The sequence below is a fragment of the Cornus florida genome, unplaced genomic scaffold (assembly GCF_030987335.1).
Source record: "Cornus florida cultivar Cherokee Brave unplaced genomic scaffold, ASM3098733v1 CherokeeBrave_3.0.0_Hap2_Chr04, whole genome shotgun sequence".
Lineage (NCBI taxonomy): Eukaryota > Viridiplantae > Streptophyta > Magnoliopsida > Cornales > Cornaceae > Cornus > Cornus florida.
Genome location: NW_026775574.1, coordinates 3,768,013 through 3,828,960, shown reverse-complemented (window position 1 = coordinate 3,828,960; position 60,948 = coordinate 3,768,013). Strand labels below are relative to the sequence as shown.

Here is a 60,948-nt window from a genome sequence, read left to right as displayed (position 1 = left end):
TTTAAAACAAACAAAACTGTCTAAGTATTTTTCCGATGCGCACGACTCACATCTTGCATTCTAAATAGTTCTACGACACCTTCAATATAGAGATTGAAAAAGAAAACCGCAAAGCAATATTCAAAATCACCTTCAATATAGAGAGGAAAATATAAAACCTTAGCTGCTAGTCCTTTCTTTTAGTTGGCATGTATCACCTTAATTTTCAGCATGTGACCATAGTAACGTTGTTACGAGAAATATCGTAAAACATAAACAAATCAAGAAACACAATAAAAGTAAACACAATACAAATAACTTACATATTTATATAATTTTGTGTAAAGTTCATGTTCATAATGAAAATTCAGTAAAAAATTTCACTATACAAAAAATTAAAATATATATTACGAGCTAGTTTCAACCCCCAAACTCTCTCACCCTCAAAAATTGTGGTTTTTTGTATTCTCTCATATCACACTTAAAACCTCCTTAAACACCCTTAAATATATATTTTTTTTTCAATTTTTTTTTTTTTTTTTTTTGAGAAATTAACACCCTTATATATTATTAAATTACAAAAAAGTTATAAAATCGAGTACACGATTTGCAAGAGAAAAAATATATTAAACTCACACAAATTAATCCCGTATTTCACTGAAATAAAATTCTGCCACAACTTCACAAATGTTTTGTTCACAACCATTGAAGAAACAGGAACAATTATTAGGTACGGGATACCCAATAATGTAAGTCTTTCATCAGGTTCCTTACAACAATGAGATTAGACAATTAACAATTAATACGTAACAAGCATGTATATATCCTAGAAGGTGAAGATGTCACTATGAGTCGAATTTCATTGCAAACAAGCTTAGTACTTTCCTTCCATCAATCATTAATCCCTCTCAAAATGCTTTTGTTAAGGATAGACAAATCACTGATAACATTATATTAGCTCATGAACTTTTGAATGGTTATCATAAGACTAATCATCCCCCTTATTGTACCTTCAAAATTGATCTTAAAAAGGCATTTGATTCATTGCATTGGCAATTCATTTTGACACACTCCATTTGTTTGGATTTCCTAGCCTATTTATTCATAGGATTGGCTAATGTATTACTACTCCTTCTTACTCCATCTCACTTAATGGGGAATTGTTTGGGTTTTTCAAAGGTAGAAGAGGAATTAGACAAGGTGATCCTATCTCACCTTTGCTATTTGTGTTAGCCATAGAAATGTTATCTCTGTCTTTGGGTTCTGCCATCTCATCTAATCCAAATTTTAAGTATCAATGGAGGTGTAGAAGACTGTCTATTTGTTATCTTGCCTTTGCTGATGATATCTTTCTTTTCTCGCATGGTAGTCTTGAATCTGTTAATGTTTTGCATTCTGCTTTAGGAAATTTCCTATCCTTCTCTGGGCTCTCAATTAATTACTCCAAAAGCCATGTATTTTTCTCTAATGTAGATGGTGCCACTAGAGCTGCAATTCTCTCTCTGCTGTAATTTGAGGCTCGGACACTTCCAATCACATATCTTGGGCTCCCACTATCCCCTTCTTCAATCAATGCTACTGACTGTTAATCCCTTGTGCAGAGAATCACAGCAAGATTCCATAGTTAGAAATCAAGATTTTTATCCTATGCTGGGAGAGTTGTTCTCATTAAATCAGTCCTCTACTCCATTCAGAACTACTGGGCATAAGCTTTAGACTCCTTTTGAAGATTATTGAACAAATTAACTAGATTTTGAGATCATTTTACTAGTTTGGTATTGAAATGAAGAAAAGAGGGGCCAAAGTTGCTTGGTCCTCAATTTGTAGACCAAAGATTTTTAGAGGACTGAAATTTCGTTGTGTGGACCTCACTAATAGAGTCTTAAGGCTTAAATTCATTTGGTAGCTATGTGCTAGAAAGGAAAGCCTTTGGGTGGGTTGGACTCACACTTATTTGATCAAGAGAAAATCCATTTGGACTGTCAAAGTTTCGGCTCTAAGTTCTGGGTTTTGGAGAAATTTGTTAAAGCTAAGGGACATGGTTAGGGGACTTGTTAAGCATAAAATTGGGGATGGGAATGATACAAAACTTTGATTGGATTATTGGCTACCAAATGGCCCTCTGTCATCCCAATTAAGCCTCTCTGATGTGAAAAGCCTAATTTCCAACAATCAGTGGGTCATTCCCTCTCACCTTCAGCACATACCTTTCCTTCAGTCCCAATCCTTTATCTCTCAGTTGCAATCTCTTCCATTGTAATACCCCGATATTGTAAAAAGGATTTATTAATTAAATTAATTTATATTATATTATTATTATTATTTTTAAGTGATTTGTTTTATTTAATTAGGTGCTTGATAGTTGTGATTTGTTTTATTTAATTAAGTGCGTAGGTAAATTGTATTGTTTTAATTAAATTATATATTTTGTAATTTTATTTGTTAAATTTATACGGTGTTTGATTTGTGGAATGCTAGTTAGTGAAGTGTTTATTTGATTTGCGTGATTTTATGTTGGTGTAACTTTATTGTTAATTATTGGTAGCTATTAAATTTAATTTCATTATTTTAGGTATTTAAGTTATTTGGATTGGGATTAAAGGAAGTTGGACCAACGGATGTGGTATTGGGCTTGAAGGAAGCCTTGTTGGGTTAATTGGTAAAGGCCCGTGGTTGTGAGGATATTTAATAATTATCTTTGCATAATTATACCTATATAATTACATGTGTATATTAATTCATTATTAAATCATGTGGAGGGGTATATATGTCAATATAATTATATATTGATATATATAGGTATATATAATTTATTTAACTAATGGTTATATATGGAAGGTAATATATATATATATTTACATTAAAATATATGTATGTATATATATTATTTAAAAGATAAATATTATTTATTTTATATGATAATAATCCTAATGGGAAAAGGATTTAGGTTTTTGGATGTGTATAAATAGACACATAAGACTTTAGGGTTAGGAGTTTTTTCACGTTAGAAAAATAAGAGAATTAGAGAGAGAAGAAGAAGGGCTAACGAAGAGGAGGCCGGATCAAAGAACGTAAGAGGAGACCAAATTTGGAAAAGAAAAGGCGAGTTCTTCTCTACTTCTCCTCTTAGAACTCATAAGCTTATCACTTTGATTATCGAAATTATAATTTTATTTTATTAAATTAAATTATTATTCAGATTGGATGAGCATATTTATTCTTTACAAAATTATAGAATTAAACATGTGAATATATGTATGCATTGTTCTGATAATTTAGATCTTGTATGTGAGGTTAGGTTAATTAAATTTTATTTTTTTAAAATTTTTATATCTTGCGTTAACCTTGTGTAGCACGATTAATTAAATTAAATGGATTTTAATTTAATTGTATATGTTCATTTATGCCCAAAATAATAAATAAATCTTTTGGAATTTTCTGAGTTTTTTTTTAAAATTTTCTGGAATTAATTTATATTTTTAATGTTATTATAGAAATTATTTATATATACTGTTATATATAGAAATATGTTAAATTGTTTAACATATGACATTACTGGAGGCGGCTGTAGCAAATAGGGTGTGCAATCCAGTGTGGTGCGGCTTAGAGTAAGTTGGTGTAGCACTGATCTGGGCCATGGGTTAAGTTGATGAGTGATTAGAATAATCCTATGCTTCGCGGTGCATGGAGGGATGGTGTACTTGAGCATCTAGACCATTCATTAGGTCTGGTCAAAGGAGGGATTATCCAGTGTAGCGCGGCGTACCAAATCAACCAACAGCAACCAATTAGGAGCTGCCAACACGCGCCGAGAGTGGCTCAGGCGCGTGAGGGCGCGTGTAGGCGCGTGGACGCGCCTGCCGGTAAGGGGAAGCGCGTGGAGGCGCGTGGGAGTAGTCTAGGGGTATGTGGCGGCGCGTGAAGGCGCGTGGGGATGCGTGTGAGGTCCTGGAAAGTTGCTTGAGACTCCGGTGAAGTTCCAGTATTTATCTTAAGCTTGTTAGGGTTAAAATTAATCATAAGAGGGTGTGTTCTTGATGTTTTGAGAGCCTCAGAGTGTTACTAAGATACCTAGTAGCATTTAGTGGTATAAATATAATTAATTAAATATTTTTGCAATGAAATGAGGTGTATATATGTGTATATATATGTAGATATGATTTTTAAATAGTCAACGATTGTTATGGAATGTATGATACACATATATATATATATTATAAAATATATGTGTATATATATATTATGTAAGATTATTAAATATTATAAATCTTGTTTGGTATGACTTGATTCGTGTATGGTATGGTTGATTTAAAATCGTAATAGATACACGGTTATTAAATTAAGGACATGCTTATTATATGCATGTAAAGTCTATGTATAATTATACCTAGAGTTAAGTTTAAAGTTAGTACATGGTTGAATTGTAGGCATGGATGAGTTGCCAAAGGCTTTGATATACTGCCTTATTGGTTATGAATAAATTTCATATATGGGAAGCATGGTTGAATTGCTAATTAATTGTAAAAGTAAATATATTGAAGGAAGCATGGTTGAATTGCTAGTATATAAATAAATATATTTATAAATGGCATAGTTGATTTGCCGGTGCATATTTAAATCGCTATATGTGTAGATGACTAAATTACTGTTTAGGATGGAGTTAAGGTGAGTGGAGTTTACTTTATGAGAAAATTATAAAAGGGGGGGCTTAGTCTAGGGATGACTAATAATTAATTATTGGTGAGTGGTTTTGACAATTTAATGCCCTATTAACAGATAGGATTCTTGTACTATATATATAAGTATTTATATATATTGGTAGCATCGTATATTAAAGTTAAAGCTTAATTAGGGATGGTTTTGGTAAAGATGATCTGTTTATTGGTTTTCAGAGGCTTGGTAGAGAGAACTTGCTCGTAGGGTTTAACCCGCGATTTATTTTTTTCAGGTTGTTAGAAGGTCAAGTCTCAAGGTTGAGGATCCGCAGCTGGAGGACTTATCCATTCCTTCTATTTGCTTAAAAGTAGGATATTAGTTTTGTTTTAGTTGATATTAGTATTTATTTGGTTGAAATTCTAAATAGTAACTTTTGGTTAAGGGGTCCTTGAGTTACGGGATTTCCGAGTTGTAACAAGTTGGAAGTTATTAATGGATTTACTATTAATTGGATTTCTTCAGCATTTTATTTTATTCTTTATTTCATTTTGTAATCCGTGCTTGTTTAAATACTATAATTGGTTTGATATCCCCTAATTTTGTGCGCGGACTTGATCAACCCGTGTTCCGAAATTAGGGGGTATCACAGTTGGTATCAGAGCACTCCAGGTTCAAGTGTCCCTAGGGTGTCTTTCATTATGTGAATTCCGCTTTGTGTACTCTTTTCTTTAGAGCTTAAGTTTAGGATACATTGTATTCCTTTACGGTCCGTTAAAATCGTACTGATGTCTGTCGTTCTATATTAACAGCATGGTTAACACTGGAAGAGGACAGAATCTGAACCGTCGACAGAGGAGAGCTGCTCGTAGGCAGCAAGAACACCTGCAACGTCAGCAAATGGAGGAAGAGCAACAACGACTTGGGTTTCAGGATGAGGGTCAGCTTCAGGGGGAGCAAGAGGAAGTTCAGCAAGCTCCGGCTCAGGGCAGGGATCCAGAGTATCCTCCTCACATCAATGACCTCATTGCTCGGGCTATAGAAGCTGGGGTAGCAGCTATACTTCGAAATCAGCCTCAGGTACAGCCGGCACCGTTACCAGCACCGGTTGTTCAGACTGATACCTGGGAGAAGGCCAGGAGTTCTTTCACAAAAGGGAGTCCACCTGAGTTCACGGGCTCCACCGATGCGAGAGCAGCTCACCAGTGGAAACAGGACATTGAGCGACATCTTCGCTTGGTTCAGTGCACGGAGGTTCAGAAGCAGATGCTTGCTACCTTCAAGCTAGTTGGGGATGCACTGCAGTGGTGGGAGTCAGTTACCACCATAGAGGAGAGGATGGCATTGACTTATGATGAGTTCAGTGCACGCTTTGAAGAAAAGTATTTCCCTTATGCAGTTAGGGCAGCCATGAAGACTGAATTTCTTAATCTGCAGCAAGGGAACATGACAGTGGCGGAGTATGAACAGCAGTTCACACGCTTATCTCTCTTTGCACCGGAGGAGGTGGATACAGAGGAGAAGAAGCGCAACAGTTTCGTCAAAGGACTGATGTGGTCTATCAAGAGAGCTATTACTGGTAGTCCAGCCTACACTACTTATGCTCAAGTGGTGGACGCAGCTTTGCAGCTTTATCAGCTAAATGAGGATTTCAGACAGACTAGGGCTGAGAAGCGGGGTGGCAAAGACTTTGCTAATCAGCCAGCTGAGAAAGTAAATGATAATGGGAACCGACAGAATGATAAGGGCAGATTCCAGGGCCAGCAGCCTTGGAAGAGGCACAAGGGTAATTCAGAAGTTCAGAGAGAGGGAGTTTCCACTCTGCAGACTGGAGCACCTCAGACTGGACAGGGACAGCTACAGGGTAATCACCAGGAGGGGCAGTCAAATATATTTAGGGGTCATTGCTATAAGTGTGGAGATTATGGGCATTCAGCCAAACGGTGTCCTGGGTTGGCTCAGAAACAATATGGGCAACAGGGACAGTGGCAACCATTACCTACTCCACAGATTTCACGTGTGCAGGCTCAGACATTTCCGGCCTTACCAGCACCACTGCCACCGCAGGGACAGCCTATACAGCAGTTGCATCAGGGCATGGTGTACAATGCCATACCTTGTAATGCATGGGTACCTCAGAAGAATTGAGGTATGTTTTTTTTTTATTATTATTATTTCAAGGTAGATGTAGAAATGACTTAGTAGATATAAGTGCATCATGTTCATTAGTATCTGGATGGTTTTGGCTTATGATGGTGATATATATTTATACATATATATACAAATCATTGACTGTTAGTATATTACACCACTAGGTGTTTAAGTAATTTACACAATTGTGAGCATGTTATTATAGATATTTACATATTAGATATCTTACATGGCAAATAGTGGAATAAGGGAAAATGAAATTTTGGGACAAATAATCGAAATTTCATTTCATGGATTCGTGAATTCCGAGGACGAAATTCCTTTTATTAGGGGGGAAGAATGTAATACCCCGATATTGTAAAAAGGATTTATTAATTAAATTAATTTATATTATATTATTATTATTATTTTTAAGTGATTTGTTTTATTTAATTAGGTGCTTGATAGTTGTGATTTGTTTTATTTAATTAAGTGCGTAGGTAAATTGTATTGTTTTAATTAAATTATATATTTTGTAATTTTATTTGTTAAATTTATACGGTGTTTGATTTGTGGAATGCTAGTTAGTGAAGTGTTTATTTGATTTGCGTGATTTTATGTTGGTGTAACTTTATTGTTAATTATTGGTAGCTATTAAATTTAATTTCATTATTTTAGGTATTTAAGTTATTTGGATTGGGATTAAAGGAAGTTGGACCAACGGATGTGGTATTGGGCTTGAAGGAAGCCTTGTTGGGTTAATTGGTAAAGGCCCGTGGTTGTGAGGATATTTAATAATTATCTTTGCATAATTATACCTATATAATTACATGTGTATATTAATTCATTATTAAATCATGTGGAGGGGTATATATGTCAATATAATTATATATTGATATATATAGGTATATATAATTTATTTAACTAATGGTTATCTATGGAAGGTAATATATATATATATTTACATTAAAATATATGTATGTATATATATTATTTAAAAGATAAATATTATTTATTTTATATGATAATAATCCTAATGGGAAAAGGATTTAGGTTTTTGGATGTGTATAAATAGACACATAAGACTTTAGGGTTAGGAGTTTTTCCACGTTAGAAAAATAAGAGAATTAGAGAGAGAAGAAGAAGGGCTAACGAAGAGGAGGCCGGATCAAAGAACGTAAGAGGAGACCAAATTTGGAAAAGAAAAGGCGAGTTCTTCTCTACTTCTCCTCTTAGAACTCATAAACTTATCACCTTGATTATCGAAATTATAATTTTATTTTATTAAATTAAATTATTATTCAGATTGGAGGAGCATATTTATTCTTTACAAAATTATAGAATTAAACATGTGAATATATGTATGCATTGTTCTGATAATTTAGATCTTGTATGTGAGGTTAGGTTAATTAAATTTTATTTTTTTAAAATTTTTATATCTTGCGTTAACCTTGTGTAGCACGATTAATTAAATTAAATGGATTTTAATTTAATTGTATATGTTCATTTATGCCCAAAATAATAAATAAATCTTTTGGAATTTTCTGAGTTTTTTTTTTAAAATTTTCTGGAATTAATTTATATTTTTAATGTTATTATAGAAATTATTTATATATACTGTTATATATAGAAATATGTTAAATTGTTTAACATATGACATTACTGGAGGCGGCTGTAGCAAATAGGGTGTGCAATCCAGTGTGGTGCGGCTTAGAGTAAGTTGGTGTAGCACTGATCTGGGCCATGGGTTAAGTTGATGAGTGATTAGAATAATCCTATGCTTCGCGGTGCATGGAGGGATGGTGTACTTGAGCATCTAGACCATTCATTAGGTCTGGTCAAAGGAGGGATTATCCAGTGTAGCGCGGCGTACCAAATCAACCAACAGCAACCAATTAGGAGCTGCCAACACGCGCCGAGAATGGCTCAGGCGCGTGAGGGCGCGTGTAGGCGCGTGGACGCGCTTGCCGGTAAGGGGAAGCGCGTGGAGGCGCGTGGGAGTAGTCTAGGGGTATGTGGCGGCGCGTGAAGGCGCGTGGGGATGCGTGTGAGGTCCTGGAAAGTTGCTTGAGACTCCGGTGAAGTTCCAGTATTTATCTTAAGCTTGTTAGGGTTAAAATTAATCATTAGAGGGTGTGTTCTTGATGTTTTGAGAGCCTCAGAGTGTTACTAAGATACCTAGTAGCATTTAGTGGTATAAATATAATTAATTAAATATTTTTGCAATGAAAGGAGGTGTATATATGTGTATATATATGTAGATATGATTTTTAAATAGTCAACGATTGTTATGGAATGTATGATACACACATATATATATATTATAAAATATATGTGTATATATATATTATGTAAGATTATTAAATATTATAAATCTTGTTTGGTATGACTTGATTCGTGTATGGTATGGTTGATTTAAAATCGTAATAGATACACGGTTATTAAATTAAGGACATGTTTATTATATGCATGTGAAGTCTATGTATAATTATACCTAGAGTTAAGTTTAAAGTTAGTACATGGTTGAATTGTAGGCATGGATGAGTTGCCAAAGGCTTTGATATACTGCCTTATTGGTTATGAATAAATTTCATATATGAGAAGCATGGTTGAATTGCTAAAAGTAAATATATTGAAGGAAGCATGGTTGAATTGCTAGTATATAAATAAATATATTTATAAATGGCATAGTTGATTTGCCGGTGCATATTTAAATCGCTATATGTGTAGATGACTAAATTACTGTTTAGGATGGAGTTAAGGTGAGTGGGGTTTACTTTATGAGAAAATTATAAAAGGGGGGGCTTAGTCTAGGGATGACTAATAATTAATTATTGGTGAGTGGTTTTGACAATTTAATGCCCTATTAACAGATAGGATTCTTGTACTATATATATAAGTATTTATATATATTGGTAGCATCGTATATTAAAGTTAAAGCTTAATTAGGGATGGTTTTGGTAAAGATGATCTGTTTATTGGTTTTCAGAGGCTTGGTAGAGAGAACTTGCTCGTAGGGTTTAACCCGCGATTTATTTTTTTCAGGTTGTTAGAAGGTCAAGTCTCAAGGTTGAGGATCCGCAGCTGGAGGACTTATCCATTCCTTCTATTTGCTTAAAAGTAGGATATTAGTTTTGTTTCAGTTGATATTAGTATTTATTTGGTTGAAATTCTAAATAGTAACTTTTGGTTAAGGGGTCCTTGAGTTACGGGATTCCCGAGTTGTAACCAGTTGGAAGTTATTAATGGATTTACTATTAATTGGATTTCTTCAGCGTTTTATTTTATTCTTTATTTCATTTTGTAATCCGTGCTTGTTTAAATACTATAATTGGTTTGATATCCCCTAATTTTGTGCGCGGACTTGATCAACCCGTGTTCCGAAATTAGGGGGTATCACATCCATCCCCATCATCTACTTCAGATTGTGAGGTTTAGCTTCCATCCCCTACAAAAGGCTTCTCACATAAATACACCATGGAATATTTCAATCCTCCCTTCATTGCCTTCCCCTGGCACCATTTAATTTAGTTTAAGCACCACATCCCAAAGCACAGCCACATTGCATGGTTGGCAATGAGAAAGAGGTGGTACACCTTAGACACAAAGCCAATGTTGAACAAGCACTATACTAATGCTTGCTACCTTTGTCTTTCAGACTGGGAGTCTTGTGACCATCAGTTTTTTAAGTATAAGTATAGTGCTGTTATTTGGGAATTTATTTAACACACAACTGGTTTCTACATCCAACCTAGCAGCTGGCATGACTTATTAACCTGGTGTAGCAGCAATTGGACACAAGGATGCTTCATCACACACAAACTTCTATTAGTTGCAGCCATTTACTTCATCTGGCAGGAGAGGAATGCAAGGGCATTCAGGAACACCTGCTCATCAACATATATGCCACATTATATCCCTTATCAAGAGTACAATTCAAGCTAGGTTTGCCTCTACCATGTTGAAAACTGGTAATGAGCTAAGGAAGATGGACTCTTTGGCAGATCTCCATCAACTACTTTTATAGGGTTGCTCCTTTGCAGGTGGGCATTCATGGTTTATATCAGATTAACAATCACCTTCATGATGGGGATTAATGGTTCTGGAGGTCATTTTGGTCACTGGTATTGCCTACAGTGTGTTTTGGGTTGTTCATAGAAAAGTTTATGTGATAGATTACATTATAGTTTGTTGTACTGACTGTAAGATTGTGTTAGCTAACTGTGGTTGTGTTCTTGTGGATATCTTTGATGTTCCTGTGACAACTATGGTTGTCTTTGGCTGTATTGTCCATATCTGGACCTCTTGTATATTTCTTTCCTATTTATTTAAAGCTTGCCCATTTACCGAAAAAAAAAAAAACATATTTTACTTCAAAACTTAATTATACACTTTTTCTCTTCTCACAAACTCAACTCACTTTTCTCTCTTTACAATTATCTCTCTCTATACCCAAACCAATCTCTATTTATAGTTTTCAAAACCCAATTCTTTATTAGACAATAATTATACCACTTGTCCACAAGGACAAATCAATCTCAACTCAAAAATAGAAACCTATTGGAATGATTTCTCTCACAAATTTCAGTATTCCAAAACATAAAAGAAACTAATTTATGCAATTTTGAGCCATAAGTCCAACATCATGTAGGTTTTATTTGATCTCTGGAAATAATGAGATAAAAAAAATATAAAAACTAATAGAAACATTGGAGCCAATGTAGAATTGATTACAATGTTGTGCTATTTAGTAATTTTTAGAGTGAAAATCCTTTAAAACAGTAGTATAAGGAGTTAAAACTTATGAGTTTGTGAATTTACAAGCTCAAAAATACTTGATCACCAATACATAATCTGGATATATATGTGTGTGTGTGTGTGTGTGTGTGTTTGATTCTGCATTTAATTCACCTTTTCTTCACTTCTGAGACATAATACATAATCTGGAAGATAGAGCTTCCTTGTTGGCCCCGTTATGTAACCATTGCTGCATTCGAACCAAAATAGAAACATTTGTGTAAGACATGTCAATTAATACGTGACAAGCATGTATCCTAGAAGATGTGATGTCACTATGAGTCTAATTTCATTTTAAATTGTTTTGATTGAACATCAATCATTCTCACATGAGAAGAGGTCGTTATGAGTCAAATATCATCTTAAATTGTCTGATTAAACACACTAATCATCTACTACATTTTATGATTCTTTAATTTGAACTGATCACCATTGTTATCTTAGGGCAAGTGAAAATGATTTTTTGAAGGAGTAAATTAATAAGTAATGATTTAAAAATTGATCGATTTTTGTTGCAATTTGAATTAGTAGAATCCGTTAAAGATTCTTCGCTAGTAAAATTAAGAATGGATTCTATTTAAATGTTTCACTAGCTAATTGTCACGTTAATCATTAATCGGTACAAAATTATGATATTAATTTTATAATTTTATATTTATACTTGTGTATTATAGTCGACAGGTGTTATAAATGGGACTTGTCCCACATCGAATTTGAATGGGAGTTAAAGTGTGTATAAATAGGTGAATATACAACACTACCTAACAGTTTGAATTTTTGAATAAATGAGCAAGCGTTCTCTTTTTACAACAAGCCAAAAGAATTTATAAGCCTACAATTACAATCATGATGCAGCATAATTGCCCATTGAAATAAGGAAAGCCTAGCCCGCTAGCAGCCCATAGGTTGGATCAGAGGCTCCTCTTTATACGTAGGAAAAAGCTTATATAGGAAAAAACTTGTCTTGGCCGCATAAGCGGGTAATTAAAAAAGGAAGAGGATTTTTTCTCACCCGTGTGTGAGACCTGATAGTGGGCTCTCCCCCTCTTTAGCTCACTATTAATCCTCTCTTCCGCCAACCCACCTCCACTGTCTGCCATCTCCTCTATTTCCAAACCCTAATCGTTTACATCCAATCTTTAGAAATGATTCAAGTCGCCACATCCGTTACCAGCCATTTCTGTTGCAACCTAATCTCTTAAGATTGGATTATGTAACAAAAGAAGGTTGTTAAGGTTGTGGGGAATCACATGCACAATGTCTTTGATCTATATCACCCGTGAGTCAAAGTAACTCTCACGTGCCAGGAGTAGCAGATACACTCTAAGGCAGAGAGTTCACACGTTTCAACGGTTGGAAGATCTTTCTATCTTTTCTCTATAAATTCAGCTTAGACTACCCTAACCTAACAAATGACTGAACTCACATGGATTAAACCCAGTCTCTTGCCACTGTCAACCAGGTATGCTTGTATCGTCGCCTTTCGTCTTCAGTTTGCTTCTTTTCAAGCTCTTTTAGCTTTATATAAATATATATATATATATATATATATATGTAGAGAGCTGAGTTTTGATAACTATATTGGTTGTTGTTTTTTAGATGGGCTATAAGGTGATGGTTGAAGATATATATAATCAATATTTGACAATAATGAATACGTATTTTGATGGATCAACGGGTGAGTGGTTTCCTTGCTAAGCTTGTCTAGTGAGCAATCTTTTGCAGTTAACCTTTGTTTCGTTGTCTGTTCGACCTTGAACTAATTATGAATACACTACTTAATTGAAATTCCTCTAAATACTATCATCTGAAAATAACTAAAATTCGATTCGTGTTATAACCTAATCACCTTTGGTTTTGGCATCTCTCTCTCTCTCTGTGTGACCATGTTAATATTGGCGCGTGTATACACATGTAATTATGTATTAGGTATAAAGAACTGTAGGATCTCTTCCCGAAACTTTGAATTTCACTTGCTAGTGCAATGAAAAGTTATGGTGAAGTACATAAATTAACTATATAGTTAATTATAGTACCTTTTTTTTGGGATCTTCATCCTTTATTATTTTGGGTAAAATAAATGATTCAATAGATTTAACATATATAAGATTTTTAAAACTGGTGAACATAAAGATGAAGATTATTAATCAATCTTGTAGCTTAATTTTAATCAAGATTTGTGATATAATGTTTTAATCTACGTATAGACAAGTTATCGATCGTCTTCCAATAGGTTTTTTTTTTTTTTTTTTTTTTTTTTTTTTGAATGGGTAAGCTTTTATAAATGAATAAAAAAAAACTGTACAACAAAAACCATAGAGCAACAGGAACAATTACAATAATGAAAAAGGACCAAGCCAAAAGCCACTGCCACACAATGAAACAGAAATCAAATTGTAAACCTTGAGGACTTGAACTCGAGGCAAAAACGGCAACCATATACCATATGCAAAGCATCCAACTTCAACTAAGTCTTCCAATAGTTGTTGAAATGAAAAGGTGTTTCTAGTTCGTTACCCGATCATGATCAGTACGTATGATCTTTCCCCATAGCCAAAGAAGATGTGACTAGCTATATATATTGATATATATGCGTGATGAAACTTAATTTTATGGCTACGGAAAATTCTAGGTCTTGATCTAAAGATGGGGATAATGTTATCTACGGAGTGTTAGAAATGGAGGCATAGAAATAAAAAGAGAATTAGGATTAATGCAAGTACCTTACGAATATTGAACACAAGTTAATGATTCTAATTAAGATTTTCTTTTTGATAATTTTATAAGTAGGGATCATATATATGTGTGTGTGTGTGTGTGTGTGTGTGTGGCTTCATATATTATGAAGGAGCTTAGGAATCTCATGAGATACATACCAACCATACCTAGGATATTTGATGTGTTTAGAAGACAGTTAGAAAGATTTGGGTGGAAGAGGTACAACTAGTATCATATATATTATATATACATATGTATGTAACTGTTTTTCTTGGAAGGAATTATACGAAAATAAGAAGTGTTGTTGACCTCTGACAAGATTTCACAAAACTTTGCCTATTATAGAAGAGAGGAAGAAGATTTGATGTGTAAGTAGAAAGTTGGTTGATATTTATACTTCAGGGTGGACTGTGCGTGGTGTCTGTGTGTGTGTGTGTGTTGACTGTGGAGTGTGTGTGTATGTGTGTGTGTACTGGTTCTTCTTTGTGCACAATATTGCCGCTGTTTTATTATAAATGGTGAGACTGGGGCCTACTTAATTGGTGGATACCAACAGTAGACAAAAGACACCAGTACGTCGTATTAATATACAGTATACGTACGACTATAAGGCCAAAAAAGTTGGAAAGTGTCTCTAGCTTAGCTACTTAACTACCCTACCCCAGCTTCTTGTTAAATAGTAACATGGCTGATACAGCCACGTCAAATTACTTAATGACATTTGTCAATATATATGTATAGGTGTTACAAAAATTATACATATATGTGTGTGTGTATATATCTGTGTGTGTATAGTGAACTAGCTATATACTCTATAGTATATGTGTTTTTTTTTTTTTTTTTTTTTTTTTTTTTTTTTTTTTTTTTTTTGTTAAAAGGTATATAGTATATGGTTCTTAGTTCATGCAGGTTATAAAGATTTTTTTGCCAATATTTCAGAATGAGGATATTTGACATAGGAGACCATTAAACCTGCAACTCTTTTTGGTGGTGGCCTTTCCTTTTTTAGAAAAGTCAGAGAGAAAACCTTGGGACTCGCAACCCATACTTTGTGGCTTCACGTTAATGTATATAGAATTCTATTATCCAAATATACACACACACACACAGTCATCGACCTAACTTCCATTAAAGTTGTGACAGTAATAATGATTAGTTAAATGACTGTTGTACAATTTATGAAATAATATTAAGCTAATAAATAAAAATAAGAGTTTTTTTAGAGAAATGCCATTAATTTTCATTCAATACTTATATAGAATCATAGATTGAAGAAGAAGTCGCTTATTAGTAGTAATTACATGTGTGTGTGTGTGTGTGTGTGTGTGTGTGTGTATGTATACTATCATTAATTTTAAGGTAGAAATGACAACGACACTGAGGAATGACAAGCAAGGATTGCTCATTTGACGAGGCTTTGCATGGAATACAACACCCTTTCTCTGATTATATCAATCCTTTTGGATTGATGGCTTCAAAGTCCAAAGGATTATTGCTGATCTGATCATCACTGCGCAAAAGGCGAAAATGGTTTGAATGTGCATGGAGTCGATCTTCTTTTGACCTTTCATTTTCATCCTCTTTACTTTCTTTCTGTGGTAAGTTTCCTCACATTTTCAGATTCTTGAAGGTCCAAAGCCAAACATCAACATGACGGAACCAGCTAGCTCAAATGTTTACAAGAACATATATATCTGTATCTATGTATGTGTGTATATAATGCGCGCATGCATATGTATATATATACAGTGGGATAATCTAATGATTGTAGAGTTGTGTGGTTATTGGTATTGTGATTGTTATTGCTTTACCTCGGCTGCGTAGGTGTGATTTCCCCCCCCCCCCCCCCCCCCTCGTTAAAGTAGGTTTGAATTGTTCTTAATGTTACAGAAATCATTTTTTTGTTATTAATAATTACAATTATATTTATGTAAAGGATTACTCCAATTTGGAATATATTTTTTTCAATACTATTAGTGATTTGAATCCTTCTGGCAAAGCCGAATCTAATTAAATTAATTGATTGAATATTGAAGCGAAAGGATAAACAAATTGCAAAGAAATATGATATATTATTATTTTATTTATTTATTTGTTAACTTAAAAGGGTAAGCTTTGATAAATAAAAAAAGAAGTGTCACAGGAATGTACAGCCCGAAGGCAACAACAATAGATACAAATCTTATTGAATGAAAATTCTCAACTGCATTACATTCATAAAAAAAATACCTAAAAGGAGGGGAGCAAATAACAAAAAGAAAACCTAAAAAGAAGCTTAAATTACAGAAAATAGGGGATCAAACCTAATCAGCAAAAACTAATAAATACCAAAAATCATATCAATTCAAGTTTAATTCAACCACTAACAAAAATTATGAAAACGCAATTTCAGAATCATAAATGAAAGAATTTGACCAAAAAATGACTGTATATAGTGAGTAAATGTCGTGGGTATTGATTGTTGGCATGATACCAATCATGTCAAAATGGGCTGGCTCGATGAATCTGTCCCGAAAATTGTCAATTGCATCGGTTTAGCCTTCTTGCATTCTAAACGATTCTCATAACCATCGACAACCTATTCTACAACACCTTCAATATAGAGATTGAAAAAGAAAGCGGCAAAGAAAAATTCAAAATCACCTTCAATATAGAGAGGGAAATATAAAACCTTGCTGCTAGCCCTTTCTTTTAGTTGGCATGTGTATCACTTTAATTTTTAGCATGTGACCATAGTAGCGTTGTTACGATAAATATCGTGAAACATAAACAAATCAAGAAACATGATAAAAAACGCACAATACAAATAATTTATATATTTATGTAATTTTGTGTAAAGTCCATGCTCATAATGAAAATTCGGTAAAAAATTTCACTAAAAAAAATAATTAAGGTATCACGAACTAATTTTCAACCTCCAAACTCTCTCACCCAATAATATAGCGCGACCATTTAATGGGTAAGTCTTGTTGAGATTTTATTTATTATAGTACAGCTGTAGGATTGAATTATTCACTCCTTGATTTAGGGCTAGTTGGCAGATAATTAGTTACCTATTATAGCTAATCATGTTCTATAAATTGGATGTAATACTCATCAATGAATTAATCGAATATGATTTTAATTCTCGTATTCTTTCTCTGAATTTCAAGAAGTCTTTCATCAGGTTCCTTAACAATAATGAGATTAGACAATTAACAATTACAGTAATACGTGACAAGCATGTATCCTAGAAGATGTGATGTCACTATGAGTCGAATTTTATTTTAAATTGCTTCGATTGAACATTAATCATTCTCACATGAGAAGAGGTCGTTATGAGTCCAATTTCATCTTAAATTGTCTGATTAAACACACCAATCATCTATATTTTATAATTTTCTAATCTGAATTGATCGCCATTGTTATTTTGGGACAAGTGAAAATGATATTTTGAAAGAATAAATTAATAAGTAATAATTTAAAAATCGATCGATTTTTGTTGCAATTTGAATTAGTAGAATCCGTTAAAGATTCTATTTAAATGTTTCACTAACTAATTGTCACATTCATTGTTAATCGGTTCAAAATTACGATATTAATTTTATAATTTTATATTTATACTTTGCATTATAGTCGACAGGTCCAAAAGATTTCTAAGTCTCTGCAATTACAATCATGATGCAGCATAATAGCACATTGAAATAGGGTGAGCCCACCCCACTAGCAGCCCATATGTTGGATCAGAGGCTCCTCTATATGTTTATTCACACACATAATTCACAGATAGAACAGATAAAAGCAAGTACACAAGCAAACTAAGATTTACGTGATTATATGTCACTTTTTATATTTATGAATGAATATCTTTACTTCAAAACTTAATCACACATTTTTTTTCTCTTCTAATAAGCTCAACTCACTTTTCTCTCTTTACTTTATCTCTGTATATAGAATCTTGAAAACACAATTCCTTATTAGACAAGAATTATGCCACTTGTCTACAATGACAAATCAATCTGAACTCTAAACTAAAAACCTAATGGGACAATTTCTCTCACAAATTTCAGTCTTCCAAAACATAATAAATAAATAATAATAATAATAAAATAAATAAAATAAAATAAAAAAAGAAGAAGAAGAAGAAGAGACCTAATTTATGCAATTTTGAGCCACAAACCAAACATCATGTAAGTTTTATTTGATCTCTGGAAATAATGAGATAAAAAAATGTTAAAACTAATAGAAACATAGGAGCCAATGTAAAATTGATTAGTCTTGTGCTGTTTAGTATTTTTTATAGTGAAATTCCTTTAAAACAGTAGTATAAGGAGTCATTGTGAATTTACAAGCTCAAAAATACGTAATCACCAATACATAATCTGAATATATATATATATATATATATATATATATATATATATTTGATTCTGCATATAATCTGGTACCTCTTCTTTTGAGTGCTATTAGTTTTTAGAAGTTTCGCTTTTGTTGCATATGAGAATCAAGGAAGAACAGAGATTAAAAATAGCAGAACCCACTCCTGCTGTTTCCCATAGAGATTCAATGCTATGTCTTGCCGCTGCATCACTCATTTCTTAACCGGACCTGTTGAAGCACGGGTTGTGAAAACCCCTAAACACGAGGCAGATCACGGAGAAGCTCATGATGCTCAGAGGGAAAAACCTTGGATGTTGAAACCAAAAACCAGAGGATGATGAAATTAACTACTCTAATTTCAGCGTTGTGCTGATAAAATAAATGCATTTTTTCTATGCCAAACAGGCCCTTAGAGCCGTTGCACACCATTCTGGGCCAGTTTATTTTTACTATTTTAATAAAATAAAAAAATTGGAGCCCGCAAGCGCGATCACGGGCTGGGTCGCCAAATCCAATGACACATTCCACGACCCATCAAAATGAGCCCACCTTTCCACAGCAAAGAAGCTTGGGCTCGCCGAAATGGGGCTGCACTCATTGTTCCAGAAAATTTTGGTACACACAGTAATGAAGGGTCGGGTGTGCCTAATGAACGTTACAAGGCAACAAAATTTTTGTGTGATAAAAAAATTAAATAATAAAAAATATATATTGTAATGGATAAACGTGATTTACCCCAAACAAATAAATAATCATAATAACATTAATAGGACAAAACACAAATTTTAAACGTTTTTTGCGTTTTGTTTTTGGCTAAAACAGAAATAGTGTTTTCGCTGATAAAAAAAATTTAAAGCACATTTGAGAATTATGTTTTGCTGTGAGAATGTTGGGCCTGTGCTATTGTTATGGTTTTGGACCATGAATAGTTGTCAAAATATAAAAAAAATAACTTTTTATGTTTTGACTAAAACGCATGCCAAATGAATAAACTATCATTTACCCCAAACAGAGAAATAATCATAATGACATTAATAGGACAAACACTAATTAATTAAAACAAAAGACATATATTGTGTTTTTCTTTATTCTTTTTTCTTTATAGAACAAAAATATGTTACACGAAACGAAGGAAAACAAAAAAAAAAAAAAAACAAAAAAGCAAAAATCAAGCAGTTTTCTTGTTCATGTTAGTCACAAGCTGGCGCATCTGAAATCTCCAAAACAAGAAATAAACCATTCCCAACCCAATCAATACATACACCCAAACATGCTCTTCCCCACTCTCCTCCTCAGACTCTACCTCCACTATACTAAACTTCAATCTTTCCTTATTCCCCAATTCGCCCTCGTTCACGTACCCATATAACACATATACCCTGTCGTTCCCTCCCACCGCCACCGAAGTCGCAAAACCCTCCACGTCAAGGGCAGTCTCGTCATAAACCACGCCCTCGGACCAACTGCTGTCACTCTTCAAAAAGTAGAGCTTGTACTGGGACACCACCACTACCACGCCGTCACTTCTAACGGCGATTCCGTCCGCCAGCGTTAAGTCCTTGTTTAACAGAACCGTCCGCGCCTTTCCGTCATCGGCGTTGACTTTGAACAACTTGCCCGTGTTTGATTGGACCACGAGGAGGTAGCCCTTGCTGACGTAAGCGATGCCGTTGAGTCCGCAGAAACTATAGGGTGCGTCGCGGTCCACGGGATGGGACGTGAAGACCGGAGATCTGGAGAAGATGGTGGTATCTCCGTCGGGGCTGACCTTCCAGATGTAGTTGTCGGCTGCGTTGGTCACGAAGGCGTTGCCGGAGAAGTCGACGGCGACGTCGTTTGCGATGGGTCTGTCCGTGGTGGTGGTGGCGTTGGTGGGGTCGTCGAGTGGGGCGAGGAAGATGCGGGTGCGGGTGCGGAGGTCGTAGGCGGCGAGGGCGTTGAATACGGGGTGGGGTCGCGTCGCGTGGATGACGGCGAGGAGGCGGCGGTTGATGGAGTCGACGGTGAGGCCCAGGATAGTGGAGTGAGGTGGGAGGGTGGGGTCGTGGATTAAGGTGTCGACGACGGCGGCGTCGGAGACGGAGACGATAATTCGGTGGCTGAGGGAGCCGGCGACGAAGTGCTGGGCTGCTGGGTCCCACGCTAAGCCCTCCGGGTAGAGGTTGGGTGATCGGAAGTGTATGGCGTGGGATGTTCTGGCAAGGGTTGGGGGCACCAGGTTGGTGAAGAGGAAGATGGTGATAAAAATTAGGGCTTTTCTGAGAGTGATGAAAGACATCATTGTTATGATGAATTGATATATGATTGTAATTGTATCATATGTGTGTGTGTGTTTTTATAGGCGCAATTGGGGGATGAATCTATTTATTTTATGCTTTGTTTTTTTTTTTTTTTTTTTTTTTTTTCATTAAAAAACTTACTCTGTCATTAACTTTTCTTCAAAGAAAACATGGGGATTCATTGTTCCCCAAGTTTGAGGTTTTTTTTTTAAGATTCATAGTTACAACTTCTTTGACTAATTAATCGAGTACAAATTTTTGAATACTAGCAAAATTTCGAAAAAGTTTGATTATTTTGATAGTTTTATTATTTTTATGGAGAATAAAATGAGGTTTTGTTGATTCAGTTTAAGTTAGCAAAATTTTAAGAAAAAATAGGAATTTTTTGGGTATTTAAGAAGGAAAAAAAAATGTTTTCAGAGTTCTCAAATGCACCTGAAAAATAAGAATGTTGAGCATTGGTCCATTGGACACTGACACAAAAGGTAATTTAGTTGGAAGTTCCAGTATGGAGTCTTGTGGATTTTAAATAAGAATCTTAATCTCTTGAATGTCATTGCCCTTTTGAATATATAATTTTTTTTTAACCTGCCCTTTTGGATCAATTTGTGTGAAAGAAATGTAATTGAATCAATGTTTTGATTTGAATCCAACTCTGACTCCTAGGTTGTGATAATTAATGGAGCTTGGAAAATAAATAGTTTAGTGAAAGATTAAGAATGTAGAATTTGAAAGTTGATATGTGCGCTCTAAAATTATATTTAAATGTTTTATTTCTATATGTTCATGAATAAAATAACAAAATAATCTATTTCATTTTACTTACTCCTTTCTCTCTACTCCCCTCCATCTCACAGCCCTCTATTTCTCTATATACAAATATTTCCTCTTCCACGTAGCATTTGTCCCAATATTCTTAGAGTATGGAGGAATCTAACTTTTTATTGTATTGGTAAAAATGAAAATTTTAATTTATTTTTGTTGAAAGATAAAGAAGTACTTTGTAATTAGTGTAATCAATGTAAAAGAATAGTTTGTAAATGTTATAAAAAATAGTACATTCATTTCTTAAATAGACATGTATTTTGAGACATTTCAAAATAAAAAGAACAATATTACAATTAAAATTCAAGATTTGATCTTGAATCTAATGTGATAATAGCTAAAAAGATATTAATCCTCTATTTTAATACATATTAAACTTTATTTTTTTATTCATTTGTGTTTCCTATTTTAATAAACTAAACAAAATGTCAATTGAAGGAAAAGGAAAGAACGAACAATTACGCCACGTTTCTCTCTCTATCTCCATTTTACTTTTCTCTACTAATATTTTTTTATATTATATATACAAGTGTATATATATCATATGCACTCTCTATATATTTCAATTATTGTTGAGTATCTCTTTCAAATTTAACCTTAATCAGAAAATACCAAATCAAAATATAATAATAAGAAAAACTTTAAGTGAATTATGTAAATTAGGAATTCTTATTTACAAGAAAGATCAGAAGTCATTCATTCATGATAAAAAATTGTAACTTTTGGTTTTAATTATTTGACCATTTAATAGAAGGGAGTTCTTATTTACGAGAAATAGATCACTAATAAAAGATTGTAGCTTCCATTTTAATTATTTTAAAATTTAAAGTAAGAGTCTTCCAAACTAATTGAATTTATTAAGTTATACCAGGATTTGGATTCCATAATCATAAATTATGTTATATTTTTTTTCTTTACTATATTAAGATCTTTTCCTATATTAAAAAAAAAAAAAATACTTTTAAAACACACAAAGTAGCCAAATAATGATCTCGATCCCTTCTTAGGTGAAAATCACATGATGCTTAATAACGTTGACGTTTGGAGGCATAGTTGGCAGTCACTTAAAACTAATGAAGGCGGTATTTGCCCATTCAACAGAAAAGAACAATGTGTGATTATATATATATATGTATGTATGTATGTATGTATATGCTTTGATTTACAAGTATATTTGCGTGGATCTATTGATTCTTGCTCAAATTAGATTAATACATATGAGTTTAGATGCACAACCTTATGAAAATATATGCATTTATAAATATGGTGGTTGGTGAAAAAGGGGTGTGGTAAGAGGTTGAGAAATATGGTGGTTGGTGAAAAGGGGGGTGGCAAGAGGTTAAAAGGGGAGGGTTGATGGCCATCGTTAGAGGGTGGAGGTGGAAGAGGTAGAGATGGCCATGGTTAGAGGGTGAGGTTGTAAGAGGTGGAGAAAAGAAAATGCTTGAGTCCTACCCTATCAGGACAACTTTCATCCTTCTATATTATGTGGGCTAATAAAAATATGACAAGTGTCCAAAAATAATAATTAAACCCATTTTAAATCGGTTAGAAATCTAAGGACCCATCTAAATTCAACATCTCATCTTTATTTCTCTCTCCAATAAACACACTACTTTCTCTCTCTAGTAAACCCATCACCACTTTCTTTCGCTCTTCTTTTCTCTCTCCAGCATACCCATTGCTACCTCATCATAGTTCTCTGACTACTCTCTCTATATATACAACAACCTCATCACCACTTTTTCGATCTTTGGTGTGCCAAATACTTAACCTTCTCATTGTTTCTACCACAACCACCTCATCTGCCACCAGCGTCGAGGACTCTCCACCTTTGTATTGTTTAGTGGGTGCGCGGCTTTCTTTTCTGATTCGGATAACCAAGTCAGATGTGACATATTTTTGTTTGATTTGAAGAGAAATAGATTGAAGGATTTTAGGTTTTGAGAGGGTTTAGGGTGAACGAGAAATCCAGAGAGGGTTTAGGGTGAATGAGAAATCTAGAGAGAAAAAAAGAATAAGGGGTATGAGTTGTACGCAACGGAATATTTAGAAAGTTTTATATTTTTAGAAACAAATTTGTATCTTTCTAATCTTTACTTATTTTAGCAATTAAATAATTAATCATATGCAAGATAAAATAAAGCAAAGTAAGAGTTAGAGATGACACCAAGATTTTTAGCGAGGAAACCCCAGTTGATAAAATAGATTAACTATTTGCGTGGGAAAAACCTCGTGGACTGTGCAGTCCAAAGTAAACCGATCTACTATGTTTGAAATAAAGTACACTGAACTTTGACTTAGACTCAAACCTTATCGTTCTACTAAACACCAATTGTTGACAATCCTTTGACTTTGCGACGTCCCGTCCAACAGCACTTGACCTCAGGCTTATTCTTAATCTCTGTAGAAAGGTTGCAGGTAGATCAAACAACACTCCTCGAATGCTTTGACCCTTTCAAAGTGTGATCGCTTTTACTTTTGTTCTTCAATATCTGAATTCGATGTAGAAGTATATCTGTTTTTCTCTAATGGTTGTAGATGCAACACGATCAGGATTTGAACAACACTCTAAACTCACCATGTGTTTATGTGTATGTTCTAGAAAGACTGACTGAGAAATCAAATTGGATTTTCTGCAAAAATAATCTTCCTAAGGTTTTTATGAATAATGAAATTGTAATGTAAAAGCTGTACTAAACCTAGATGTATATCAGGGTTTATATAGGATTTTCAAAGACCTAATCCTTCAAAAAATAAAGAAAAATTCGTGCATAGGACTTTTGGTATAATTCTAAACCAATTAGGAAGTTGAACCAAGACAGGATAAAGTTACCTTAAACTGAAACAGCTGTGGTACCGGTAGCCAATGTGTGGAACCGGTTCCTATTAGACAGAACGATGTTCTTCAAATCCTTTGTTCTTGAACAGGTTCCCAAATGTTGGTGTAATACCCCTGATTTCAAAAAGATAGTCCTGGTATTTATTAAATTGTTTAAATTGCATTTATTTTTATTTAATTGTTTATTTTTTTTTTTTTTATTTAACTGACCTTTTGTTTTAATTTGTATTAATTGTTGACGTGATCATGTGTTAATTGTAATTGTTTTCATTGTGGTGATTTAATGGTCTTTAATTATTTACTTGTTTTAATTGAATTGAATAAATTATAGATAATTATTTAACTGATGTAATTTAGTTATTTTAATTAAATTAAGTTAATTAAATTTAATTATTTTTAACGTGACTGTATGGAGGCACACATATAGTTATATTAAGGTTTTATTTACACGGATGTAGCCAACTTAGGATTGGTTTTGTATTAGAATTAGGATTGGGTTGAAGCCTATAAATACAGTATTATACGTTGGTTTAGGGTTACAAAACCAAACCCTATTCACTGATACTTATACCGTGAGATAGAGAGATACAGAGAATGGAAACTAGGACGTTATCGGAGAGGTTTAAGGATACACTGGACGGAGTGCTTCTGGGTTGAACCAAGAGCACCTGAGGTGTAGAACAGGAGTCTCAGACGTGGACAGAAGTTTCAAAGACAATGGTTTAGAGTTTCAAAATTGAAACTCAAGGCAAGTCACTATTCTATTCATTCCCTTTAATTCGTGTTCTGTGCATGCTAGTTAGACTCCAAGGATTTAAATAAAGGTTAAAACAGTGGTAAACAAACATAATAACATGTTTTATGCATATCAGAATATTTGTTTAACCTCGTGAATTAACTACTTTGCATAATCGTTGAGTTTTCTAGTACTTGTTTCTTATGAGGTTTATGATTAAACGTTGTTTTAATTGAGATTAGTAATCCAGTTGGATGCCTTGTAATTAATCTGGGACTGAGTTTGAACTCTAGAACAAGTGCTTAGAACAGTCTTTAATTATACTAAAGTAATCTGCATTAAGTTTGTGATGATTTGCTTAAAAGGTTTCTAACGGTGGTTCTGTAAGCGTGGTTTTAAAACTTGTGTTACTATGCATGTTTATATTAGATCTCAGTGGTTTAAATTTATCTAGGACTAAGATTGAACCTAGATAGAGAATTAAAACATATTACAGAGGCTCTGTTAGTCACCGGAGTTGGAGACGACAAACAAAAACGGACGACGGCTCTCAAAGGAAGAGAGCCGGCTCACCAAAAGAGGGAGCCGGCTCTAGGGCTTGAGGAGCCGGCTCCACAAGGGTGTAGAGCCAGCTCTACAAGGGGTAGAGCCTGCTCCACATGAAGTGGAGGCGGCTCCACTAAGGGGGGAGCTGGCTCCAATGTTCTGGAGGCGGCTCCAACCTCTTCTCTCTTCAGTTTTCGTGTTCTGGGTTTGGGTTTGGCCTGTAGGGAGTTTTCTAAATTATTCCAAAGGCTGTGGATGGTTTATACAACTGTTCCAGAGATGTAAAAAGGATTAGGAAGTATGTTAGTATTAGTATTGAAGCATGAGACAACCTACGGTTACATAATACACTGGTAGGTGGAAGGGTGAATAATTAACTTAAGTTGCTTACTGTTTAAGCAAATTGGTTTCTTTGCATGATCTTAAATTAGAAATCATGTCTCAGCTATTTTATAGGCATATATTATTTATTCTGGAAAAAAAATAAGTATGCTTAAATGGAAATTAATTGATGTTTTAATTATACTGTATATTGCATCAAGTTATGGCATTAATTGGAGGAGTTGTATGCGTAGTCCTACTTATGAATTTGAAGGACTGGAATAGAGTTTCTGAATCTTATATTGGATGTATATTTTAATCATAAACATATTAGACTGTATGTATGTTTTTCTGGGGTATGGTTAATGACTATCTATTACTGTGTTGTCAACTGTATTAATTGGAGGATGGTATGTACCGGTATGGGATGGTGACATACTAGGTATGGACTAGCTCAAACACTAAGTCCTGCCTAATTTGGATTAAGGTACGAATTAACCATATAGGTTAAGTCCATTACCTACTTGTGTCAGGTCAACAAAATAGTTGGATGACTTAATATGGTTTCAGGACAGATGATTATACATATACTAGACCACTACACAGATGGATGGTATTTTGTATTAGGAAGAGTACGGACTTTATATATTTATTATATGGTACCATGGTATGACCTTGAGTCTCAAGACCATGGTTAGGGCGCGTATATCGCCTAGGATGGATAACTGGACATAGGTGTTGTTCCCTGGTAGGTTTAGGTACACATGACTACTTTATGTGCGATTTGCATGGTATCTCTACTCAGGCTGAGACAGACCTACTGGACTAGCGAGCGTCCTATAGTGTGTACTATATATATACATATGGACTACTCTAGATATTGTTGAGTCTTCCTATAATGTATCTGCGTATCGGATTACTGTTTGGATCGTAGTAGAATAGAACTTGCATGTGGGCCTGACCCACTCTCTTATTTTTCATGTGTTCGTCAGTTCCAGGGTTAGAGCTTAAACGTGCAGAGCAGATACAGACATTCATTCCTCCGACTACGTAGGAATCTTTTCTATGTTTACTTTAAGTTTCTATGTCAGATATTTTAGTTTCAATTGGGATTTTTAATAATAAGGGGTCCATTAGATGGATTCCCGAGTTGTAACTTATGGAGTTTTGGAGTTTGGATTTAATAGATTTCATTAATTATATTTTGAGGATTTCAATTAGTATTCTTCCAGCTTATTATTATTATTTATCTCATCTTGTATTCTGTGTTCGGTTATATATTAATTGTTTGATATTTCCCTCGGGTTTGGGCCCGGGCCTGATCAACCCGTGTCTCGGATCCAAGAGGTATCACAGTTGGTACCAGTTCCCACTTGATAGAATTCAAACAGAACTTGGAAAACTCTATTTTTGGTGACTTTGAAAACATACCATGTAGGTATTGTGTCCTAAGTGGGAAATGACTTCCTAAAAGTGTTGTTCTTTCCTGTTTCGATTGATCTCAATATTTCATCTTCAAACAATTTTCCAATTCCACAGTCGATGTTGATCTTGATATGTTAACTTGAAATTATAACTCGATCAGGACTTGTTTTGATATCGAAAATTGCCAATTACAAACTATATATCTCATAAGGGGTAGTGGGGAGAGAGATATAGAGAGAGGGTGGGGAGAAGTGGAGGTGGTTTGTGCCTCAAAATTTTATAGTTTTGAGAAATAAGATAAAATCACAGGACATACTCAATAGGAGGGGATCCAAATCCAGCCAAATAAGATAACAAATAAACAGATAATCACAAATCAAAATTCGTAAAGTATAACATTTTCCAAATAAAAAGATGGACAAAAAATTTAAAACTAATGGAGTAGTTTCTTATCTTGACATAGATGTTCATTCACGGTACTTCAAATGGCAATTAAAAGAGTGAAAGGAGAAAGTCAACAAGAATGGTGCTACTCTAATTGAAGAGTAGCATATAATTCAGCCCTCATTATATGCATCACCTTTATATGAGCTGTCTATGCCTCCATTATCATCATTTCTCAGCCTCACATACAGATAGTCTCTTTTATGTGTAGAGGCTTCTCTACAAGTGCAGAGTTTCTCGCGTTTGGTCGAGCCGTCATGGTTAGAGAGTGGATTTTCTCTTGGTTCTATTTATGTCTTTGGTATCTTCCGATTTTGGTTGGTGTTCTCTAGTTAAGCTACAAGTTGTCATCGTTCTTTAACCAAGGGATCCCGGGGCTGGTCTCTGGTTTTATTGGTTTCTTCAACCTTGGGATTCTGTGGGTTTTTTTCATGGGGCTTGCGGCCTACATATCTAGGTGTGGCCTCATATCTCAAATTGGGACCTCATGTTTGTTTGTCTGTCATTTTTTGGTCTCAATCTCTCTATTTTTGCTCTCCACCGTCTGTTTGAACCAAGTTAGATTTGGTTAAAATCTCCACAAGTGACTCTTTGTTGTGGGGTCTCTTTATGTTTCTGGGTTTCTTACGTGGTTGTTGCAGCGTTCTCCCAAGGATCCAATGTTGCTCCGGTCGACTGTCGTTTATACATCGATGATGGTGATTTTGCTACAGGGTTGTTGTCGACGGGATTAATCGTGTTATTGTCCAGCTATCCTACGTTGAGCCAGGGGTACAAGGAGGAGCCATGGTGTCTAGCAATTTTAAGCGTTCTTTCAGTTCAACGTTGGGTGCCTATTGACGGCATCGGTGTCGGATGATTCCTTACCGTCGCTAGTCTCCATTTGGTCAACTTCTTTATCGCATCCTCTACAACTTTGATCAACCAACCACATGTATTATTTTTGTCAACACATGTTCTGCATCTGGGTCCATAGTCAAATCATTTCCTTTTTTTTTTCTTTGTGTGAGGGAAACGCAAAGAACGAGATTTTTTATGCCGGTGCCTGCTTGGGAGCTCTTATGGACCCGCTTCACTTTCTACTTTTAAGTGGGCCGTTTTGTAGTCTTCATTCCAGGCCCATTTTATTGCCACCTTTAGGGTCTCTTATTGGGGATGATGAGGCCCATACTGAGTTTATTTTCACTGTTGTTCCGTTTGATATGGCTTTGAATGGTTTGATGGCTTACCTCCCAAGTGGACTTTCTGGTTATCTATATTTTGTAGTGGGTTATTTGGTTCTCTCTCTTTGCCGATCGGCGGATTTACATTGGGTTCCTCTTGGTTTTTTCAAGTTAAAGCGTATTAAGAATGCCTCTTATTTAGTTCCCATGTATTTTGGAGGCAATGGAAAAGTTTTTAAGGGTTCTACGGAATTTGTCTTGAACGGTGTTGTTGCCAGTCTCTTGTTAGCAGTGCTATGTCTTTATTAGGCTGCATTATGCTGTGTATTGATGACATTACTTTTTTGTCACTTTGATATCCGTATGGTGCTCCAGGTTCTCCCCTTGGCTTGGGTTAACTCTATTTATAGACAGAGTTATGAGGTGGTTAATGTTGTTGCCCAACTTTCCCGGAGTTATGTTCCTACGGATTGGTGGATTCAGTTTCTTCCGAAGGACTTTGTTCTCACTGTTGCACATAATCTATATTTAGGCGATACAGTTATGCAAGTTGGAGATATTTTAGTGCTATGGGCTGCCATGGTTTTGGATCTTGGAGTGCTGTTGGGATGGGCCACTACGTCTAGAATGATGCTATATACTGCGGAGGAGGATAAAACATGCCTTCTGGATATTGTTAGTAGCATTATGCCATTTTCTATAGTATGGTCTCGTAATGTAAAGGCTACAAGCCTTCCCATGGTAGAACTGATTAGGAAGGTAGCACGCAAAGATCCATATATTTGTCCCTCTGCTTTAAGTGTGCTTTTCCTCATGTACTTGCTGCTATGATGTTTATAAAAAAATTTAGGATTATTTTTTAAGATCCATGTAGAGAGAGAAAAGAAACACAAGATACAGAAGAGAGTGAATTGAGAGAGTCGTAGCGATGAGGGAGAAAAAAGAGAAACATATTAGAACATTTTAGGATTATTTTTGTCATTTCATATATGAATATGTAGTGAAAGATTTATAATTTGAGTTCCCTAAGACAACAAAATTATATATAAGTTTTGTCAAAAAATTTCAATTATAAATACTTCATTTTCAAACCGGACAGAAAATCATCATTCTATAATTGGTAGTCTTTTAACTCTTAACAGTTTCAATTTGATGATTATTTTTCCAAAGTTGGGCTTTCCTTTTGGATTGCGTCAAGCCCACTGTCTAGATAAGAGTCCCTCCGACTTTAGCCTTATAGTAATTAATTAGTTCATTATACTTAACTAAGCCCCAACTTTTTAAAATAGAGCTCGTGCTAGAGCTCAGTTTTTTTAGTTCGTCACGATTCCAAGCCGAGCCTCTAACAAATGAGCCTGAGCCCAAACTTGAGCAACTTAAATCTTGACTTCACTCAATTCGTTAGCAAACCTAATTATGAAATTAAGAAAAGTACTAACATATAACATATATAGCTGATATTGGTAAGGTCTAACGTGATAATTTGAAAAATTATTATGAACTACATAACTCTGATCAATCACAACATGATATTTAAATAAAAATAATCAAATTAATATATTTATTTTGTAATTAACGAAAACCATGTACATGTAGTTCGGAATATATAATAATTTATTGAACGGAGTAAGGGGCATCATCATTAGTGAGAGCTATTGTAGAAGATTGATAACTTTTATGAAAAGCTAGCCTTAAGTCTTGTAATCTTTCATTTTTGAATTAATAAATCAACGAGATAGGTTGACCAACTCAAAATTAAAAATTTTAGGGTAATTTACACAAACCTTCCCTATGGTTTGCCATAATTATGGGAACTTCCCCTCCTATTTGGGAAATTACTCGGACCTCATCTACTTTTGAAAATATCCTACACGGACCTCCCTTATGTGTGACGGACTGTAATACCCCTAATTTTATAAAGGATATAATTGAAATTTAAATTTTTCCTTTTGTGCATTTTTAGTTGGTTGCGTGGCTATGTGTTTAGGTGGCTTCATGTTGTTTGTTTAAGTGTTAATTGTTTAATTGTTAATTGATTTATTTGTCTAAATGTTTAATTGGAAATTGTTTAATTGTTAATTGATTTCTTTGTCTAGTTGTTTAATTGTAAATTGTTTAATTGTTTAAATTGATTTCTTTGTGTTACTTAAATTTTATACTTATGTGGATGGTTATTAATGTAATGACCCAGTCATTTTCTTTCTTTTCCCTTTTTCTTCAAATTTTGCGGATAAATTTTTTTTTCATTGTCTTTTCCTTTTCGGGTTCGATTTTCCGCCTCTTAGTGTCGTCTCGAGTGCTCGGAAATGATTTCTGAGACTCTTTCCTTTGGATTGACAACTTCCTTTGAGGACCGAGTCATTTCCACATTTTTTTGTTTTTTTGACACTATTCATTTTTTCGTCTTTTCCTTATTTTATCCTCTTCTCGTTTTTCACTTTTACTTGCATAACCTCATTTTTTGTGCTCGAATTTGATTTCGGTTTTGCATACGTTCATGATATTTAAATTTCATGACATCTACATTTTTACTTTTGTAGAAATGCATATTAAATGCTTACTTTCTTTGTAAAAGCCATGAAAACAAGACTTTTTGTAATTATCCATAACTTGAGGGGTTTTTGGGTAATTAAGTAAAGTAATTATTTTTCGTTTTAAGGACCATTTTGCAAATTAGATTGGAAGATATTTTCAAAAAGGACCTTTTTGCAATTTTCAGAAAATGTGACAAGTGTCACATTCCTATGGTGCCATTTGTTGATTTTGTGGTGGAACCACTTGGAGGCTTAATCTCATGACACATGGAGGGTGGAGATTCATCCACTTGTTGACTTAGGATTGGACCACTAGTTGGCTTGGATGGTTGACAAGTGTAGGCTTAGGATTAATTCTAGAAGGGAACCTTAGGATGATGACAAATGTAGGGCTCACAATTAGTCTTGCATTTTGTGTGTGTGTTGACCATGGTGTAGGTTCACCTAGTGAGTGGAGGACCTCTAAATCCTCCACTCACATTTCATCTTTTTCATTTTCACATTATCCTACACATAAAAACCCTAGAGTCCATTGAAGAAAGCTTAAAACCTTAAGGTTTGACTTTAAATTTTGAGGCCCTTCCACTCACCTTAGATCATTGACCTTGGAATGCTTTTTGTTCCTCTCCTCTTCTTCTACAAAACCCTTATTTGGTTTTCCATTTTTAAGCTTGCTTCCCTTGGATTCAAGAGGAACAATCCTCTTGTGAGGTAGAGGGTGTTATCATTTATCTTCCAAGTGATTTTATTTGTTCCTATAATGATATCTAAGTTATATGTTTGTCTTGTATTAAAATGAGAAATAAATGATTAATTGTAACTTGTATGTAATTCACTTTAGACTTGATAAATAACATGACCATGGCTTGATTCATAACTTATGTTAATTTGAGGTCATTTAGAGTTGTTTTAAAATCTAAAGGGATTAATGAATTAATTTAATTAATTTTTATTTATATACTCCTATAACTTAAATCAAGTTTTGAAGTGATTTATATAATAACCATGACATGTACTACAACATATATTAAGTTGGGAGCATTTGGATAAGAATTGCAAAATTTATTTAATAATTATCTTTTGTGAAAGTTTAATTCACATGGTGATAGCAAGCATGAAATCATGATGTAATGTGATATTTGGATAGGCCTTGGCATGTTCTCTAACATAAATTAAATTGAGGGCATTTGGAATTATTTAAAAATCTAGAGGGAATTAATTAATTAGTTTGATAAATTTTGCTTTAAGTGTTTTAATCACTTAACTTGTCATTTGATGTTAGATATGTGATGACCACGACATGTCCTTCAATATATATTAAATTGAGGTTATTTGGGGTTAACTTGAAATTTAGAGAATTTAACTATTTATGTTTAATTAAATTCTATTTTATTACTCCATGGATTTAATTACATTTTGGAAGTTGTTTTTATATTTAAATCATGGATTTGGATTTGGTGTATGTTCACTTGATTACTTTTGAGTATTGGATAACATAGTTGTTACTTTTATATTCATGAGAATATCTTTTTCCTTATTGAATATATTGTTGCTATGTGTAAGGAATTGCACACTTTGTATTTCACATCTTTCATACCATAGTAGTTGTAGACTTTGAGCATGTATTGTATAAGTTTCCAAAATTGGATTGTGCTTGGTAAATAGTTGATATCTTGTATATACATGTTGATATATATACGTTATTGCACAATTTGTTGATTTTGGAAACTTGGGGATGTCGTTGTTTGGCTACGGCTAGGACTTGGTTCTAGTACGGGGGATTATCCCTCTATATAGTCTAGTGCGCACATAGGGAGGTTACCCATGGGCTAGTAACCCTAAGGTAACCACATTGTCGGTTTGATCTGGCGTGACGTCCAAGTAACCACTTTGGTTTGATTTCGCATTTAAATTCCAAGTTGTTAACTTTGTGAAATTACATCCCATTGTATCATGTTAAAAGTTATATTGTTACTTGATAGCATGAATTAAATGGTATTGGATTGTAACTTGGTACAAAGATAAACCCATGCATTCCCTACGAGTAAACTTTTTTACTCACCCCTAAGTTAATGGGTATTTTGCAGGTAAAGAAGCCTTAGCGTGGGATGCACAGCATTCTTAGACTTACTAGAGTTCTTGAAGTATTTTGATAACATAGAATATGCATATGTTAGCATATCTTGTCCTACTTTTGCTTACTTTGATAAAACTTGTACTTATTGTCTAAGTTATGTAATGTGCACTTAAGTGCACCTTTTGACACTCTTAGAATGTGGTTGTAATGAGGCCAAAGGCCAAAGACACTTATGTGAAATGTATGCTAACTTTGAACTTCATTGTTGTCTATATAAGATATGTGGATTAATGCATTGAAGGGTTTTATTTTGCGTATGACATGCCATGAGGCTATAGGCCATTGCAACACATCTATTTTATCACATTACATATGCTTGCATGCTCACTTTGGCAAACAACACCATCCTTCATGAAACAAAGACTCTAAGTAGCATTTTTAGGGAGTTTTACCCTATTCTGTTCCAGGGGCATTTCGGGTATTTCAAAATGCATTTTTTTCATTTTTCCTAGCGAGTTACGTAGAAAACTCAATTTTGAGGGGGTTTCTTCTTTGTGTTTTTCTAGAAAATGCCATCTTGGCCCTCAAAAATCTATTTTTTTCCGAAAAATCATTGCTGCCAGGTTTTTGCCGACTTTAGTGCAAATGTACTTGGTACTATTCATCGACTTTTTTTTGAAAAGTGCGACGACCGATCCGAAACTTCCGGGGGTCTTATGGGTGTATTTTAAGATTGCATTTTCAATTTAGGCAATTTAAAAAACCTTCCGAAACCACATTTCCTTTCTTTGGGCAGTAGCTTGGAACGATTTTTGACCTCTAAACCTGATTTTCTTGAGGGTATTTTGGATATTTTACAATGCATTTTTTTGTTTCCGTTCGCGCTCGGGGTAGGAAACTTGATTTTAGGGGGGGTTTTTTTTTTGAGTTTTTCCAGAAAAGTCCGTTTAGATGCCCGTTTTTACTCTCAGTTGCAGCAGTAGTAGGTTGACGACACTGTAGCTGTCACGGCCTTCGTCGGACCACCGCGATGTCGATTTTGTTTTTGACCTTTCTCCCTCATCCGGACTCCAAATCAAGTGAATTTTTTTTTGAAATTGATTAATTTTTCATTTTCTATCCAACGGTATGTTCGGTTGCATCCAGATATTTCTAAATAATTACCAGTTTACCATTTTAGCTTTATTGCTCGTTTTTCTTTGTTTTGTCGTTTCTCCTTCGTCCGGAATCCGAATAATAAAATTCTTGAGTCCATCATGATTAGTTTTTTATTGTATTCCCAGTGGTGTGCTCGATAGCACTTGAATCCACTTTTTTGCAAAATAACCATTTTGCCCCTAGGTTCCTTTTTGTCCGTTTTTGAAACGACACTTCCGCATTTGTTTTCCTTTGGGTTCCATGAGCTCATTGAGGGTAACATTGGTGTCTTAGAGACGCATTGTATCTCTAGAGACCGTTGTTTCACCTTTCACTTCCGCATTTTGGATCCGTTATCGGGTCATCTTTTGGTCATCACTGACGCACCGGGTTTACAAAACTTGAGCCGTCACAATTAATGGATTAAATTACTTTATTTGTTTAACTGGCATTGTTTGTTTAATTGAAATTATAAGATAGGTGACTTGAATTAAATGGTTAAATTAATTGTTTCAATTAAAGTGTTTAATTTATTAAGGACTGGATTGGATGGTATGGAATTAATGGGTACGGTTAATACCCATGGATGTTATACATGTATATATGGGTATATGTGTATATGGGGATTAATTTAATTATTAGTAATTATAAATAAATGAATTATATCTTTTATTCATTATATAGTGCGTCATATAATTCTAGGGTTTTGTATATGATCACGGGTTAGCCGACTTAATGTGGTTTTAATTTATTTTTCTTTTCCATCTCCTCTAATAAATAAAAATTAGGTTTTCCTTAAACCTATATAAATATTACGTTAGACATCGGCTCAGGGTGTAGAAATCAACAAACCCTTGTTCACAAACAGAGAGGGAATTGTGAGAAAAACAGAGAGAGTTCAGTTAGGGTTTTTGGCTGTGGATTAAATGACGGACCTAGGAGGAAGGAAGGGTGAGCAGAAGGAGGTTAACAGTGAACGGACGTTGTCAGAAAACTTAGGAAGACGGCGACGAGGTTTTGATTCAAAATCTCAGGCAAGTTATATTCCGTCTCTCTCCCCTTGACCTGTGTTCTGTGCATGCCTAGATGATCTCTAGGGTTTTAATCAGACATTAAATAAATCTCGTATATTTTTCAATCAGTCTTGTATGTTTTTATATCAAGATTAAATAGTCTATGTGCTAAAAAATTAATCCGTTTCTTCGTAGTAACTGTTGTTTCATATGTGTTCTAAGTTTCTGTTGATGATGCATACTAGAGTTTAGATGCCTTATAAGGAATTTTGGGACATGAATTGAACCCTATGAATTGTATTAAATATCACAGAACCTTCTGTAACAGCGTCAGAAGTGAAGAAGACGAACCAGAAGAGGAAATGGAGGAAACAGCTCTCTGTGAGAGAGAGAGCCGGTTCCATGGATTGAGGGAGCCGGCTCCCTAGACCACGGAGCCTGCTCCCAAGGTGTGGGATCTGGCTCCCAATGGTTGAAAGCAAGCTCTCAACTTATGAGAGCATGCTCTCATGCCAAACTTGCTACATGACGTGGTTTAAGGGTTTGTTTTGGGTTATTGAAGTTCCTGGACTGTTTTGGGTGATTTGTAGGGAATCTAAACATTATATTATACTGTATTAGAACCCACATTGCATAATTAAAGTCTTTATGCTAACAGGATTTAACAGTAGGGAAGTTTAAAAAATCTTGCGTACTGTTAACGGATAGACAGGATTAAATTGTGTATTTTTGTTTTAACAATTTAATGGACTGTAGCATGGACTCTAAACATGCTATTAGGCTGTATTAGAACCCACATGGCAGAATTAATATTTTTTTATACTAACGGATTCAACAGTAGGAAAGTTTAAATAATCTTGCATACTGTTAACGGATAGAAATGATTAAATTGTGTATTTTTGTTTTAACAATTTAATAGACTGTAGCATGGACTTTAAACATGCTATTAGGCTATATTAGAACCCACATTGTATAATTAATGTTTTTATGCTAGTGGATTTAACAGTAGGGAAGTTTAAATAATCTTGTATACTGTTAACGGATATAGATGGTTTATTTGCTTAAATTGTGTCTAGCAATTTAACGGACTGCGATATGGTTTATAAATCTTGTTTTGGATGCATAATAAGGTTATTTAATTATGAGACTTGTTTTATACTTACTCTGGATTTTAATTGCTAAAATATTAAACTCTATTATGCAATTATGTGGACTTATGTTTTGGATTTTAATTGCTGAAATATTAAACTCTATTCTGCAATTATATGGACTTATGTTTTGGATTTTAATTGCTGAAATATTAACTCTATTCCGCAATTACATGGATTACCATTTTGGGACTTTAATTGCTGAATTATTTTATTAAATTCTGTAATTACTTGGATTATTGATTTGGACTTTAATTGTTGGACTATTAAACTATGTCTGTCAACTACATGAATTTTTGTGTTGAATTTTAATTGCTGAATTACTATAATAAATTCTGTCAATTATATGGATGTTATGAATCGTATGCACCGGTATGGGATGGTGGCATATTAGGGATGGATTAGCTTAAAACGCTAAGTCCTACCTTCTTGGAATAAGGGAATGGATTGTAAAATATTGAATCCTACTTATATTTCAGTCAGATCAACTGAGTAAGTTGAGTGGCTTCATGGATTAATTGTTATTTGTAGTTAAGTCAGATCAACTGAATAAGTTAAGTGACTAACTAAATTGGTAATCTTATGTCAGATCAATGAACAATTGAATGACATATTCTGGTTTTGGAAGGACTTTATATATATATTTATGGTGCCACGATATGAGCTTGAGTCTCAGGATCGTTAGTTAGGGAGCATATATGCATTGGGATGCATAACTGGTTATGATGGTTGAGGTATACCCTATTAGGTCTAGGTACTCATGCCCACCTTTGGGTGCATTTTTGCATATTGCCTTCTATTCAGGTTGAGACCCCCATTGTAGTCAAGGGTGGAGCCAGGATTGCAAAATAGGGAGGGCTAAAAATAATTAAACTCATGATTGCTTAGTGTGTCATCCATACTCTAAATATATAATTATCATGCATTAATTATTCAATTAAACCCAATAATCTATAATCTTCTAATACATTTACACTTCCAAACTCTAACGTATTTTCACAGTCAAGAATCCATTGAAGTTTGCTTCATACAAATATTATAACAAACAATTACAAGAATGCAAGATATGTATGTTCCTTATTAATAAATTCACATTAGAAAATAAGACATATGTGCTCCGCCTCTAACTAGTTATTAATCCATTATATATTAAATTACCCAATTTAACAAGAAATTATCAAGTCATCAACAAAGCCCTTTTTTTTTTCTTTTTTTTTTACAAAAATAAAATTTAATGTTTCACTGGATTAACAATAATAATCCATAATATCCATCTACCTATGCTTTAGTGCCTTATACACGAAAAGTTTAGGTCTTTTTGCATAGACTAACAATGCCCTATTATATTTTATTATGGTTTATTTTGTGATTGGGCATATCTATGGTTCGTGAGCTTGCTCATATTTAAGGCTTGACCTTTGTAAATTTTATAACTCTTTTTATTTATAGAAATACTATGGATTGGGCTGGGCTGATAGGAAGAGGAAAAGTAGTACATAGGCTTACAGGAACAATTGGACCTGGGCTATAGCCTAGATTAGCCCATTACTAGTTCATCCGTTGATTGTAGTCCAGTGAGAGTCCTTTAGTGTGGATATATATATGTATGGACTAGATAGCTATTGTTGAGATATCTAGAGTGTATCTGCGTATCGGGTCTCTGTTTGGATTGTAGTTAGAATAGAACTTGTTTGTAGGCCTGACCCACTATTATTTTTCAGGTAGCGGATGGTTCCAGTCTTAGAGCTTGTTCGTATTGAGCAGAGACGGTCACTCATTCTTCCGACTGTGTAGGACTGTTGGTTATATTTAGTTTTGGATTTTCCTTTTTAGTTTAGTGTATCTTCAGTTGGGTTTTGAATAGGGGTCCACTAGATGGATTCCCGAGTTATATTTTTATTGGAGGTTTGGATGTACCAGAATAATTCTTATATATATAATTTATTCTGAGATTTCAGTTTTGGAATATCAGTTTAGCTTTCTTTCAGCAATTTTATTTATTCCTACTTATCATAATTGTATTCTGTGTTCATTTATTGCCATTTGTTTTGATATCCTCAGGTGTTCGGGCATGGGCCTGGCCAACCCGCATCCGGAAATACGAGGGTATCACATGGACCGTTAAATACACTAACGGACCTGGCTAATTTACTGAAATGCCCTTAATTTTTATGGTAAATTACTGAAGTACCATATATATATATATAGAGAGAGAGAGAAACAAAAAAAAAAAAAAAAAAAAGAAATTTAAATCTTAAACTGTTTGGGCTGCCACCACCAACCATGGGCGCTGCCACCACCACCAACCATGGGTGCCACCACTACCACCAACCATGAACCTGGTCATGAAAATTAACCCATCGTGGCTGCGAAGTTTTGTTCTCTCACATCTCCTCCCTCTCTCTCTTTGTCTATACACACACACACACACACATGTTGCTTGTGTAATTATTCAATTACATATATTCCAATCAAAGAATTTTCAGAGACCACAAATACAGTACGAATTGATTTCCTCAAGCACAAAAGGAGATATTGACTTACCCAAAGGGAGATTTTAACTTACCCAAAAAAAAAAAAAAAACTTACCCAAATCAGGGGAACAAGAAAAGCCCTTATCCAAAATTCTGACCTCACCGGAGAAGAGATATATTAAAGTGTTCTTGTGAATTCAAACTCAGTAATTGATCGATTCAGAGATATATTATAACTAAAAATATGATATTGTGGCGAAATTAAGGAAACAATCTTGTGGATAGAGAGAGAATTGAAGGTTGATAGACCATCATAGGGGATAACATTGGAACTGATTCCAGCGGTGATGGACGATAGTGACTGAACGTGGAGGACACGAAGGAGCCGCCAAAGTCGAAGTCGAGAGATCGGAGCTTGAGATTGCGAAGAACCCATCTCAAGGAATTCATTTTCTCTTCGCTGCCATGTTCCCACGATCAGGCACCATGGCTTCCCTATTTAGTTTATTTTATTCTTCTTCTTTTTTTCTTTTTATTTTTTATTTTTTCACATATTTTTTAATTTTTTACACAACAAATATATATATATACATGACGTCAGCAATTGTGGGACAAGGGTATATTAGGTATGTTAGTAAAAATAGTAGATGACGTCATCAATTTCTGTCGTTGACTGCCATTGACTCTAGCAGAAGGGAGGTCTGTGTAGAATATTTTCAAAAGTAGGGGAGGTCCAAGTAATTTCCCAAACAGAAGGGGAGGTCCCTATAATTATGGCAAACCACAGGGGAGCTTTGTGCAAATTACCCAAAATTTTAAAAGTATGTCTGTTATATGCAACCAAATTAGAATAATTGGATTAATATGGATTCCTTATGCTTCGTTTGGATTGAGGGATTTAGAGGGGTTTGGAGAGAAAAGAAAGGGAATGATAGTGACTAGTGTGTTTGGATGAGAAGAATAGGGTAGAAAATAAATGATTGGGAATGATTTAGAGGGATAGCTATCCCTCATATTGTATCCCTCCAAAATTGACAAGATTTGGAAGGATTTGAAGGGAAAGGAAGCTAATGGACAAAAGTATCCCTCCATGACCTTCTCTTCTGCTACAGTTTTGATTCTTGCAGACAGATAGATAAACTGAAATATATGGGTTTTGAACTTCAGATTCTTGCAGACAGATAGATAAATACATATAGTTAAAATATATGGGTTTTGAACTTCTGATTTTTGCAGATGGCTACTACAGTTTCTTGTTTTCTGTCTTGTTCATTAATCATACATAAATACATATATATATATATATATATATATATATATATATATATATATATATATATATGTATGATTATAGAACTAAAATATAGGTAATAGGTTTTGAACTTTTGATTATTGCAGACAGATAGATAAACTGAAATATATGGGTTTTGAACTTCTGATTCTTGTAGATTTTGTAGTTTGCAGTTGCACAGAGAGAGAGAAATGGGGCAAGTTGAGATCTGAGAATGAGAATAAAGATGGAGGCGATTGGGGAAGCTGAAATGATTTGCCCTACTAACCTTACAAAAAAGGGTAAGATGGTAATTTAATTATTATCCATTCCATTGTTTTCTCTCCTTTGTGTTATCCAAATAATAATATTATCCATTCCTTTCTTTTCTCTCCTATCCATCCAAACATGAATATAAATTATAACTATCATTTTTTTTCTTTTCTCTCATAATCATTTCCTTTATTTTCTCTCATGTGTATCCAAATGAAGCATTAGGCTTCAGGCTTCATTTGGATTGAGGGATTTAGAGAGAAAAGAAAGGAAAGGATAGTGACTTATGTGTTTGGATGAAAAGAATAAGAGATAAAAGAAAGGATTGGGAAGGATTTGGAGAGATAGCTATCCCTCCAAATCCTTTATATTGTATCCCTCCAAAATTGACAAGATTTTGAGGGATTTGAAGGGAAAGCAAGACAATGACAAAACTAGCCTTCTGTATATAATAGTTTGCAGTTGCAGAGAGAGAGGGCATGTTCAGAGTTGAGAACGAGAATAGAGAGATGGAGGCGATTGGGGAGGCTGAAATGATTTGCCATAAATATATATATATATATATATATATATATATATATATATATATTTACATACATACACACACACACACATACAAATATGTATATATATATACATACACGAAGCCTTGGCGGCGGAATCCACCTTCGGAGACGGAGGCTTCACTTTAGAGGCTCCGCCGATACATGGCAGCGGAATCTGAACTAAAGGCCGGTATAAAGGAGGCGAATCTCCTTCAGATGCAGTTTGAAGAGGTTATTATGGGGTTTGAGCAATATGCAGATCAGATCGACTTTGCAGAGCATCTGATTGGAATTTGGCTGCAGACACTACATGATTTTCTAACGATCTATGTTTCAACTGAGGAAGAGATGATGTATGCATGCAGAGAGAGAGTGGGCAAGTTCAGAGTTGAGAACGAGAATAGAGATGGAGGCGATTGGGGAGGCTGAAATGATTTGCCCTAAATATATATATATATATATATATATATTTCCTTTTGGAGGCCATCATCCATGGGCCTAAATATTACAAGGTTAGTTGATTTAGAAAAAAAATAATTAAAACAAAACCCATACATATAAGTTAGCAGTTGCAGAGAGAGGGGGGGGGGAGAGTAACGAGAATAAAGATGGAGGCATTGGGGTGGTTGAAATGATTTGCCCTACTAACCCCACAAAAGGGTAAAATAGTAATTTTAATTATTATCATTTCTTTTTTTTTTTTCTCTCCTCTCTCTTATCCAAACAAGAATATTATCCATTCATTTCTTTTCTCTCCTATCTATCCAAACATGAATATAAATTTCCGCACTTGTTATGTTGCCCCAGTGCAAGGGTATTTATTCATTCTGAACTATTTGTATCCGCTGTTGGTTTGATCATCATAGTGAAATCCTTACAACCCTTGGACATAGCCCTAGATTTTGTTTCTCAAGGGTGAGCTTTGAAGTCCATTTTGTGTTCATGTTTATTTTCTCTCTTGGACTTTTATATCTTTCAACAAACAACTATAGATGTTGATCTTGTTGGTGAAGAGAATGGTAGCATAAGTAAACTGAATGCATTTACTTATCTGACGAAATAGCAGCCTATAGACACCAAATTGAAGGATTAATGTGGGCAAATGATATCTAGCCAGATGAAATCATTTATTGTTTTTTTTTTGTTATGTAAAATTGAAGTTAATGAACATCTTTTACTCAATTTTAATATAACCTAATGTTACAAGGGGAGACTTGTCCCACATCAAATCCGGATGGGAAGTAAAATGGGTATAAATGAGAGGGTATGCAACACTACCTAACAACTTGAGCTTTTGGGTGAATGGGCAAGCGTCCACCGGTTATAATTAGTATCAGAGCCAGACCCAGTCCTTGGTCCGATGTTATGCCAAACGGCCGGTCCAGAAGGCGTCCGGGTGACTCACCCGGGTAAGTAAGGTGGTCCGACAGCAACGAGGGCTTTGCAAGTTCGGGTGGGAGAGAATGTTACAAGGGGAGGAGACTTGTCCCACATCGGATCCGGATGGGAAGTGACATGGGTATAAATGGGCGGGTATACAGCACTACCCAACAGTTTGAGCTTTTGGGTAAATGGGCAAGCGCCCGCTAATTACACCTAGCCACGTATGCAATAGTAGAGAGAATTTTCTTTACATTGGTAGTTAAATTTTTTAAAACTAATTAAATAAAAGAGTGATGTGTAAATTTTTTTTTTCTTAGTTCAGAAAATTATTTTGAATAGAAACAACCAAACAAATTTATGAGTTTTTATTCTCTCAATATAATTTTGTAGTTTTTCCAAGCAAGTAGATTATTAGACTTTAAAAACTGAAAATTGATTCCCGCATTTACAACAAGGCATGGAGATGTTGTTAGTCTTGGAAGGGACACAAAAGATATAAAACCAATCTTCCCCGTATAGTTGGAACAAAGTAGTTAGTCTCATATTTCAATTGTATTTTTTTGCTTGATTCTTTAAATATTGCCTCAAACAATAATCTAATAAAATTCAACAATGAATATGAGACTTGAATCCTAGGTAGAATTTTTTATTTTCTGCAAGTGGAATTTGTGTATAAGAGTTTGGGGATGAGTTGAAGATATTAAATTTTTACAGTAAATAAAGTTTGCTTTGCAATTCTCTTTTCTCTTACAATTCTTTTATTTCGTTTCAATATTTGTTGTAAAAATTTAATATCTTCAACGTGGAACAAAGAATTTATGTTATAAAAATAATACTATAATTGTGTATAAGAGTTTGAGGATGAGTTGAAGATAATTAAGTAGTCTTCACATTTGGTCCATGTGTGTGGTTTGGTTTGTATCAATTATCACGTGGAACAAAGAATTTTTTTTTTTCCCTGTACACACAAATTTTGTAAGTCTACAATAGAAACAAAATATGGAGTAAATAATATAATTTTATTAATTTGGATAGATGGGGTACAATCCTCTGTAATATTCTTTACAAAAGAAAGAACTTGTCCTCTAATTCGATCTCCTTTTTTTGGTTGGTTGGATCCAAGGACTACATGTAACGACCCAAATCCACTGGATCCGGATCATTAAACGGGTCCTTACCCCACCCAGAATCATCCAAGGGTATTATGGTCCTTTCACATTAAATTTAAATATCAAGGTTCAAAAAGGACAAAATGGTAATTTGCCATAATTCAATAAATTGAGACTCTGAGGGTAAATTGGCCATTTACTTGCATCACATAATAATTAAAATAAGATCCGGGGTAAAATAGTCTTTTCGGTGGTCAAAACAAAATTATTGCATTTATTTGGGTCATATAATAATTACGTGTAACATCACTTGGGTACCAAAGTGTAATTTAAGAATTTAAAATAACAATTACATACGAAACAGAAACATATGAAACAGAAACCGGTCGATGTATATGCTTCATACGTCGACTGGTTTGGGACGTGAACAGTAATGATACCCACTGTCGAGATACCGGTCGACGTGTGGGATGTACACATCGACTGGTTTGGGAAGTGTACCGTAACAAACTCTCTGCCAGGATATCAGTCGACTGATTCACACTATACGTCGACTGGTTTTGGGTTATCCACACCCGCAATTCCCACTGTCCCATATACACCAACTTTGATAACCAATCACCCAATTACCACCATTGAACGTGTACGTATTTATATACAATTCAAAACCCAATACGATAACAATATTAGTAATAAATATTTTGAATGATACATAACACGTTCCAAGAAAATGCACCAAGAAGGATTTTGTGAGATTATATTTAATTGCATCCCCAAATACAATTCCAATACATCATTTAAAGACCGAATTACAAAAGTCTCATTTTATTCAAATTTTAAAGGAATTAAATACAAGAGTAAGGCCTCTATGGCCAAAATTTACATAGCTTTGGTATAAATAAAAGTGAAGTCTTATCTACATTGATATCCATGGATGTATATTATTCACCGGCTCATCTTCAATCCCTGAAAAATGATAATAAGTAGAGGAGTGAGCACAAGGCTCAGTAGAGAATGCCTAAGTGGCATCTCCTCAAGCAAGGTAAATAATTACATGGTTTACAAACAATGAATAGAAACAAGAGCATGGGATCATGCAAGGGATTCACATACCACAATACCATTTTCCATAACCATCATGCTTTCATAATACAATTTTACATTTCTAAGGCCTCAATGGAATAATTTAATAATCTTGAGCATGCTTCATTATTCAAATGTTCTCTAGCATATAAATATAACCAAGAATATCACAACAACCATATGAGGAAAAATATATAAAGCATCACAGAACAACTCAACAACATGTCATTTGCAATTTAAACATAAGATAAGCATCTCATCACTTAAAACACCTCCATTCACAAACTCATACACATACCAAAACTCTAAAATTTAATCATGCATTTTAGCATTTAAATTGACATGTTAAAGAAGGGGAAAAACATCCGATTAACTACCAGAACTAAGGAATTTGACAATTAGGCAAACTCTACCTCAAGATAGGAACTCAAGCTCCAAGCTCCAAACTCAAATCCCACCAAAAGCTTGCAATACCCGTACCAAAACGTAGCCCTTGCAATGCTCTACAATTTGCTAATTCCGGCTTAACCTAAATCTTCATCTAGCATGAAGAAATTTTAGAGAGAAAGAAGAGAGATATAGAGAGAGAAAGAAGAAAATGGAGTGAGAAAGCTTATGGTCCAAAAAATGAAGGAAAAAGGAAAGAGATAGGCCAAATGGAGACACCTCATTGTCTCTAGAATTTTCTAGGCTACTCCATGGGGCTAAAATGATGAAAATGCCCCTAAAACTTATTTACAACCTCAACATTGCCACAAGATACCTCCTTCCATATAATACTATTAATACAAATACATACATGTATATAAATACACATACATATGTGAAATGCCGATAACGCCCCTCGGGGCCCGCGTGGCACACAAAATGAGGCAAGGATTAAAATAATTCAGAAAAATTAAATAAATTCAGAAATTAGAAAATAGGAAAAATCGGTAATGTTACAATCTCCCCAACTTCAAAAGATTTCGTCCCCGAAATCAATCCACCTCACAAGAGAAAGACGAGAGGATACAAAAACGAAGCACGTCTCCGAGTACCCCACGCAATACGCTATACCTTAAAATCCCCATCTAGAGAATCTCACATTCTATGTCACTCGCAACCCTGTGCTAGTGATTTAGCGCAATAATGACCGATCAGTAACCGCAGTCACATGTGACCTTTCCCCCACGATAATTAATCGAACAAAAAAGGCATCGCAGTACCGAACAAAATTCCCCACCGCCACCTATATGCACACAAGGCACAAGCTCGCAACCAACTCTGTGACTCCACTGAGTCCTAACCACTGAGAACCATTAGGATTTTCATCCCTCCAATAAAAACATACCACTAGGCGGGACTGAATCCACAAACGACAACTTCAGTCAACCCACATGAAGGCATGCATCACGAAGAGAATCCTTCAATCCAGTCACCATAACACTTAACCCCAATCAAAACTAACCCGATTCATAAAATCATACTAATGCTGTCCATACGAGACATTCTACCGGAAAGCTGTTGGATCCCACACATAATAGGTCCAACCAGCAACGCCTTACCCCATCCGCATCAAACGCCCCAAGGCCCACAAAACTATAATTACAAAATCACTCATCGAATCAATACGCGAGCTCAACTCGCGATCCCAAGGAAACTCTTAAAACTATCTCTGACAACTACTCTCTTCACTAGCTACATCATAGCTGAACACCGACGACTAAAATCAAAAGAATCATCCGACCTGTCAAGTGTACCATCAGGTACCCAGGAAAACAACCCATTAATATTGCTCAAGGATCAACTAATCCAACAACTGAAACTCCTTGGACACGTAGTCCCATACCAAGTACACTACCATTCACAACAAGTGACCTGAATACGTACAAAAATACCATCAATCCCAATCAAGATTCACTCAAAAATGGAATTGTACTACCACACGTATGCAACGCACAACACCGTATTCTGATTGTCTCTAAGCATACTAAAATGAATGATCGTTGACCTTCGACCCAACATTGTGTTAAGGAAAGACTGACTCAGAGAAATGGTTGGCCAGGCCATTCCCATCGTCAATCCGACCTTAACACCAACATTGTTCTTGTCTTCATGTCTAATCCTCAAACACACTTACAGACTACTTCCTGTGTCTACTCTAGACACACGGTCAAACCATCCCCAACACACAAGTCACCTCATAACTACTAGATACTATCACTAATTTTAAGACCCTAAGAAAATGTACACACCGGTCGACAAGTCGCGTCTCACGCAGCATTGATCATAACCTCTTGGAACGAATCCCACAAAACCAAGGACTTCACCTCCAACCATGGAGATAAGTTGAGCGATTCAAAACAAACCTTCATTCGGATTCCTCAACAAGGAGAGAGCTCTAAAAAGTTCTTTCGCCCGCCGACACGCACAACTCCTATGTGGAGATACAAAACTCACAAAGAAGAAAGTCCTTGCCAGGACCAACACAAGAAGAAGGAAGATCAAGTCCCTCTACCGCAACAAAACAGAACACATATCTATTGATACCTTGCATAAGCTATGCCAAGAAAGAGGAACTAAATAGAGATGAAACAACTCGATCCATAACTTGTACACTTAACATCCATATACTCAAGAGAACAGTGCCCCTTCCCAAACACTAAGGCTAAACAACGACTCCTAAGACATCGCGTCCCATCTTGTCCAAAGCAGAACCTTAACAAGTGAAATTCCAAACATTTCATTCGTAGTTAAAACTAGGCAATGTTAACCACTACATCAATAACCTTTAAAGTAACATAGCTAAAACCTTTCTGTCATTAATCCATCATTAAAACCATTACATAAGAGCTCAACTGCTCACAAAATATATATCATTATACAATAAAATTGTCTGAAATACTCATACAGTCTTACAATTACATCATTGCCTTAATACATAACGAGTACAACTGATACATCATCACAACTTAAAACTCATACAAAACTCCTTGATCATCACCAACACCATCCGGTCCGGAACCACACTACGGGATATGTCCACTATCCTGGCATAGATGAATCCAACACTGCACAAAGTGTACGGGCACCTGTCCAAACTCACGGGTAGCCCCCATTACCAGAGCAACTGTGTGCAGGTACCTCCTGTCACACCCAAACTCGCAGGTATCCCCGGCTACCAGAACAACTGTATGCAGGTACCTCCTGTCACACCTAAACTCGCAGGTATCCCCTGCTACACAATCACAGGTAACCCCCGTTACAGAACTCGCAGGTATCCCCCACTACACAGTCACAGGTAACCCCTGTTACTGTACCAGACTCACAGGTATCCCCCGTTACAACATGACACGATGCACTGACAACAACATGACAAGACGCACATATGATAATGTGACATGACTACCCAATAACTATGCAACACGACTGACAAACTACTGTACAACATGACTCACAGACAACCATGCAACACAACTCACATACAACCATGCAACACGACTCACAGACAACCATGCAACACAACATGACTCACAGGTAGCCCCCGTTACAACACGACACAACTCACAGGTATCCCCCGTTACAACACATGCCGGCTACAGGTGTCCCCCGTTACAACCGACACGACTCACAGGTATCCCCCGTTACAACAGTCACAGGTAACCCCCGTTACAAAACTCACAGGTAACCCCCGTTACATCTAGCACAACTGTGCACAGGCAACTGCCTAATCTCACAGGTATCCCCCGTTACACAAGAATCAATCACAATAATATCTCATCTCCTCTGTGGACAATCCCTCTTCATATGGCCCGACTGACCACACCGAAAGCAAACTCCAGAACTAGGTCTATCAAGAGGACACTCCGCCTTGCGGTGTCCTGGCTGCTTACGATGATAACATACTAAGCTTGTCCTAGAAGGCTCTGAAGAAACACCAACAATAGGAGTAGCACTTGCCGTTCGCTGCTCCTAAGTAAACAAGGAAACATCCATGTGCCTCTTCCTGTCCCGACTCCTGGAAGGAGTACCCATACTTATACCTCGTTCCTGAGAACCCAAGGTACCACTCCTCTCTTGCCAATCCTTGGCTTCTACTTCTACCATTAATGCTCTCGTAACCGCTTCAGAATAATTCTTTAACCCCAAAAGTGTCAACCCCGGCCTAATAGAATGGTTTAAGCCGTACACAAAATGCCATGTTTTCTCCTCTTCGTCCCCTAACACATCCGTAGCGAAACGTGAGAAAGAAGTGAACTTACTGTTATGGACATATCACCTTGCTTGAGACTATCGAACTGCGTCCTCAATTCTCGTCTCTTAGTTTGCGGGAAATACTTTTCAAAGAAAAGACTCTTGAACGCATCCCAACTCATACTGTCAATATCATGCGCGTTAGTCATGGTCTTCCACCATGCTGCCACGTTACTAACAAACTTGTATGTAGCTAAGGTAATCTTCAACCGATCACCGGGCACTGTTATTGCCCTGAAATGCTTTTCAACTTCATCCAACCAATCGTCCGCTACCAATGGATCTGGACCTCCTTTAAATGTTACTTTCATGAGCTTGTTAAATTGAAATAGATATTCAAGATTCCGCTCCATCTCCGTCTTCTACGGTTGAATAGCCAGTTGCGGTACCACTTGAGGAACTGTGGTACTTGCAATTTTCTGAAAGGCTGAGGCTACAGCCCTTGCTACTAGAACTTCGTCCTCCGGTACTTGTGGATCATCATCCACCTCTCTATCTCGGCCTTGTCCCATTGAAACTCAGTCTGGTTGGGATGGCCCTTCACCTGTTCGTTGTCTATCTTCATCTGGGTCCATCACTTCACGTAGTATTTAAACACGGTTCTAAATGACAACCAAACGATCAACAAGAATACATGAAGTAGCTCAATCCATGAGCTACGGTGGTCACACTATTCGTTCGATAGGAATTAAACGTTCAGAAACATAGAAGTGATCAAGCCCCTCACTTACGTAGATCAAAACTTTCCGCAACTCAACATACAACATTGTCCCGAAACCTCAAACTCATCAACAATGAAACAAACTAGTCACGCGAACATCAACTCCCTAGTAGATGAACGACCACAACACGAATCTATATGTACAACTACTTCCCAAAACAGGATCATATTTATCGTGCTCAATTACATGCAATAAGAACTCATATACATGCTTTTAATTATAATTACACTTAACAATTAAGCACGTAGTCAACTAAGCATTCATTCATCAACAATAACAATTAACAATTAAACATGTAGAAAATCAAGCATGTTTTAGACAAATTTAATCATATAAGTAGCTCTACATATACATTTAAAATTAACAGTTGATCATGTTTTTCCATTCAATAATTAATAAACTTAATGAGCAATGAATACGAAGACATATACTAAACATAGTAACATGTAAGCACTTAAGCACATAGCAATAAGTCATGTTTTTAAACCAAAAAGTAATAATCACATAAGCATGCAATGTCATCAAACCCAAGTCTAACTCTTCTAGGTCAACCCTACCCGTCGTCCTTAGGTTTTCGAACCTAAAGCTCTGATACCATTCTGTAACTACCCAAATCCGCTGGATCCGGATCATTAAACGGGTCCTTACCCAACCCAGAATCATCCAAGGGTATTATGGTCCTTTCACGTTAAATTTAAATATCAAGGTTCAAAAAGGACAAAATGGTAATTTGCCATAATTCAATAAATTGAGACTCCGAGGGTAAATTGGCCATTTATTTGCATCACATAATAATTAAAATAAGATCCGGGGTAAAATAGTCTTTTCGGTGGTCAAAACATAATTATTGCATTTATTTGAGTCATAAAATAATTACGTGTAACCTCACTTGGGTACCAAAGTGTAATTTAAGAATTTAAAACAGCAATTACATACGAAACAGAAACATATGAAACAGAAACCGGTCGACGTATATGCTTTATACATCGACTGGTTTGGGACATGAACAGTAATGATACCCACTGCCGAGATACCGGTCGACGTGTGGGATGTACATGTCGACTGGTTTGGGAAGTGTACCGTGACAAACTCTCTGCCAGGATATCGGTCGAATGATTCACATCATACGTCGACCGGTTCACGCTACACGTCAACTGGTTCATGCTACACGTCGACTGGTTCACGCTACACGTCGACTGGTTCACGCTATACGTCGACTGGTTTTGGGTTATCCACACCCGCAATTCCCACTGTCCCATATACACCAACTTTGATAACCAATCACCCAATTACCACCATTGAACGTGTACGTATTTATATACAATTCAAAACCCAATACGATAACAATATTGGTAATAAATATTTTGAATGATACATAACATGTTCCAAGAAAATGCACCAAGAAGGATTTTGTGAGATTATATTTAATTGCATCCCCAAATACAATTCCAATACATCATTTAAAGACCGAATTACAAAAGTCTCATTTTATTCAAATTGTAAAGGAATTAAATACAAGAGTAAGGCCTCCATAGCCAAAATTTACATAGCTTTGGTATAAATAAAAGTGAAGTCTTATCTACATTGATATCCATGGATGTATATTATTCATCGGCTCATCTTCAATCCCTGAAAAATGATAATAAGTAGAGGAGTGAACACAAGGCTCAGTAGAGAATGCCTAAGTGGCATCTCCTCAAGCAAGGGAAATAATTACATGTTTTACAAACAATGAATAGAAACAAGAGCATGGGATGATGCAAGGGATTCACATACCACAATACCATTTTCCATAACCATCATGCTTTCATAATACAATTTTACATTTCTAAGGCCTCAATGGAATAATTTAATAATCTTGAGCATGCTTCATTATTCAAATGTTCTCTAGCATATAAATATAACCAAGAATATCACAACAACCATATGAGGAAAAATATATAAAGCATCACAGAACAACTCAACAACATGTCATTTGCAATTTAAACATAAAATAAGCATCTCATCACTTAAAACACCTCCATTCACAAACTCATACACATACCAAAACTCTAAAATTTAATCATGCATTTTAGCATTTAAATTGACATCTTAAAGAGGGGGAAAAACATCCGATTAACTATCAGAACTAAGGAATTTGACAATTAGACAAACTCTACCTCAAGATAGGAACTCAAGCTCCAAGCTCCAAACTCAAATCCCACCAAAAGCTTGCAATACCCATACCAAAACGTAGCCCTTGCAATGCTCTACAATTCGCTTAACCTAAATCTTCATCTAGCATGAAGAAATTTTAGAGAGAAGGAAGAGAGATATAGAGAGAGAAAGAAGAAAATGGAGTGAGAAAGCTTATGGTCCAAAAAATGAAGGAAAAAGGAAAGAGATGGGCCAAATGGAGACACCTAATTGTCTCTAGAATTTTCTAGGCTACTCCATGGGGCTAAAATGACAAAAATGCCCTAAAAACTTATTTACAACCTCAACATTGCCACAAGATACCTCCTTCCATATAATACTATTAATACAAATACATACATGTATATAAATACACATACACATGTGAAATGCCGATAACGCCCCTTGGGGCCGGCGTGGCACGCAAAACGAGGCAAGAATTAAAATAATCCAAGAAAATCAAATAAATTCAGAAATTAGAAAATAGGAAAAATCGGTATTGTTACACTACACAAGCTTGATCTTGAATCACCGTGAAATTTGATGGAGAACGGCACGTCTTTGGCTATGCTTATTGTTGATTACCGTGGAATTTGATAAAGAACGGTACGATTTGATGTGCTTGGTGTTCTTCATCTTTGAGTTTGGATTCTTCTTCTAGACGTCTATTTATAGGCTTCTTGGATTAATAGGATGATGACACGTGTCATCTCCTGATAAGGATAAAATTATAACTGGGCCGGGCCGGTTATATTGTGATAATTATCCTTAAAAATAATTATTCTAAATATATTTTATTAGGAATAATTATCTTTCCATTTAATCATCTGGGCTGGGCTAATTAAATAATTTAAGTGGACCAAGTTTGGGCCAATTAAATAATTTAATTAAACATTAAACCCATATTGAATGGGTAAATTTGTCAACTCCAAAGTCCATTAAATTTTTAGTGTCTACAAATTGCCCCCGCTTCAAGTTCCATGTTTAACAGGATTTGTTTCCTTTTTCAAGTGGAACTTGAAGTATCCAACTTTGGATTTGGAAAATTTCTTTTTTTTTTTTCACTTTTCTATTCAACCTTGGATTGTAATTCTTCACTTTCCAATTTGAACAATAAGTCCAAAGATCATATTATAGAAAGGATTTTTTTTTTTCTCTATAAATATGATTAATGCTGTGTTTTCCTGAGTATCACTTTAAAGCTAGCAAGTCAACTTCAGACCCAATGATCTCAACCTCCAGGTATGTCTTTAATATATATATATATATATACACACAATCACTTTATTCACACAACTTTTCGTCACCAAGTTCACAACCTCATGGGTTTGTTTTTTTTATCTTCTTTTTAACAAGACTAAATCACATGATCATCCAATTACAACTTTCGTCCTTTTTTCCTCTTCCTTGTTGACTTTCGTCATATATATACATGAGAGCACAGAATGCGGTAAGAAAGTTTTTTCTTTTTTTTTTGTAACTTTAATCATGGCCACTTCCAGATTCCTATATACATATATGCATTGTCACTGTACACGCAAAACAACAAAACAATGATTAAAAATTCTTTCTTTTTTTTTTTCCTTTCTTTTTTTGTTTTTTTTTTTTTTTTTTTCACACAATCTCTCCTTTTTTTTTCACTCTAATTTTTTTTTTTTTCTTTCCCATGTTTTCCTTCCTTTCTTTCCTTTTTTTTTTTTTTTTTTTTTTCTCTTCTTTTTCACAAAAATTTGTTTTCCTTTTTTTTTTCTATTTTTTTTTCCCACAAATTTTTTTTTCTTTCCTTTTTTTTTCTTCTCCTTTTTTTTTTTCCCTTCTTTTCACGAATTTCTTCTTTTTTTTTTCTCTATTTTTTTTTCCACGAATTTTTTTCTTCGGTTTTTTTTTTCCACGTTTTTTTTCCATTTTTTTTTTTTTTCCTCTCTTCTCCATGCTTCCTAGAGATCACAAATTTTTTTTTTCCCCACGCATGCTGGAAAACTAAATTTTTTTTTTTTTTTTCAGAACTTGATTGGATATAACAACTTGATTACACCAACCGTATCAAAAATTGAAATCTTCCTTCTCCACAACATTGATCAAGCTTCAAAATTTGTGTGTTATTCCATCATGGTCGCATTCAAGTGTTTTATGAAGCAAAAGGTGACTATTTTAGAGAGCAAAAATTGTCGAAGAAACTAAGGAACCACATTAAGCGTATTCAATTCACTTCTCAGTCGCGATGCCATTCATATGCCTGATCCCGAGAATAAACATTGTTCTTCTCATTGGACACGCATTCAAATGCCTGATCCCGACAATGAACAATGTTCTTCTCATTGGACACGCAAGGCTACAGGCGACCTTACCCACTTTGGTCTTGATCACATTAATGAAGAATCCCTTGTCTCAGAGGCCTTGATATTAAATTCTCCACTTTATGAGAGAATAGTTGAGGAGAACCAGTTTTCACTATTGGGTCACAATGTTCAAGTGAAGAAAGTGTCATGAAGTATTCCCTGTACACCTTCTGCTGAATTGCCACACACCGAAGTATATTAGGAATGGTTAGAAGATGTCTTGGCGCGCTTTAATGACTTCTTATTAAAACAAAATCTATATGGTGCTCTATTCGCCTCCCTGTTTTCATATGATCACCATGAAGAGGTATTCAAAGCATTCCTCGAATGTTGGTGCCCAGCCACTAATACTCTTCATTGTTCTATTGGCGAGCTGTCTATTTCCCTTCGAGATTTATATGCGCTAGGCGGTCTTCCCCATCAAGGAAGAATTTATGATGAAGTCATTCCATGTGCAGATGAACTCTCGAGAGATGGCAACAACAAATGTTCTCTCCCCTTGAGTTGTCAACATCTATTTTTAGCTTTCCACAGACTCCGCAAAAAGTACAAAGGAGAACAGAATGTGAAGATATCTGACTGGATTAGTTTCTGGTTTCATGGTGCATCAAGGCATGCCAATCCCTTAAAGAGGATTAAAAAAAAAATAAAGTTTATTGTCCAAAGAAAACTCAGAACCCTTCTGGTGCAATCCTTCCTGTCTGACCAATGTCCACCAAAGAGAATGAAGTATTTATTAACCTTGGTGTAGATGAAGCATTGAGAGACACCACTTATCTAGCCATTTTTTTAGCATGTTGGCTCTGTAAATTCGCCTTGCCTACACACCCTGGTAACGTGATTCGTCTTGGAACCTTCAAGGTTGCCAGCATGTTAGCAAATGGCTGCAACATTTGTCTTTCTATCCCAGTTTTGGCCAGTATTTACAGAGGTTTGAACGAGATTGTTTCCTCACAAGATCCTGGACGTTGCTCTGCGATATTTCCTGTACACTATGTATTCGGATGGTTGAGTGATTATTTCCAAACTAATTTCACCGTTCCCCATACCAAATACTGGCCTCGAATGACATTATATGCAGGAGAAGGAGGAGCAAAACATTTTGACGTTTTTGAAGCACAAAATTTATTCAGATCATGTGAAAGAGTAATTTTAACCAATCTGTCTAAAAGATCTTTAAAACAGCGACTCATTATGGATAATGGCCAAATGATAAAGCCTGACTCTGACTACCTAATCAGTCTTCGATCATGTTATTTGACATTACGCCAAGATGACTGCCTTATCATTGAGCCATATAGTCCACACAGATTTAGTCGACAATTTGGATACCACCAAGATATTCCTGGAAAATTGAAGAACGATATTCGTAATTGTACCTTAGAAGAACTCTTGAAGTGTTGGACTTCCTCCGTTCATTACTCTTCTGGTTGCGACGCGTTGCTTCCTTCAACATCTAGTCACCAGAAGTCCTCAATTACCAAAGCATATGCTAAATGGTGGTCCAACGTATATGTTGATCCATTTAAAAAACTGGTTTCATTGTCGACTAAGCGTACAATTTCTCCAAATGAATCGCCAGCCAAAGTTAGAAAAGTCATTATTAGTGGACTCAAGTCGAACTCTCGTTGCAGACAAGAAGCCATTGAAACTCACAAGATCAACAATATCAAGGCAAACTCGCCAAAGGAGCAATTTCTGTCACCAGTAGAATCTCGACAACATTCTCAATTGTTAGTCCATTTAGATAAAGAAACTAATAATGAAGACCATAACTGGAAACATATAGGTGTAAATAACTTCCCATATGATCGGATTGTTATTCCTCATAATTTAGACTGCTTGTTTTTGAAGGAGTTAATAGCAGTTCGGAACCCATCCAAGTAAAGATTTTTTTTTTTTTTATTTGTATTTCTTTTTCATTATCTCAATTTTTTTTTCAGACAAAAGGCAATGAAGGCTTTCTTGGAGAGGATGTTATTATGGTTACTAATCCTGTATGCAGTGGGGAATCTACTTATGGACTCTATGCATTTGATTTAGCAGCTAAAAGAAACCGTACAATTACTCAAGACGAGAACAACCCTCTTTTACAAGAGGTGGAGTCCCTTGAGACGCATTCACAATCCCAAGCCTCTTTGATTGAAAATGACGTCCAAAGCCAACAAATGATTATGAATGTTGAAGAGATTCCTGCAACTGCTACTGCATTATCGACTAAGAGTCATCACCTTAAGGATGCCCAGACATCTCACCGAATCACACCATCTGTAACTACTTTTGACCCGAGGAGTGCCATTTCTGAGATTAAGCACACGGCGGCCAAAGCATTTGGGAATATCATTAAGAGTAAAGTGAGGTGTACATCGCTTTCGAAGATTCCATCTCTTCAACCAAAGTTTGACGAGATCTTTCATGAAATTTCTAAACAATGTGTGGATTTTCCCGAGTTCCACCATAGAATTGATGCATACATTCAGAATGGTGAAGAATATAACAAAGTTCGATTCAAGCATGATCATGCCTTATCTGAAGAAGTACGCTTTCGACGTTTAGCCGATGTTGGTTCTCACCTTAAAGAAGCTCTTGCTTTAGATTGTGTAGACGTGAAACAAGTTCAATCAGCTCAAGAAGCTCTGCATAATTGTGAGAGAGAAATTAAACTTTTGCATGCTTGTATGGAAAGACATAAAGCCACCATTGAAGAAGCTAATAACCGAATTCTTCAAAGAAAAGCTAACATTGCAAAATTCAAGGAGGAACAAAACTCAATCGAAGAGACCTCCGTTGTCACTGATGATGATATAAAAGCCTTGAATTTCATGGAGAAACTGTTACAAAATGCTCAAACTGAAATTGAGGATCTCCCTTTGTTGCCTTAATGAGAAGTTGTTTTTTTTTTTTTTTTCCATATACCTTGTAATAAAATATCATTTTACTATGACAAAGTAATGAATTTGATTTGTTTATTTTACCATTCACAGTTTATACTCTTGCGGGTTAGGAGTGAACTTAGAATGAAATTCTAAGCTGCCTACGTACCCCCAGACGAGGGATCAAGTTATCACGTAGTTCAAAAGGGATATGAATTTTTTTTTTAGGCCGTACACAGTTTTAGCTCATACGAGCCAGGAGCATAGTGTAGTTTAAGCTCTTACGATCAGGAGCATTGCTTTCATGGGTAGTAGCGCTTCAAGAACTTGCCATTAATGGTCCCCACTTTTACTCCATCTTCATCAATAATGAGATATGCGTCGTTAATATAAACTTCACGAACAACATATGGTCCATCCCATTTAGATATAAATTTACTTCCCTTGCGATTCATGATAATTGGTCTCCGAACAGCTAATACTAAGTCTCGAACTTGAAATGACCGAGGTCGAACTTTCTTATTGAATACTTTAGAAAGTCGAGCTTGATAACACTCTAGCTGTTGTTGAGCTTCTAATCTCTTCCCATCCAATGCTTCTAGTTCTTGAAGACGTAAGATGGCATTTTCTTCACTTGTAAGGCCTTCCTGTATGGCAATCCTTAACGAAGGGATCTGTTGTTCTAATGGAAGAACCGCTTCTACGCCATAGACAAAAGAATACGGAGTCGTTTTAGTAGGTGTACGATGGGTAGTGCGGTATGCCTACAATGCTTCTTCCATTCGCTCATGCCAATCTCTCTTTGTCTGGTTGACTACTTTCTTCAATAACTCACAAAGAGTTTTACTGAATGCTTCCGCGAGACCATTTGCAGGGGCATTGTACATGGAGGATTTATGTTGTTTGAAACCAAACTTCTCACAAAGGTCAATTACCCAACTATTTTTGAAATTCGTCCCATTATCAATGATAATGTATCGAGGAACACCATATCGATAGATAATATTAAACTTGATGAAATCAACCACTGTTTCCTTTTTCACATGTTTATAGGATGCAGCTTCCGCCCATTTGGAAAAATAATCAGTAGCAGCCAAGATGTATAAGTGGCCCTTTGAAGATTTTTCTAGAGGACCCACTACATCTAAACCCCATGCATCGAATGGCCATGACGTCACAGTAGGGTGTAACGGCTTCGGTGGTTGGTGTATGAAGTTAGCATAGAATTGACAGGCTTGACAACTCTTCGCATACTCTACGCAGTCTTTGACCATGGTGGGCCAATAATAACCCATTCTTTTGACGCGAAAATGAAGTTTTGGTCCAGACTGATGTGCTCCACAAATCCCAGAATGTGTTTTCTTCATTGCATGGGTGGCTTCATCATTTGCGAGGCAGCGAAGGAAAAGGCCCTCATATGAACGACTATACAACGTATCATTGTAATAGATGAATCAAGGTGCTCGTCTTCATATTTCAGTCTTGTGGCGTTGATTTTCAGGAAGCTTTCCATGTTCCAGATAATCAATGATAGGGAGCCTCCAGTCTTCTTCCTCTTGTGTCCAGAAAGAAACCAAATTACTTTCTTCACATTTATCTTCCAAGACTTGTGGCAAGACCCATCGTTGACATACAGGAACATCAACCAGGTCCTCATCAGTTAATGCTAATGTTGTAGCTAAATTTGCCAAAGCTTCCGCTATCCGATTTTCTTTCCTCGGAATGTGTTCTAGCATGACACTATCAAACCGTTTCAACTAACAAGAGGCATAATGATGGTACGGCACTAGATCATCTTTCTTAACTTCATATTCTTGAAGAAGTTGGTTAATCGCCAACTTAGAGTCTCCATATATTTCGAGATCTGTGATCTTCATCTCATTTGCCATTTGAAGGCCGATGATCAGGGCTTGATATTCAGCTACATTATTTGAGCAGTTTTCGGCGAGTGCAAAAGAGTATGGAATAACGTGTCTTTTTAGAGAGACAAACACTACTCCTGCTCCGGCCCCGTCTGCTTGTGCTGCCCCATCGAAAAACATCATCCATGGAGGTCAGCCAAGAAATCTGCCAGGACTTGTCCTTTCACTGCTTTTCGTGGCACATAAACAATTTCAAATTCGTTGAACAAAATTAACCACCTCGCCAAGTGTCCGGAAAGGACCGGTTTAGACATGACATATTTGAAAGGATCAGCCCTTGCAACAAGATGTATCGTATAAGCCAAGAAATAATGCCTCAATTTCTTAGAGGCGGAAACAAGTGCGAGGTATGTTTTTTCAATTGGAGGATAATTCCGCTCCGTTGGGGTGAGTCTGCGACTTAAGTAATACAATGCATTTTCTTTATGTTCTTCATTATTCTGAGCAAGTAAGGCACCCAACGATTCTTCTTGCGCAGCAATGTAAAGTGTGAGAGGCTTTCCAAGTACAGGTGCTCCCAATACCGGAGAATTGAGAAGGTACTTTTTGATGCTATCAAAAGCATTTTGGCAAGATTGGTCCCAGATGAATGGGGCATCTTTCTTCATGAGTCGGTTAAAAGGCTGACAACGACCAACCAAATTTGAGATGAACCTACGAATGAATGCAAGTTGACCTTGTAAACTTCGAAGCTCGTGTAAAGTCTTTGGTGGCGGCATCTTTTGAATGGCTTCCACTTTATTAGGATCAATCTCAATACCACGATGACATACAACGTATCCTAAGAATTTCCCTAAAGTCACACCAAATGCACATTTAAGAGGATTCATTTTGAGTTAAAATTTTCGGAGACGATTAAAAACTGTACGTAGATCCTGTAAATGATTCCTTCGTTCTTTCGTCTTAACCACCAAAATCATCAACATAACATTCAACAATCTTGTGGAGTATGTCGTCAAAGATTCTTTGCATGGCGCGCTGGTATGTTGCTCCCGCATTTTTAAGTCCGAAGGGCATAACTTTGTAGCAATATATGCCTTTAGGAGTGCAAAAGGCAGTTAGTTCCTCATCTTTCGGAGTCATTCTTATCTGATTGTACCCAGAGTAACAATCCATGAACGAGAAAGCTTCATGCCCTGTGATTGCATCTATAGTGAGTTCGGGGATGGGAAGAGGAAAATCATCTTTTGGGCATGCCTCATTTAAATCACGAAAATCCACACAAATTCGAATCTGTCCATTTTTCTTCTTCATTGGAACAATGCTCGAAATCCATGTTGGATATTTGACCTCACGAATGAACCCTACTTCAATCAATTTGTTAAGTTCTTCCTCTATCCTCGGAACTAGCTCTGGACGGAAGAAACGTTGAGACTGCTTAATCGGATGTGTCCCATGTTTGACAGCAAGATTGTGCA

General features: G+C 35.6%; 1 protein-coding gene and 1 long non-coding RNA gene across 2 annotated transcripts; one reads left to right on the top strand and one right to left on the bottom strand.

Moving 5' to 3' along the window:
* Nucleotides 1–12,942: 12,942 nt before the first annotated feature.
* LOC132302533 (uncharacterized) lies at nt 12,943–15,126 on the top strand. Its single transcript, XR_009480852.1, has 2 exons — nt 12,943–13,021; nt 13,159–15,126. It is a non-coding gene; the product is annotated as an uncharacterized LOC132302533 (long non-coding RNA).
* A 4,560-nt stretch (nt 15,127–19,686) lies between these two features.
* On the bottom strand, nt 19,687–20,998 carry LOC132302530 (uncharacterized). Its single transcript, XM_059799423.1, has one exon. It carries the CDS (start codon nt 20,915–20,917, stop codon nt 19,805–19,807), a length of 1,113 nt encoding a protein of 370 aa, XP_059655406.1. The 5' UTR covers nt 20,918–20,998; the 3' UTR covers nt 19,687–19,804.
* Between the last annotated feature and the right edge of the window lie 39,950 nt (nt 20,999–60,948).

What these genes read in the sequence shown, in the direction of transcription:
- LOC132302530 (XM_059799423.1), bottom strand. Translation starts at nt 20,917, where the DNA reads ATGATGTCTTTCATCACTCTCAGAAAAGCCCTAATTTTTATCACCATC.